The sequence below is a fragment of the Peromyscus maniculatus genome, chromosome 1, assembly GCF_049852395.1.
Source record: "Peromyscus maniculatus bairdii isolate BWxNUB_F1_BW_parent chromosome 1, HU_Pman_BW_mat_3.1, whole genome shotgun sequence".
NCBI lineage: Eukaryota > Metazoa > Chordata > Mammalia > Rodentia > Cricetidae > Peromyscus > Peromyscus maniculatus.
This window is the reverse complement of record NC_134852.1, coordinates 105,106,115-105,178,203: the sequence shown is the minus strand read 5'-3', so window position 1 is coordinate 105,178,203 and position 72,089 is coordinate 105,106,115. Positions and strand designations below refer to the sequence as shown.

At 37.1% G+C, this 72,089-nt stretch overlaps 1 pseudogene; it reads right to left on the bottom strand.

Annotated features, from left to right (window-relative positions):
- Positions 1–43,133: 43,133 nt before the first annotated feature.
- On the bottom strand, positions 43,134–44,827 carry LOC102924130 (60 kDa heat shock protein, mitochondrial pseudogene; annotated as a pseudogene).
- Between the last annotated feature and the right edge of the window lie 27,262 nt (positions 44,828–72,089).

Here is a 72,089-nt window from a genome sequence, read left to right as displayed (position 1 = left end):
TCAAGCTTTTGCCAAGACTCTATTGTTTGTGCTCCCAAAACTGATGGTAAGGCCCTATTGCTAAAGACAACAACTTCACAACAAATAGAACATGGAGAAGTCAAGCTGGTGCCTACTTAGTGCCTTCACTCCTGCTGACTAGTGTTCATGTTACTGGAAGATACTCTGCACACTACCAAAGGTGAAATGTAAACACTAACCCAGCTAAAAACCCTTTGATCTACAATGGTGACCTTCATGCAAGATGTGCTATTGCAATTGTGGCACAAAACTGCTGGGACTAACCGACCAATATATGAATGGGTTTAAGATCCACTCCATGAGATGAAAGCCATCTCTGACATGGTTCAGGTAGCCAAGAATCTGAGACTAAATTTGTCAGGAACTTAGGAGAAAACTAAATAGTAATGTTTTACTAAAGGGACACAGCAGTAAAAAGCCACCAATGACATTCTGCTATACTTATAGATCAGTGTCTTTCAAAGCCATCATCAGAGAAGCTTTATTCTGTAGTAATTGGAAATAAATACAGGGAAGTGCATGGGTCTGACTAGGTCCTCTGCATATATGTTATGATTGTATAGCTCAGTGTTCTTGTAGCACTCCTAACAGTGAGAGTGGGGGTTGTCTGTGACTCTTTTGCCTGGTCTTGGGACCCCTTTCCTCCTACTGGGTTGACTAGTAGAGCCTTGATATGAGTGTTTGTGCCTAGTCTTATTGTAAATTATTATGCTGTGTTCATTTAATATGCCTAGGGGGCATGTTCTTTTGAGAAGGGAAACAGGAGGAGTGGACCTGGAGGAGAGGGGAGATGATGGGGATGGATGGGGAGTAGAGGAGAGCAAGGAAATTGTAGTGAAGGAATGGACTTGCCAGTGAGAGTGAGGACAAGCAGGCAAAGAACAAGTTTTCCTTTTATATAAAAAGTTAATTTAAGATATTTCTGTTGAATTTGAAATGCCAAGGAAAATGATGGAAAATATCATATTAAAGGCCAAATAGAAAAGATATACAATGGCATGGACATCAGAATATATCTAAATTTTGCTATACCGAAAACTGTGTTTATAAAACAAATTTTGTCTTTCAAATACTTGACAATTACTTGTGTAATAACTTTTAAAACCAAAAGGATTGACAGTTTTCAGAAACTTTGAATTTGCCAGGCAGCAGTGGTGCACACCTTTAATCCCAGCACTCAGAAGGTAGACCCAGGCGGATCTCTGTGAGTTTGAGGCCAGTCTGGTCTACAGAGTAAGATCAAGGACAGGCACCAAAACTGCATGGATAAACCCTGTCTCTGAAAAAAAAGAAAAGAAAAGAAACTATGAATTTATTCCAATAAGGGCACTGAAAATTTAGTCAGAGACCATGGAGGAGCTTGCTTTCCCTGGCTGTTGTTCAGCCCATGTACTTACACAAATCAGGACCATACATACACAGAGGTTACTCCCTACAGAGGACTAGGCTTGCCTACATTAATTAGCAATCCAGAAAATGTCCCACAGATGTGTCTAAAGGCAATCTGATTAAGGCAATTCATTAGATAAGATTCTCCCTTTCTATACAGTTCTAGGTTTGTGTCAAGTGAACGGCTAAAGATAATTGTGACAGTGGCATCCTCATTTGGTCAACTCACTAATTCTAATGGGTGATAAACAGTGTACTACAAAAATGAAATTCCAGGTATTATCTAAAGGTTATACAAGGAAGTATTGCAAGTTTAATCATAAAAGAAACTTTCAAATTTATCAATATTTATAGACCGCTTCTTTCAATGTCCTTAAACTATGTTGCATTAACCTTTCAACACATATTCTACACTCATTAGTTTCTTGGCATTTCCAGGGCCACCCCTCTCCTACAGTCTAACATGTCCTACACATGTGTCCTACAGAGTTTCAAAGATAATCATCTTTGCGCAACTTAACACATCCTCTCTGTTGTTATACAATGTGTGTATGCATGCATATAGGAAGGTCAAGTAAGAACATTTGAAATTCCTAAAAACAAGACTTTCTCTCTCTCTTTTTTAAAACAACAATGTATATGGAACTTGCTGGTAAAACAAAACCTTTTCAACTTCCTCATGAATAGAATTGTAGTGTTTTATATGTCTGTTTCAGTTTGTTTTAATCTTCAAGTAAGACTCACAGGTATTCATGTGTACACAAGTATAAAGTGAAGCTTAAGAGGGCTGAACAACTGGTCCAGAGCACAGGTGACACAGTGGGATTTGAACCATTAGAGTTAATTTCAAAGTCTTAATTACCTGACACTTTTTTAAAACATTTCTTCTTAAGAATCCAATTCAGAGATTGCTTATATTACTTTCAACGAAGAGATTTCCTAACTCTGCCTGTAAGTGACTGCTATTTCTAAAAATTCAAAATCTAACTCCCATGTAGTGGACAAGCTTTGCATCCAAGGATTGGGTCTAAATTGGACTTTGCATAAAAGTAGCTGTGTAACTGGCCTAGTTATATAATGTCTCTAAGTTTCTGGAAAGTTACATCTCCTGGATGATGTGAGCTCCAGGAGATTTTGTGAGGCAAGAAATGTTAAACTGTTGCCTTGCAATTAGGTAGAAGGTAAGCATCCAATACTGTTGCTTTTTCTCCCTACTTCTGGGAAATTAAAGCATTAAAGACTCTACAGTAAAACCATCTAATCTTCTGCTCTCTTTGTGGCAATGTGATGTTAATAAATCTCAATGACTTAGAAGTTATTCCAAGGTCAAACATTTAACAACAAGTCATTAATTACATTCTTCTTTTAGTAAATCATTATCAGAACAAATCATTATGTGACCTCTTTTTGGCTACATTGATCCAATAAAACTTAAATTAGCCAGAGTTTCAGGAACATTAGTCTAATGTGCTTTCGGAGATCACCTTATCTGAGCATTGTAATAAGTTTGTGTGAAAAGCATAAAGCATGTAATATATAATAAAATTTGGACTTTAATGAGCCATCTTGGCATACAGACTAGTACTATAATTCAATGTTGAGCATCTCTTAATTAATGAATTAAAAAAGCTTAGCATACTTTCAAAAAGCGACATGTGAGTACAGTAGCTCTTATTTTCTATTTTCTTATGCTGACAAATTTGAAATGTATGTGAAGTGACCTTGATTATAAAAGTAGTACAAAAATTAAGTATAACATAAAAGATATTAGTAGCTTGTTTAGTTTCTAGAACATTCTTTTACTATTAATAATTGTCTTATGTTTTGCTATAGATATAGCCACTTTTCAAAGTTCCCCATAGCACATATACTATAACAAGAATATGAATCAGCCACTGATGATCTGTATTGAAAGATTTTACTAATATCAGACCATGAGAACATTTCAAGGAGTGGTCTCTTCTTACTTTTACCTATATCCTTCAAGACTGCATTGTCCTACCTTTCTTATTCCTATAGCTGTTTGACTCTCTCTCTCTCATTTGTATTTTATACCTGTCATAGCATTGAATCACCAAGAAGTGAAACTTCTCAGACATGTGCATATTTTTCCAGATGTTCTACTGAAGGTTTTCAATGTTTAGTTGCTGAAGAGATACTGAGAGAAAAGTAGGGAGAACAGAATTGCTTAATCTGTGGTAAAGTATTTCTCTAAAATTGGATATGATTTTCTGGAGTTTTATCAGAAGTAACAGAGTGTGAGGACTTATGATGTTATATTAAAAATAAAAACGTCCTCTTCATCTAATTTGCCTAGTATTCATTTTTAAGATCTGTGCTTGGTGAAAATGCTTCTTAAAGATAATACTGCTGTTCTCATTGTGAAACCATAATGTCATAAGAGTCAACCTCTGCCTAGAAAAGAAATTGTTTACTACCCCTTAACAAGGAGACATGATTTATAAGGAGGGAGGCCACTGAGAGGATTACTAGTAAATATTTATCTTTGGAGTGTTTGCCCCATTAAATCTCCAGAAGACTAAATACATAGAATCTAGATATTTTAGAACTCTTTTACAATAAATTCAACTATCAGACTCCCCAAAATCAGAGTCATTGATGATTAGACTATTCTCCTGTACATTTGGTGGAAGGGGCTCCAATTTGGCAACAACTCTAATAACTTCAAAGCATCTATACTTCAATTGTTAAGGAAAGGATTTTGATCTTGAAGGAAAAAGACTGTTTTAGATAGATCTACTCATGTTCACTTACATCTAATGTCACTAAGAATAGCTGTAGCGTGTGACTATTGTTTTCTAACCTACACATTTCATGACTTTTTATTGCAAAGAAAATCCACAAATATAAATACTTCATACCTACTACTTTAATTTATATCATACATTAAATAAATAACTAATTAAATAGTCCAATAACCCCTAAGGAAATAGAAACAGTCATTAAAGGTCTCCCAACCAAAAAAAGCCCAGGACCAGATGGTTTCAGCGCAGAATTCTACCAGATCTTCAAAGAAGAGTTAATACCAATACTCTCTAAATTGTTCCACATAATAGAAACAGAAGGAACATTACCAAACTCCTTCTATGAGGCTACAATTACCCTGATTCCTAAACCAAACAAGGATGCAACAAAGAAAGAGAACTACAGACCGATCTCCCTCATGAACATTGATGCAAAAATACTCAATAAAATACTGGCAAACAGACTCCAAGAACACATCAGAACAATTATCCACCATGATCAAGTAGGCTTCATCCCAGGGATGCAAGGGTGGTTCAACATACGAAAGTCCATTAATGTAATACACCATATAAACAAACTCAAAGAAAAAAACCACATGATCATCTCACTAGATGCAGAAAAGGCATTTGACAAAATCCAACACCCCTTCATGATAAAAGTCTTGGAGCGATCAGGAATACAGGGAACATACCTAAACATAATAAAGGCAATATATAGCAAACCAACAGCCAACATCAAATTAAATGGAGAGAAACTCAAAGCAATTCCACTAAAATCAGGAACGAGACAAGGCTGTCCACTCTCCCCATACTTATTCAATATAGTACTTGAAGTTCTAGCCAGAGCAATAAGACAACATAAGGAGATTAAGGGGATTCAAATTGGAAAGGAAGAAGTCAAGCTTTCCCTATTTGCAGACGACATGATAGTATACTTGAGTGACCCCAGAGATTCCACCCAGGAATTGATAAAGCTTATAAACACCTTCAGCAACATAGCAGGATACAAAATCAACTCAAAAAAATCAGTAGCCCTCCTATATACAATGGACAAAGAAGCTGAGAAGGCAATTAGAGATACATCACCCTTTACAATAGCCAAAAATGACATAAAATACCTTGGGGTAACACTAACCAAGCAAGTGAAGGACCTATATGACAAGAACTTTAAGTCCCTGAAAAAAGAAATTGAAGAAGATCTCAGAAAATGGAAAGATCTTCCATGCTCATGGATAGGCAGGGTTAACATAGTAAAAATGGCAATCTTACCAAAAGCAATTTACAGATTCAATGCAATCCCCATCAAAATACCAACACAATTCTTCACAGATCTGGAAAGAACAATACTCAACTTCATATGGAAAAACAAAAAACCCAGGATAGCTAAAAGAAACCTGTACAATAAAACAACTTCTGGAGGGATCACAATCCCCGACTTCAAGCTCTACTATAGAGCTACAGTAATAAAAACAGCCTGGTATTGGCATAAAAACCGACATGTGGACCAATGGAATCGAATTGAAGACCCTGACATTAACCCACACACCTATGGACATATAATTTTTGACAAAGAAGCCAAAAGTGTACAATGGAAAAAAGAAAGCATCTTCAACAAATGGTGCTGGCATAACTGGATATCAGCGTGTAGAAGGCTGCAAATAGATCCATATCTGTCACCGTGCACAAAACTTAAGTCCAAGTGGATCAAAGACCTCAACATAAATCCAGCTACTCTGAACCTGCTAGAAGAAAAAGTAGGAAATAGTCTTGAACGCCTTGGCATAGGAGATCACTTCCTAAATATAACACCAGTAGCGCAGACACTGAGACAAACAATCAATCAATGGGACCTCTTGAAACTGAGAAGCTTTTGTAGAGCAAAGGATACGGTCAACAAGGCAAAGCGACAGCCTACAGAATGGGAAAAGATCTTCACCAACCCCACATCTGACAGAGGACTGATATCCAGAATATATAAGGAACTCAAGAAATTAGACATCAAAAGGACCAACAGTCCAATTGAGAAATGGGCTTTAGAACTAAACAGAGAATTCTCAACAGAGGAATCCCAAATGGCTGAAAGACATTTAAGGAATTGCTCAACTTCCCTAATCATCAGGGAAATGCAAATCAAGACAACTCTGAGATACCACCTTACGCCTGTCAGAGTGGCTAAGATCAAAAACACTGAAGACACTTTATGCTGGAGAGGATGTGGAACTAGGGGAACTCTCCTCCACTGCTGGTGGGAATGCAAGCTTGTACAACCACTTTGGAAATCAATATGGCGCTTTCTTAGAAAATTGGGAATCAATCTCCCCCAAGATCCAGCTATACCACTCCTGGGCATATACCCAAGAAATGCTCAATCATACCACAAGAGCACTTGCTCAGCTATGTTCATATCAGCATTGTTTGTAATAGCCAAAACCTGGAAACAACCTAGATGCCCTTCAACTGAAGAATGGATAAATAAATTGTGGCACATATACACAATGGAATACTACTCAGCAGAGAAAAACAACGACATCACACGGTTTGCAGGCAAATGGATGGATCTAGAAAAAATCATCCTGAGTGAGGTAACCCAGACTCAGAAAGACAAATATGGTATGTACTCACTCATAGGAAGATGCTAGATGTGGAACAAGGATGACTAGACTGCTACTCACATCACCAGTGAGGCTACCTGGAAAACGGGACCCCAAAAAAAGACACGGAGAAATGGACAAGATCTACATGAATAGCCTGGTCATGAGTGGGAACAATGAAGGGCGACAGTCGAGGGAAAGAGTGGGAGATCCTAGCTGGATCAAGAAAAGAGAGGGAGAACAAGGAATAGGAGACCATGGTAAATGAAGACCACATGAGAAGGTGAGAAGGGGAGGAAGCAGAGAGCTAGGGAGGCCCACGGAGATCCACAAAGATACCCCCTCAAAAGACTGCTGGCAATGGTGGCGAGACGGCAGGAACTGACCTACTCTGGTGATGGGATGGCCAGACACCCAAATAGTGGTGCCATAAACCCCATCCAAGGACTGAGGAATCTGAAGGCAGACATCCACGGCTGGGCCCCTGGTGGAGCACTGGGAGTCTAATTAGTGAGTAAGAAGAGGATTTATATGAGCGAGAATTGTTGAAGCCAAGGTTGGATAAAGCACCGGGACAAATAGCCAAATGAATGGAAGCACAGGATCTATGAACCAAAGGCTGAGGGGCCCCCAACTGGATCAGGCCACCTGAACGGGTGAGACAGTCAGTTGGCTTGATCTGTTTGGGAGGCAGCTGTGCATTGGTGCCAGGTCCTGGGCTCGTTGCATGAGTTGGCTGTTTGAATCCTGGGACTTATGCAGGGACACTTGGCTCGGTCTGGGAGGGGGGAATGGACCTGCCTGGACTGAGTCTACCAGGTCAACCCCGGTCCTCGGGGGAGACCTTGATCTGGAGGAGGTGGGAATGGGGGGTGGGCTGGGGGGAGGGGTGGGCGAGAGGGGGAGAACAGGGGATTCTGTGGCTATTATGTTGAACTGAATGGTGTTGTAAAATAATAATAATAATAATAATAAAAAAAAACCAAAAAAAAAAAAAGAAACCAGTTCTAATGAAAATAAATAAATAAATAAATAAATATCTATGTATATTTGCAAGGACAATTGCCTTTATAAATCTCCACTGTCAGTAAAGGCATTTATAATAAACTCTGAGAAAAAGAATATGCTTCAGAAAATTCAACTTTCCTTGTGACTTTAGACTTTACAATATCTAATGCCCAATAAAAATAGATATATACATTTGACTCCCAAGATAAATGAAATAGTATTTAACTGAATTACATGTAGACAAATATCTAAGTCACTGACTCAATTTTTCTACACAGTTTTTTAAAGAGATTTGTCATGAAGAAAGGAGTTTATTATACTTCAATATTCTTTTATAGCATCTTTTATAATCAGGCCCTGAGCTAATATGATCCAGCCTTTTCTTCCTCTGGTATATAAAAATACCTATCTACCCCCAGGTACAATGCTTAAATGAAATGAAGTAGTGAGGCTTTCCCAAAGCACACTGCTTCCTCTGTCTATATTCCTGCTAGATTATCTTACTGGCTAATATTATGTAACTGAACTATGTCATACATTTCCCTCCAAGAGGTACACACTAATTTTTTTAGTGTGTAAACCATAGCTTTCCATGAAAATGCAATATATAGTCTTTAAATTTGAACCCTCATAGTCACTTGGAATAGTTTCTTTCTGCCTCTCAACATGCTAGTTCACATTTGTGTAATCACCATGAAGAAAAAAAGGCTTCTGTCCTTATTGTTCAGATATTGGATTGTTGATGGGTGAACTTTTATTAATGGAGCTATTTGTGTTACTAACAAGGACTTGTAAGTGCTATTCTCCACTCACTGTGTACTAAGAGACAACAGGCATACTTAGTTATTTCACTTTTGATAAACACAGCTAAGATATAGAACTTGTCTTTATTCTGACATAATGTTTCTATAAAGATAGTATATGTGAATAAGTCCTAGTTGATTGTGATTGTATTAACTGTTTGACAACATCATTATAACTGTTGAGTAGACTCAATTACACTGCATCTTTGGTCTTTTAGTTTATAGAGAATGGAATGGGAAAGTAACAGGGAGCCTTCCAGAAAGAAGCTTCATGTATTCACTGACATGCATATATAAATATATAATTATATGCATATATAATAGCTTAATAACTGAAAATTAATATAATACATAATGAAGTTCAACCTTCTAGTCTGTGTTGTACTAAGGGTTTAGGCACCTGTCTCTTCCACATACATGAATCCAATTTGTATCCTGTAATTGCACAACTTGAACAGAAAAATGTTCTGAAAACTCATAGATGGCTTCAATCCCCCTTTATGTGTTATATCCACAGTGTCACCAAAATAAATTCTATTGGTGTATTATAAAAAATGTCATAATGACCATGCCAGAAGAATAAGGAAACTTTAGCCATGCGTATTTCAGAATAGTTAATTGCAGGTCAAAGCTGTTGGAAACTAAGGTAGAAATTTGAAGTTGTTAACTTTCTAGCAAGAATGTTAAATAAAAAAAGAATGTTAAATAAAAGGAACCACTTCAAACATATACAACAGCCAGGAGCCCTGAAACTTGAAGTCCCCACACAGCTGTGGTAAAAGCCTACTGTTGGGAATGTGTTGGGGCTGCAGGGATGAGAGTAAAAGGAATGGGTAAAGGAAAGATTGCAGATGTTGTCCTAAAACTGATAAATCCTTTTCTATGGACAACATTTCCAATTAACGTTGGAAATGGAGATAATTTTAACAATGATGGGTTAAAAGAATTCCACCTTTAGTCTGTTTTTTTATGATTATCTCATTTGGTCTTCATAAAATATAGTGTTATGATTTCCAATTTTAATTAATCAAACCAACTTCTGGAAGTTTTAATGATTTCCATCATGGTGAATAAAAATTGGGATCTAAATATATATGTCTGATGCTGAAGTCCACATTCTCTCTACCTCTCCACTCTCTCATGGGAAAGTAGTCTGAAGAATTAAAAGAAGGGTATACACACACACACAAACACACACATCTACACACACACACACATACACACACATCCCACACACATATACAAGACATAGTCCAAATTATGCAATTTGACCATAAAAGTTACAATTTTATGTAGTTCAACTTTGTACAAGTCTAATTATTCAGCTTGTATGCTCCAAACTGAAAAAGATCCTTCATACTTTTACCAATGAGCATTTTTGTCTCTCAACTTACCATTTGCCAAATGCTCCCAATACTACAGAATTTATCCAAGGCTCATTTCTTCCTTTCAGCTATTCTTCAGTCTCTTTTATTAGAAAACCATCTCCATGACCATAATGTTACAGTCTGTCTGCCTCCCTTAAGTGTCCTCATCTAACCGTTTCTTAGATAATTTTTCTCTCCTGATTTTTGAACTACAACAAGCACTTGAATTAGTAGTTAATTACAACATTATTATTTTCCTTGAAGAGATAGACAAAATATTTATTATATTTCAATTTCTTAATACTGGTGGCTCAGTTTTTAAATAAGTATACAGATCATCAATGAAAACAAATTTGGATTCTGCATACCTGGGTCCTTTCACATTTCACACAGAAGCTATCTAGAAATTCCAGATAATGCCAAAACCCTAAGAGTAGGTGACTTTTCCTGGTGCATCTTTGAAGCATTTCACTCTACTTGTCTTAGTGTTTCTAAGATGAAACACCGTGGCCCAAAGCACCTTGTGAGAAAAAGGTTTATTTCAATTCCCAACTCTGTCCTACTCCATCAGTGAGGGAAACCAAGGAAAGAACTCAAGGCAGGAACCTGGAAGCAGGAACTAAAGAAGAGTTGGATGAAAGATGTTTATTGGCTAGTTTCCCATGGCTTGTTCAGCATATATATATGTGCATGTATGTGTGTGTGCATTCACGCATGTGTTTTATGACCATCTTCCTGGAGGTGACATGACTCCCAATGACCTGAGCCTGCTGGCATTAACAACTAATCAAGAAAATGACCTACTGACTTGCATATATGAATCTGATGGAGACATTTTATCAATGGAGGATCCCAGTTCCCGATTAACTCTAGAATATATCAAGTCAGCAAAAAATTAACAACCCCACTTCCCTAGGGTAGGCATGCCATTGATGTTTAAAAAGCATATTTAATATACAGTGTGTCACCCTGCCCCAATTACAACTGTACTTATAACAACTTGTTTAGTTTTTTTGTTTCTCTTTGCCAGTTTTGCATAATCTTTCACTCCACATTAAGCCTTTATATTTTACTCACTATCAGTTATTTAGACTACCAGATCATTCTTTATTAAGGAATCTTGTGCAAATATGGAAATGACTTTATTTAATAGGATTCTTTTGGAGGCATTAGTTCAAGTACTTGTTTGTCTCTAGATATTTCTAGATGTTTCCCTAGATATTTCTCTTTGAATAATGACTCAATACCTTGACTTATTTATTTCAAAAGGATCAATAAAACTGACATTATGCTAACATTTCAGGTGAGATTTCTTTTGGTAGGAGGTGATGGTGCTGTTCCTGTTCTATACAATTAATGTTACTTTATGTTCAAATTCACATATTTTAAATAACCCCATCTGAGACACCATATTATACCATGTTAACTATGACAGAAATCTTGAGAGAGTAGGTGATGCTGTCAACTTCAGTTAGCAGTTTACACAGATGGAATTTTTACCCATTTTCTCTGACCCCAAAGTTCATGTTTGATTTACTCCACATTATTTTCTGAGATACAGAGATTAAGAGAAAAATGTTGATGAAAAATACTGTTTTTTTTTTTCCGTTTTTTGAGACAGGGTTTCTCTGTGTAGCTTTTGGAGACTGTCCTGGAACTCACTCTATAGCCTAGGCTGGCCTCGAACTCACAGAGATACACCTGGCTGTTTTTTAACCATATCGTAAACACTTTCAATCGTGCTCAAAAAAGAAAATTAGCTGGTGATCAGGTTTAATTAAGAAATTACTTTGACATCAGACTCAGAACTAACAGTTTTTCTTTCCGTGTGGTATATTAATCAAAGTAAGCAGAGAGGAGCACAGAAATCACTCTCTTGAGGAAACAGACACAAGTAAGGCGGGGTGGAAGCAGATCCAGGTTTAGGTGACATCATGCTCTTGCCAAGGAGGCCAGACTTCTCATATCATGAGATTCTTCTTACTACCAAATGCTATTATAAATTTTTTGCTACATAGTAATACATTGAAACATTTGTTGCCAAATCTGGAGTTTGACACACCAGGGAATTCTTTAATTTCGTTTATTTATCTTTTATTTTCTTTAATTGAGCCAATTATTTTTATATGTCACAGTCAAATTGCATAGAAAATTGTATTGATATTGAAGGAAAGGTAAAAAATCTCAGTGTTAAAAATGAAGAACATTTTAATTCACATATTTTTTATATTTGTTTTTTATAATGCCTATGTATTGAGGGGAAATGCTATAAACTAAGCACAGGAATAGATTGCTTTATTATAGTATGAATTCTCAAGGTTGTTAATCTTTGTGGCACTGAATTCCAAAATTGTCTTTGGTGTAAGAATTAATAGGATTATTTTTTAAAATACAGCTTTTCAGATTTTATCATTGATTTATAATGTCTGTAATACAATGAAAACACAATAGTGGCTTTAAAATGGATTTCAACATTCAATATGACAACAAGGATTTGTATTGCATAATCTCAGCTACACATGAATTGAATTGCTCAGAATTCTCTATTTGTGTGGCCCTGCTTAGCTAGGCTGCACTTTGGTGGTAGCTCCTCTTGACCACATATTTTTCATAAAAGTTAGAAGGAAGGAATCAAGTTGCAAGAGTTTTATTTTTGCCTTCAAAGAACCACTGTTTGGCTCTAGGTTGTCTGTATCTCCTGGGCCTGTGACTAATCTCCTAGCAGACTTTACCCTTGTGTGGTAAATTATCAGTTAGTTCTACAGAATTTCAATTGTCTATTGAAATTCTTCCTTCAATTTCTGCTTTGTATGTCAGCCATATAACTCATTTTATGTTGAAGGGTACCAACATCTTTTTTTTTTTTGTAGAATAACCTCAACATTTTAAGTTGAAATTTAAATTAATAGATATAAAGAAAAAAATGATCTTAAAGCTTTCAGATTTTCTAGATTCTGCCACATCCTATATATATTTTCCTGTCAGTTGTCTGCTCGATTGACATTATGGCTCCAAATTGAAGTCCAAGAAATCAATAATTTTTTCAATAAAAATGTTTGCAAATATAGTTGGGATGAAAATAAATAGCCAACCTAGTGGAAACACATGAACTATGAACCAATAGCTGAGGAGTTCCCAACTGGATCAGGGCCTCTGGAAAAGCAAGACAGATGATTAGCTTGAACTGTTTGGGAGGCACCAAGGCAGTGGGATCGGGACCTGTCCTTAGTGCATGAGCTGGCTATTTGGAACCTGAGGCCTATGCAGGGACACTTTGCTCAGCCTGGATGAAGGGAGCGGGAGACTGGACCTGCCTGGACTGAATCTACCAGGTTGAGATGAATTCCCAGGGGAGTCCTTGCCCTGGAGGAGATGGGAATGGGGGGTGGGCTGGGAGGAGGGTGGAGTGGGGTGGGGTGGGCAGGAGGAGGGAGGACAGGGGAATCTGTGGCTGACATGTAAATTTAAATAAAATTATATGTGGTGGTATTCTAATTGTACTGAAATGTGATTTTAATTGTATGTTAATAAAGTTGCCCGGGGGTCAGAGCTATTAGAGCCATAGACAGAGTGTGGCGGTGGTGGCGCACGCCTTTAACCCCATAGATCTCTGTGTGTTCAGGGATAAAGCCAGAATTGGAGCCATATGCCTTTAAGACCTGGGGGGCTGTACATACAGACAGTGACGAGGCAGTCACATGTTTGGATTTACAACGAATGAGAAGACAGAACAAAAGACTATGAAAAGACAGACAGGAAATAGGTCACTTTCGGGAAGCTAGGAGCACCGCAGAAGGAAGGGAGAGATTTTAGTTCTGAGCTCTGACCTCTTGGCTTTCTCTTTTACATTGGTTCTGTGTTTCTTATTTAATAAGACGGTTGGTTACATCTACATCATAATTTTTTTAAAAAAAAAGTAAAAGACGGAAGCATTTTAATATACTTTAAAAACAAAGAAAAGAAATTAAAGGTAATTCCCAAAGATTCACATGAATTTGAAAAATGAAATAAGCAGATAGATGATGAGCATGCTAGTCTCTCAAAGAAGTCCAAATACCTACTGATTGTGTCCACTACATTCTGTAGATCAATACTTAAAATGAGAAGATCTGACAGATGAGCTATCTGTAAGTGGAGAGGAACCCAGATTAACAATGACTTCCATTCCTCTGATGATTCTTCATCCCGAGTCACAAAAAATGCAGCTAAGACCTTATCTATAACTTGGATTCAGCAACTTGAAACATGGCATCTTGTGTCTCTATCAGTTTTTTTTGATCCATTTTATGACAAAAATAGTATGCCAATGTATCTCTCACATTATATTTGAGAACACTGTGCAAAAATACTACGAATTCCCTACTCTAAAATACTGGTTGGTGTACACTGAGAATTCAATAAACAAAAAAGTAGCTATAATTATTTTATAAGACAACCAAATTTACATATTAGGTACTTCCATGATCCAGTGTATTTTGAACAGGAGGCAAAAATTATAAATCAGCATTCTTATTGAAAAGAAAACAGAAGTGAAAAGAAGCCAACTACAGATAAGGTTCACAAATTCTTCAGTGGAGTGATGGCTATTCTCTTCATTTCTGGCTTGAAAAGTCAGATGCTGTGTTTTACCACCTCCTCCATATCCGGTCTTTAACAACGCCTTATTTACTTGCTTTCTAATGAATTCCTGCTGCTTTATTCATGAAATTGTTGCCTCTGGAGCAGAACACATGTAGTGGGTAGCCATTCCAGCTTTGACCTGGAAGGCCACCCCCATTGAGGCTTTGGTAACTATCACGCCTACAAGGCGGAGCCAAGAGAAGACTCCTGAAGACCCAAGATCCAGATGGGCAGGCTCTCTTGGTTCCTGGATCCTGAATGCTGGAGATAGACCGAGCAACACCACTGGACCGTGCTTCACCTTTCTCAGACCCTGTTACCTATCCCTTCACTTGTAAGTTACCCCACAAAATAAAACTCCCTTTTAACTACGTGGAGTTGCATTAATATTAAACCAATAAACACGTGTACTGTAAACCCTAATTAAAGCTTCCTCCTCTGGTTCAGTTTAATCCAATGTGGCAGCATTTAAGGATATGACCCTGCAGTGGCAGGATGGCCTCAGTTTCAGCTGCCTGTCAGAAGTGGGACAAGGGACCATGTAGAATAGGAGACAAGAATGATATCAGATGAAAACTAAAAATTATGGAATCTCACACATGAAATGATCCCTCTTCCAACTACATCTTAATGGAAAAGGGACACTTTGAGTAAGCCACAGAAAATGCACTCGATGAGAGGAATTGGAAAAACAAAGTTCTTTGAAAGCAAGAACCATGAAACTTCCTGTTACATAATTTCCCCGTCTCAGCCCTCTGTACATGTCTGAAATTAAATCAAACTCGAAGAGAGATTATTTAATTCTCATTGATTTATGCCCTATTTCAGTACAAAATGAATTAAAATGGTCAATTAATGCATCATTTCTGCCTCCTTGGTTAAGCTCTAAGTCTTACTTTGAGCCATTGAATAGACTCACTGGAGTGTTTTCTTCCTTGATTAATGAGAAGAAACTGCATAACTGAACACCCTCAAAACTAATATTATTACTAAGATGGGGGAACTGACTTGGTCTCTGCCCTTTAGCTCTCCTCAGCAATTGATCATCATGAGCCCATCTTTCTCTGTAATAGGCCCTCCTCAGGCCTGCTTGCTGCCAGTGGGCAGGGCATCTGTTGAGATTCCACCTCTCCAGGGGCATGTATCTTCATACCTTTCCACTGGTTTCTTTTTCCTTAGCATGTATCCACTCTCACCTGTGAAATGAGTAGTATTCCTGGGGTTAAAACAATAAGGATATTGGGCCAGAAGTTTACATAATTTGTTTTGCAGTGAAGGGATGAGGGATATTGAACAGAGACAGCCCTTGCTTCCCTTACTTGTGTCCATGTAGTCATGGGAAAATGGCAATTTATAAGTTTCTGTGCTCTATGTGCATTTTTGCTTTAAGACAATATTGTATAAAATCTTGAGATGACTGGATGTCGCATAATAAAATGTAGGATCTACAAAACCTGGTGTCTAAGACTGACATTTAACAAAATATTTTCTGGATTTGTTTAAAATTATATTTAATTTTGAGATGTAGATGACTCATTCATATTTTTACCAATTTACTAGCAATTACAGCCACATAAATTGCAAAGAACATGTTACTAATTTCTGTCCAGCTATCTGCAACTCCAAGAAATTTCAGTACTACTGATCCACCACAGGCTGAGTAACTACTGCTGTTATAAGCACACCCTTCCTGGTATCAGATCAAATATCCCCTGGCCTACCTACACTTTTTTTCAGCTTATTTCTATGGTCATATATTGTGTACCCTAATAAACTTTGCTTAAAGATCAGAGGACAGAAGAAGCCACTAGATTAAACATAGATGTCAGGCAGTGGTTGCACACACCTTTAATCCAGCACTTGAGATCTCATGCCTTTGCTTGGGAAGTCACAGGTCTTTAATTCCAGCACTAAGAAGGAAGTGATATGGCTGGGCAGGGAAAGGTATATGAGGTGTGAGGAGACAGGAACTAAAGCTTTTCAGCTGAGGAACCCCATTCTGCTAGAGGCTTTTTGGCTGAGGATTCAGAGGTGTCTGTCAGAAGATTCGTGGAGTTGGCAAAGTGAGACATGGCAGTGGCTTGTTCCTTTGTCTCTCTGATCTTTCAGCATTTACTCCAATATCTGGCTCTGGGACTTTTATTAAAAGACCATTTATCATTTCGTGTTACACATTTTCACCACTCAGCATTTGCCTGTGTGCTTGTGTATGTTTCTCTTATGTAGGGCATCCTTTCAGGTCTTCCTTGCAGCTCTCTTACTTCTCTTGTCTCTCATGAAAAATTACCACCCTGGAAGCACATCCTTAGGCCTTTCAGGCTCTGTGTTTTAAAAATCAGGACTTCTAGCCTACAATGACAGAGAGTTGTCACTCAACTGTTTTGTTTTTAATCCCTTCCTTTAAGGAGAAATGAATTAAAATTAAATCAAATATTATCACGGAAACCCTGTCTTTTCATCATTAGAAACAAATAGAACAATGGAGCAGTTCTGAAGGAGCACTAAACATCATAAACTCGGCAGAACTTATATATTCAACACACTATGAAGATCTCTGCATTCCTTCTACATACAGCTGTACTCATACACAGGAAAATGCTCAGACCATATAAGACGATTCTCAATAAACTGGGTCATCTTTATATGAAAATGAATACATTAATTTTACTAACAACAATATTAAGTAACAGGAAAATATTCTGAGATGAATATGTAATATTTATTCAGTTATTATTAAAACTCTCTATGTTTTTCCCTGACTGCCCAGCTTCTGGTACTGACAGAAGGGCCTCCCAGACCTCCACCTCTCAGCCTAATCTTTTCCCTTGAAACTCCCTGACATGCTTAACTCAAAGTGCCAACAGATGAGGAGCTTCCTAGGCCCCAAACACTGGGCAGATTTCACCACCTGCCCAGTTCCAAAGCACTGACTGGCATGGACTCCACAGGCCCTAATCACTTGGCCTAAACATCCCATACTTGCCAGCTCCTACATCCAGAAAAGAGAAACAAAGCAAAAATCTAAGATGTGTCTCTGTAAAAATTGCTAACCCCATCAAATTGGATCCCAATGAGAATTACAACTGAATTTCAACATGCAAAAACAAATTAAAATAGACCCTCAATACTCACTGTGCACAGCATTCAACTGCCATTAGATCAAGGTTCTCAACATCATTCGCAATACCCTAAATTTTCTACAGGAAGAGTAACAAGCATGTTTTTAAGCACAGGCTCAGGTAAGGACTTACTGAATAAGATTCCAGTAGAACTGGAAATAAGACCAACAATCATCAAATAGTAGCTCACAAAACTAAAAGACTTCCTCATAGCAAAGAAAAGTGGAGTAACCAGACAATTTCACAGAACAGGAAAAAATTTTGCCAACTATTTATCTGACAGGAACTGGTGTTTATAATATACAAAGAATTAAAAATATATACAGTAAGGAGATTAACAACCTAATTAAAATGGAATGTGAAATTTTACAGGAAATAATTCCAAAAAGAAGAAATTCAAATAGCTAGCAAACACTTTAAAATGTGTTAAACATCCTTACTCATTAGATAAATGTATATTAAAACTGCTTTAATATTCCATTTCATGCCAATCAGAATGGCTACCATCAGAATTGACAACAAATGTTGACATGAATGTGTGAAATGAGAACTCTTATACACAGTTTCTGCGAGTATTAACTAGTGAATCCACTTTGATAATCATCCCAAAGAGTTCTCCAGATAGATAGATAGATAGATAGATAGATAGATAGATAGATAGATAGATATTTAGAAATAGAAATGCCAAAATGCTATAAGATACATCTTAACCCCTCTTGGGCATATACTCAATTGATTTTTACATTCCACTGAAGAGAAACTCTCACATCAATGTTCATCCATTCATCCATTCACAATAGGTAGGAAATGACATCAACCTAGAAATCCATTGACAGATGAATGAAGATAAAAAAAATAATGTAGTAAAAATACAGAAAGGAGTTACACTCAGCATTTTCAGTTCTTTGAATATTGTATTATACTTAATATTGTTGTTAGTAAAATTAAGTTAATGATTTTAATATAAAGATACCCCTGTAAATTTATATGTCACTTTGTGCTATGTGGGCATTTTCTGTTTGTATACATATGTATGTATGTATGTATATATGTGTGTACGTATGTATGTGTGTATGTGTATATATGTATATGTATATATGTGTATATATAATATTCTTCATATATATTATATACGAAGAATTGAAGATCTATACATACACCTTTAAAATCTGTTCATTAAATAAACCCTGTCTTCTGCACAGTTTGTGACACATTTAGAGCTGCATTAGAAGATTGTCTTATGCTTGACTCATTTCCAGTGGATGAAAAGAAATAGCTGCCAGAATAATACTTGGAGGTAACTGTCATCTTTTAAGGAAATTACACACACACACACACACACACACACACACACACACACACACACACACATCTGTTGAGTGACATCTCTCCGACAGGTACCATTGTCAGCTAGAGTAAGGCTTGACTTTGAGACTACAGCAACAGAAAAGATAAAAGGATTGTTAAAGCTGGAAGACTCAGGGAGCTATGAAATGCTGTCTTCTGAAATGACATAGGTAATGCAGCCATGAACTCACAGAAGCTCTCATAACCAGCTCAAGACCAACCCAGACAAAATTCAGACATAGATAAGATAGATGAGTGTCAGGCAGCAAGCACCCTTAAGTAATTGATATCATCATATCATCATTACTGGGAAAGGGGGAGTCATTCTCTCTCTCTCTCTCTCTCTCTCTCTCTCTCTCTCTCTCTCTCTCTCTCTCTCTCTCTCTCTCTCTCTCTCTCTCTACTGGTAGTCATCCCACACTCCAGTAGATGGCTCACACTTGTGAATGTATTGGAGCACTCACTAGATTTAGTAGACTATCTAGAAAAAAACGAAGACATGAAATTGGGAATGGGGCTGTTTGCCATAAACATAGGGGAGATATTGTAACATAAATTTTATAAGGTCTTATTAAATAAAAAGCATGGGAGCCAGATACTGGGGTGAATGCTGAAAGGGCAGAGAAGCAGAACAAGCCACAGCTAACCTTACCTTGCCAACTTCTCAGCTGATCCTGTTTCCACAAATTCTCAAACTGGAAGCCTCTGAGTCCTCTCCTCATCTGAATGGATCTCAGCTGAAATGCTGCTAAAAGCTAAAAGCTTAACTAGGCTCTAGTTCCTGGTTCTCATGCCTTATATACCTTTCTGCTTCCTGCTATCAGTTCCTGGGATTAAAGGCATGTCACCACGCCTGGATGATTCCAGTGTGGCTTTGAACTCACAGAGATCCAGATGGATCTCTGCCTCCTGAGTGATAGGATTAAAAATATGTGTGCCACCATTTTCTGGCCTCTATTTCTATCTAGTAGCTGTTATGTTCTCTGATTCCAGATAAGTTTACTAGGGTGCACAATATATTTGGGGACACAATATAACCACAAAATAGAGGTGAGATGTGATTATATTTTTTGTAAATGTGTAAGAAATTCTCAAAAATTAAACAATGTAAAATTCTTATGTCATTATCATTAAAACTCTATAAGTTAACTATAATTATACTCAACAGTAAGGAAAATGATTTTTAGAGATTGTGTTAGTTTGTTTAATATTAAAAGTTTACTAAGTAATGGAGTTGAGGGAAAACTCAGATCTGTATGAAACTGAAGTTCAACTTGTCTGAGATCTGCTGCCACTATGACCATAGTTCTTGTGGGTAATGATCTTACAGACTGTCACTAATGCACTGGAAATATCAGTACCCTCAAAGGGGATTTTAGTGCCTTAGAAAAATGTAGATAGTACATCATTAAAATGGATTCTCAGGGAAAACTTCAAACATTTGGGAGTTTGAGCAGCATGCTAAACATCTGGTGCAATGTATACAGACACAGTATGACCAGGAGTGCATCATGCTTGCGCACATATTGTGCACAATGAGAATGCTGTGTGCAATGCTGGGTGCTTTGAGCATGGGAGGACAAGACATGTGTACCATATTTGATCACCCCTGCAACTGTGATGAGAGCCATTATATTTCAATGATTAATAAATTTGCTTTTTCACAGCAAGTTTTTTTTTCTTGAAAATTGAATGGTCATATCCTTATAGGAGTAAAGTTATTTCTTCTAAATTTGTGTTTTTGTTCTAACTAGTTATCTTATCAGAAGAATAATGGAATGTATACTGGTATCTTTCTGCTTGGTAGACATATTTGAGACAATATTCTATAATCCCACATGTTCTAGTATTAGCTAGGATTTGTATGGAAGATGACAATTTGATGGCAAGGATAGCCATCACGTGGGTTGGGGAATCCTTGCTATACCATGATCTTGGAGCACAAGATATTCATTCTTTTTTTTTTTTTTTTTTTTTGGTTTTTCGAGACAGGGTTTCTCTGTGTAGCTTTGCACCTTTCCTGGAACTCGCTTTGGAGACCAGGCTGGTCTTGAACTCACAGAGATCTGCCTGCCTCTGCCTCCCGAGTGCTGGGATTAAAGGCATGCGCCACCACTGCCCGGCAGATATTCATTCTTACACAGATTCTTTACCATCATTTGTCCATAGCACCACAGGGAGTTAAAACTATGAGGCCAGCTGAATCTGTTTCAGATTTTTCTATACTCAGACACAGGAGAGAGCAACATACCTAGCTTGTGAGAGTGAAACAACAAAGTTTCACAAGTCCAATGAATGCAAGAGCCCAGTTTGTGACAGTCACAAATTTATAAATATTCAATGCTTTTTTCATATATAAATGAAACTGTAAGACTATAGAACTTTTATATGAAGTTTGGGGTGGAATTTTGATTTTCCACTATTGTTTAAAGAGAATTTGAAGGTTATCCTAGAATATAGAAATACATACCCAAATGAATCAAGAATCTAAGAAAGATTAATTTACTAATTTCTGCAACTTGAGTGGTTTGATAAATATCCACATTTATTACACATTGATTTAACAGTCTTACACTGACAGCCAAAATGTTCTGGAAATCTTTCAAGGCATGAAGTATGAAATCATGATTCGTGTGCAAATTCAGATTTCAAATGGCCCATTATACCAACAAGACCAAAAGTGTAAAGGACATAGATAACATAATATAGGACAATAAAGAATACAGTATTGAAGGTGATAAATATAAAGTGTGATGAAATAAGTATAATTGATTTGAGTTTTCATGATCTGGAAAGGCTCCCTGATTGGTGAAAGATAAAAGTGCAGGAGAGGTCTCAAGTACAGTAAGAAGCTGGGTGTGTTAGAGAATTTTGTGAAGTTTGGGCTGACAATGATTAAGAAATGTATACTTTTAGAAGTTGGCAAAGGTACAATCCAAAGTTCAAGCTATTTCTGCTAGTGCATACATTCACAAGAAAGTCTTGGCCAAATTGCATTGTGGATGGTTCATCCAGATACCACCTAAAGGAAAGCAAATCTCAGCTACCAAGACTTGATTCAGATCTCTGTGTGGAGGCCCCATATGAAGTCTAATCTCCAAAAACAGATGAACAGGCCAGATGTGCACAGTTAGGCAGCTACCTCACTGGCTCACTAATTCTCATTATAGTGATTGCAATGTAATGTTGGTAAAAAATGAGGTTCAGAAGACCCCTCTTTCCCCCCTTTAATTTCACCACATGGGACAGAGCTGCCATCAAATCCGCAGAACAGAAGAGATGGTGTCTCCTCTCTAGATAAACTCCTGCAGGAACCATTGACAGTTAAGGAAGTGTTTGGGAGTCCCTAGGCTAACTGTATGTATTATACCAAGCACACAGGCATTCCTTAAACAAGAGGCTGAGACATGCTGTGCAGCAGCAGCAACAGCAAGAGCAGCAGCCATAGACAGCTGTGGCACAGGCAGCGTGAATTTGCATGAGATGTAATTTTATTAGATAGATGGCCCTATTTGATTAATCACAGCAACTAGTGGGAGACGCTATTTGCATAGTGCATCTATTTTCTGCCCTTGTGTTCATTTGTATGTGAGACACATTCAGCGAAAAACAGTTAGGAAATGGGCATCAGGCACATAAAAGGTTTATGTTGTTTTTACGAACGAAATTGCTGTTTACAAATACCACACAGCAGGTTCTCTGTTTTATGGACAGGAATAATTCACTCGCAAGCTATAAAGGTCCTGCAGAAATGGGTTTGCTTATCTCCATCCCATTTTAAATTATGAGAAGCCCCTGCCACCAAGCTCAAAGTTTGTGCTTTTCCTGGTCATGCCTTGCATATTCACGCACACCAGCCAAATGATGAATACTACTTGGGGACGCTTGTGGGCCACAGTCCATTTATAGCACATAAGCTAAATATCATTTTTGTGAGTACATGCAAACACAGAGGTTTTTCTATAGCATAAAAGAGGAAGAAAAAAATAGCCACAATCTTTTTTCTTTCCCCCAAAGTACGAATTACATGCCATTTCAAGGAGACAAGAGAACAACTATAGTCAAGTCAAAAGCAATTCCTGTTGTTAAAACTGTAGAAACAATCTTCCTACACACAACTGTTTTTTCCTTCTAAAATACATTTAACAGGTAATGTCATTTTGAGCCTCATGCCCTTTACTTTCTATTACCTCAAATAACCAAGAACCTAGTTTGGAAGAATTGGATATAAAACTTACAATTAATGTAGTCTATGAGAGTGAGAGGAGAAAAAAGAGAAAGAGAGATAGACTCCTGTGACATTTGTTAAAGTGATTGATGGGACTTCTGGATTCATGTGACAATTAAAATATACTTTGTCTATCTGCAGTGGCATCATGCCTAATACACAAACACACACACATACACACACACACACACACTCACACACAGAAACTTAGACTGCAAAACCAAAGAACAATAAAGTTCTAGTAAGTTTGAAAATGAAAGATATAAATAATGAAAATATTGTAGATATTTCACAATTAACTAATATGTAGGCAAAGAAAACAAAATAAACAAAAATTGAAGATAAATATTATCATGACATTTTAACTGTGTTGGAAGTTAAAAAAGTGGAAAGATTCAATATTAACTTTAAATCAAATCATCAAAACTTTATTATATAGATTATTAAGTCAAACCTGAATACAGTGCAGGAAATTGATAGAATATTTTACATTATATGTACTTACATTGATTTAAAGATTTTTTTCCAATGTATAACTTCCACTATAAGTTAAAAAAAAAATAAGCCACATAGCTAGATAACTTTTGTCAAACACATAAAATTACACAATTTACCAGCGTTTCAACACTTTTCATTTGTTTATTTATAGAGGCCTGTCCACAATATATTGAGCCATGAAACCAAGGCTTGAAACAGTATGTAATTTTCTAACTATATTAAAACAAATCTAGTTAGTATGCTTAGTGTAGTCGTGAACTGAGGCAGTATCTAAGATGAAAGAAGGAACTGATGGGATAAGGAGAGTGGTGGGGCATAGGTTAATTTATATTTCTTCTTTTTAGTAAGTGTTTCCAACAGGTATCATTGCAGAAGGGGCAGAGAGAATGTAAGGGCCAGATGTGGAAGATGATTACAAGAAAACAGTTCCTTCCTGACACAGCAGGACAGCTGCATAAGTGAACTTGGACAGGACAGGACAGCAGACACAAGCATTGCAAGCTCAAAGCAGATCAAATCCCAATATGGGCAGAATAAGGGAATACAAGTTCCCATGTCTAGCAGAAAATCTTTTGGCAAATGATAGCTTCTCAGAGAGGGAGAGTTGGTTTTCTTTAAGAGTGTTGTCCCTGGTAAGATAAACACACCTGAAGTGCGTGGCCATACAACCAAGAATATACTGGACCTTATAGGTTACACACACACACACACACACACACACACACACACACACACACACACACACATACACACACACACACACACACACACACACACAGAGAAGAGAGAGAGAGAGAGAGAGAGAGAGAGAGAGAGAGAGAGAGAGAGAGAGAGAGAGAGAGAGAGAGGTCCCACAACTGGATGGGTAGGGAAGTGGATGGATCTGAGAAGAGCTGACACTGAGGGTGGGGAATAAGACTGTGTGTCATTAGATTGAGGAGATCCAGACCCAGAAGGCCAAAGTCTTCACTGTTCTCTCTCATTTGCGGATCATAGCTACAAATCCTTAGGTGTGAGTATATGACCTGGAGTAACAACAGATACCCGGGGAGGAACGGTGACAATGGTGCCAAGGAGGGAAGGAGTCACTCTAAAGAGAGGAGGAGTCACTCTAAAGAGGGGAGGAGTCACTCTAAAGAGGGGAGGAGTCACTCTAAAGAGGGGAGGAGTCACTCTAAAGAGGGGAGGAGTCACTCGAAAGAGAGAAGGAGCCACTCTAAAGAGGGGAGGAGCCACTCTAAAGAGGGGAGGAGACACTCTAAAGAGGGGAGGAGTCACTCTAAAGAGGGGAGGAGACACTCTGAAGAGGGGAGGAGACACTCTAAAGAGGGGAGGAGTCACTCTAAAGAGAGGAGGAGTCACTGTAAAGACGGGAGGAGTCACTCTAAAGAGGAGAGGAGTCACTGTAAAGACGGGAGGAGTCACTCTGAAGAGGGGAGGAGTCACTCTAAAGAGGGGAGGAGACACTCTAAAGAGGGGAGGAGACACTCTGAAGAGGGGAGGAGTCACTCTAAAGAGGGGAGGAGTCACTCTAAAGAGGGGAGGAGACACTCTAAAGAGGGGAGGAGACACTCTGAAGAGGGGAGGAGTCACTCTAAAGAGGGGAGGAGACACTCTAAAGAGGGGAGGAGACACTCTGAAGAGGGGAGGAGTCACTGTAAAGACGGGAGGAGACACTCTGAAGAGGGGAGGAGACACTCTAAAGAGGGGAGGAGACACTCTGAAGAGGGGAGGAGTCACTCTAAAGAGGGGAGGAGACACTCTGAAGAGGGGAGGAGACACTCTAAAGAGGGGAGGAGACACTCTGAAGAGGGGAGGAGACACTCTAAAGAGGGGAGGAGACACTCTGAAGAGGGGAGGAGTCACTCTAAAGAGGGGAGGAGTCACTCGAAAGAGAGGAGGAGACACTCTAAAGAGGGGAGGAGTCACTCTAAAGAGGGGAGGAGTCACTCGAAAGAGAGGAGGAGTCACTCTAAAGAGGGGAGGAGACACTCTGAAGAGGGGAGGAGACACTCTGAAGAGGGGAGGAGACACTCTGAAGAGGGGAGGAGACACTCTGAAGAGGGGAGGAGACACTCTGAAGAGGGGAGGAGCCACTCTAAAGAGGGGAGGAGTCACTCTAAAGAGGGGAGGAGACACTCTAAAGAGGGGAGGAGTCACTCTAAAGAGGGGAGGAGACACTCTAAAGAGGGGAGGAGTCACTCTAAAGAGGGGAGGAGACACTCTGAAGAGGGGAGGAGTCACTCTAAAGAGGGGAGGAGACACTCTAAAGAGGGGAGGAGTCACTCTAAAGAGGGGAGGAGACACTCTGAAGAGGGGAGGAGACACTCTGAAGAGGGGAGGAGCCACTCTAAAGAGGGGAGGAGTCACTCGAAAGAGAGGAGGAGTCACTCTAAAGAGAGGAGGAGTCACTCTGAAGAGGGGAGGAGCCACTCTAAAGAGGGGAGGAGCCATTCTGAAGAGGGGAGGAGACATTCTAAAGAGGGGAGGAGTCACTGTAAAGAGGGGAGGAGACACTCTGAAGAGGTGCAGAGTAGAACACAGCTGCTATGGCGCGGGAAATGGGACAAAAACAGGTGGAAGGAGATGCTTGCCTGTGGAATGGGGAGGGAAGGTAGTGCAGAGGGAAGAGGGATAAAGAATACTAAGGATGTTTGAAAGAACCATAGGAAATCATGTTATTTCTTAATTACTTAAAATTACTTATGTGTAAATATAGGTGTGTGCATATAGTTTAAAGGAGTTAAGAACCATCCTCCTAAAAGCCATAGGCTACCTAAGAAAAGCCTCAGTGCAGTGCATGTGAAACTCTCATTTGAGTTCCTGATTAGTAGAGTCCAAGAGACTTCCAAACAATATTGACCCTAGCGATTGCCCCTGCTTACTTGCCATAGTTGGCTGAAGATATCATAGAGTTTAGTTTGAGGACTTAGGGAAATAAAGCAGGAACTGACCCATAATCCTGTCTGCGGAGGGCTAGCTCTCATCTCACCAGAACAAGCTATGAAAGCTGTCAAAAGAGAAAAGCAATCACCGGCCCCACCCAGCTGTAAGCCTATGAACCACAGCAATGACCAGAATGGCAAGATAAACCTAAAGGTCCAGTAGTGAAACTTATATCCAAGAGGTAACTGTCAGGTAGCTGATTGGATTTAAATCAGGCTTAATAAAAGGGACTTCATGTCTAGTACTGTAAACCAGCACTATTCATGGTGGGTGATGCCATGAACCCTAGAAGAGGACCTATACTGGCACTTCCCTAAGTCAATACAATCACTTACTATACTCTAAATACTTATATTTATACCCACAGATAGGTGTAGCTCTCACCTCTCAAAGAATATTATTTTTGAAACATGGGAGATCGTTACAAAAATCTGTAAGTGGTTAAAATGTGAACAATTGACCATGGGGTACCCAGGCCCAATAGATATGCACAGTATTATACCTAACAAAGGCTCAGGAGCCATTCCTGAAGACCATAAAATCCAGAGGACTAGGACTTTTGCTGAAAGATAGTGTCTTACATAGAGGACAGGAAGGATGTACCCATGAAATCTAAATATGGTTGCATAAATAGGAATTGGAAAATGACAATACCAACTGACATGTCAATGTGGGTAGGGGAAATATCACAAGGTCCCATGGCCCAGATGAAGAGCCATAAGGAATTAATGGGTGCTGAGAGATGAAGAATCAATCTTTTCTAGGGATGAATTCTTCAATAGATTATTCAACCCCAAGCAGTCAGATGAGAAAAAACTAAAAAAACTCAGGAGGTGGTATTTACAAATAAATAAATAATATGTACACACACACATGCAAATGCATATACACACTTAAAGAATAAGAAGCCATGAATTTGAGGATTAGAAAGACATTGAAAGAGTTGATTGGAAAAGAGAGAGGGGGGAAATGAGGTAAATATGGTACTTACATATGGAATTCTCAAAACAATTAAAAATACTTATTTTTTAATTTCAATAAATAATATATATTGTATGAAATTCTCAAATAGCTAATAAATAATAATAATAATAAAATAATAATAACAATAATAACAATAGCTCCTAATTCTTCAGAGGATGTGGATACCCAGGAAAGCAATTTTTCTTGACAAATTTCCCCCAATGGGGTTCTTTTGCAGATTTGACAGTCAGTCATCTAGCTAATAGCTGACATATCTAGATGAGAACACTGTGCACTTTTGTGAAAACTGAGCAAAGGCCACCAACCGTTCCTCATAATAATATACCAATGTGTCTGAAACAGGTGCATAACCCATTTGGCAACAGATGGTTGTCAATAGCTCTTTGGTTTTTACTCCTCACAGACATCTTTACACTGTTCCTATTATACACTATTCTTTTCTCTTAAGGTTCATAGTTGTTTCTTTTACATTAAATACTCCATTAAAATATCATTTTAGCTGTTGCACCTTATTCCACACAAGGATCTTGTTTTGAATAAAAACCCTATTTTTCTTCAGAGGAGTATTCAACATTTTTTTTGTAACGTTTCTTTGAACACTCATGGTCTTACATTTGCATATGCCTCCAATTATCTGTTAATGATAACATTTAAAATTTTATTATTGCATTTTACTTATTTAGGTATGTATGTGATATTTCTGTATTTATGTTGGAAAGTTAGCCTGTTGTATATAGTGGAAAACAACATTTTCAACCAATGATCCTGTCTCACATAAGGTAAAGGTCAATGACAGAGAAGTAAAGTTGTCTTATGATCCTCAGATGTGAATCATGGCTTTCACAAACTCTAAAGCATACAATGAACAAGCATAGTTATGAATGTGCATAGACATACATACACATTCACATATACAGGACGCAACTATATAAACAAGTTTATAAAAAGTAACAAAAATAAATTAAGATGATTTTCTTTGTCTAATGTCAACGTATCTGGTATAGTCAAAAGTGGTGGCCAATGATGGGCAAATAAAAGAGGACTTGTAAAATGAAAGAAAATGACACATTTTTTATATATTTTGAAATGTGTGTGTGTGTATGTGTGTGTGTGTGTAAGAACAATGAAAGACAAAATGATCATAAATTTGAGAGAGAGGGAGAGCAGTTGAGGGTCCATGGAGGGGCTGGAAGGAGAAAAAAGTAAGTCAAGAAATGAGCTAATTCTATTATTTTAAATTGAAAGAATTATTACTAAAACTACATTTGCCACCTAAAATTTATTTAGTAGTAATTTAATATTTATATTTAATGTTTAATATTTGATTTAGTATCATTGTCTAGCACATTAAGTACATGCATATGCAAAACTATTAAAAATTGATAAGTCCATGGAAATGATCATGATTGAATTTCATAAGAGCCTGAGATTAAATTATCACTGCTTTCAGGAATTCCTTAAAAGTGTTGATGCTGAGTTTACAGTTGGCATGTAGCTTTGAGAGGTAAGACAGCTAAGTTGAGGCCAAATTCTTGGACTATTTTAATGTTACCCATTTTTTTTGTTGTTGTTTTTTCTGAGACAGGTTTTCACTGTGTAGCTTTGCGCCTTTCTTGGACCTCGCTCAGTAGACCAGGCAGGCCTCGAACTCACAGAGATCCTCCTGGCTCTGCCTCCCAAGTGCGGGGATTAAAGGCGTGTGCTGCCGCCGCCGCCGCCGCCACCCGGCCTGTTACCACATTTTATTTTGTAGTATCTAAAAGAAAACTTGTACCTGAACTTGATGTAAAAAAACTGGCTATATATTTTACAGTTTCATTAGACTTTACAACTTTTTTAAAGATTTATTTATCATGTACAGTGCTTTGTTTGCATGTCTATACATGTCCATACACCAGAAGAGGGCACCAGATCTCATTACAGATGGTAGTGGGCCACCATGTGGTTGCTAGGAATTGAACTCAGGACCTCTGGAAGAGCAGCCAGTGCTCTTAACCTCTGAGCCATGTCTCCAGCGTGACTTTACCATTTCTTTACAGGAGTTAAAACAGGTATCTTCAAGGTGAAATCCAATTTATCAAGACAATGCTTCATCTGCCTAAATGAAACTAAAATTATGGCAACCTCAATTAAAAGAAAAAAAAAACCTAATTTTTATGCATTTCAATGCATTGGCTTATGACAGAACCATGAACAGTGGAAAATTGTGTAGTTTTGATTTTTTATATGATATAATAATCTGAAAACAGTGCTCATCCCCTCCACTTCTCCCACCCTGATCACTCATGTTCCCATTCCCAACCACCTGCATTCCACTCAAAAAATCTTTTCTATTTCTCCTTCTCAGGGAGATTTGGGCATCCCCTCTTGAGCCCTCCTAGTTACCTAGCCTCTCTGGGGCTGTGCATTGTTGATAGGAATTCCAACCACGCCCCATGGTCGTGCATACCCAGCGGGACACTTAGTCATCTCCGCCTAGTCATTTCCGGGTCCTATGTCCTGCATGATCCATGCCCCATGGTTAGGAGGTCAAGGTATGATCTCTGCTCATGAGCCCGTGTGTGCAGGTGTGTCCTGGCTTTTATAAGCCCCCCAACCTCTCTCTCTCTCTCTCTCTCTCTCTCTCTCTCTCTCTCTCTCTCTCTCTCTCTCTCTCTCTCTCTCTCTCTCTCTCTCTCCTTTACCTCTTAATAAAGCTCTAAAAGTTACCACTGGGGTCTGTCATAATCATAACCTTTCTGCTAGGTAACCAGCACCAGCCACCAGCGCCGTTATCCTTTCAATTGTTCCATAGTTATCCTTTATTTTACAGCTAATAACCACTTATGCATACCATGTTTATCTTTCTTGGGCTGGGTTATCTCACTCAGGATTTTTGTTGTTGTTCCATCCATTTGTCTTCAGATTTCATGATGTCATTGTTTTTAACATCTGAGTAACATTCCATTGTGTATTTATCCATTCCTCAGTTGAGAGACAACTATGTTGTTTCCAGGTTCTGGCTATTACAATTAAAGCTGCTATGAATATAGTTGAGCAAGTATCCTTGTGGTGTGATGAGCATCCTTTGGGTATATGCCCAAGAGGAGAGGTGGGGGGAGCTTGCAGGAGTAGAGGGAGAGGAAACTGTATTATAAGAGATAGGAATCTATTTCCAATAAACAAAAATTACAAACAACAAATATTTATGGGAAAATAAATAATATTTTAGTATATTTTTGATTCTATATTTAGTTGCCATAAATATCTTACCTGACCATTTTTAAGGTGGGTGTGCACAGTGCTGAAAATTTCCATTTTGCTGAAAATTTCCATTTAACTTGAACGGAAAATGTGGTCATGTTTATTTACTACATTCTTTCTCCCAAGATATAAATATCTCCTTTGTCATAGTCACAGCTTACTCATGCCATCACCTTTTGGCAAAACCTACATGTGCTATCAGCCATCTTTAAGAATGAAGCACAATAGGCAGAGGGTGGGGGGGAGGACAAGGGAATCTGTGGCTGATATGTAAAATTAAATTAAATTATAAAATAAAATAAATAAAATTGAAAAAAAAATGAAGCATGCTAAGAACAAAACCAGAACCAAAGTTTTTCATAAGCAATTTGAGAGGAACTAGGGGAACCGCATTTGCTGTGTTAATTTCTCACCCAATGTTAAATATTACACTAGCTCCATGTTGCTTTTTTTACATTCATAATAAAAAGGTCAAAGGCATCCATAGTTTCCTGTTACATAGTTATGTTAATTTGATTATTCCTTAAACTTGGGACTTAATTGATCTTAATTGATGTTCCTTCAAAGGGACAAATACCTTTGTAGACCAGACTCCATTTCTGAATATTCTAGAATTTTAGACAAACACTTCTGGCCATTTTCTTCATGTGTACTATAGACACATTAAGCTGGAATTGTCTCCACGTGAGGCCCTGCATAATAAAGATTATTTTATGAGGACTGCTTTGCTTCGTTGTGATGACCATAATCACCAAGATTATGCAGATTTTAACTTGTCAGCTTTCCTTACAGTTGATAAGTGGAAAGTCTGGCCTAAGTTATCTGGTAAAAAGCTGGACACTCCTCACTTAGGAGGTAGGATCCAGCTGGGGGAAGTAAGGATCCACTGGAGGCAGGTCTTTCTTGAGGGCTATAGTCTGGCCTTCATTTCAGCCAATCTCCCTCTCTGCTTTCCATCCATGGAAATGTGAGTAAATAGCTTCATGTAATTATTACAACTCCCTGAAGGCCTTCTACCACCACAAATTCCCTGCCATGTCTTCAAATCATAGGCCCAAGTAAACAATCTCTCACAAACTTGCTGGCCAGACATTTTGTCACAGCAATGTGAAAAATAATTATTATAACTATGATTTATCCCCGAGGAACCTAATAATTGGAGTTCACCATGTGCTTTTTACTCTTGCTTATAGCATCATTCCAATCCTATGCTCTGCATCCATCCCCTCCACACATGCCCATGTCCGATATGTAAAACCATATACTAAGCAGGTAATCACCCTGGAGTCAGTCCCATGATTGAGTTTTCTTGGATCCTCTTTTTTGGATTTAGGGAAGATATAGCCTCTTGTGAATATCTCCACATTTTATAAAACACCACAGTGCTCTTTTATTCCAATTCATTTCAAACTTCACTTTTTATCAGCTAAGAAAGAGAAAATAGCAATGTCTTGGAGTAGAATTGTTATGTTTCTGCATTTTTCACAATGTCAGAACTTGTGAATTCATTCAATTACACGTGGTCTTTGATTATGAAATTTAGAATGACTCCTGACTTTAGCTATGGGTCTACAAGAATAATGGAAAGCTCTCCTTATACCCGATAGCCACAAGAGATGAGCTCAGAAGCTCCTGCAGTATTCTAATGAAGAGATGCCAAGACTGATGGAGAGTGCTGGGTATTCTTACTATGGTTGTAGAATGAATTTAAGTGATGTGTGTGAGACAAAACATCCAATAATGTGTGAACTAGAAAAACTAATAAATATAACAGAAAAGGTTAAGAGAACACCAATATTTCTGACTTGAGTACTGAGTAATTCCAAGGATTGCTTACTAAGGAGGCAGACACAAAAGTCTAGGTATAGGCCAGCAAAGACTATGACAAAGCATTAAGAAGGCCTTTCATTTTAACATATCTATAGGGCAACTTGAAGAAAATGGCCAGGAGATATGATCAGAGATGGATTACAAAGTGAGTTTACAAAAGTGAGTTTACAATCAGAGTTTACAAAAGTGTTTGTCCCTCTGATGCATACAAATACAGGAAAAGATAAGGAGAATAATACTTTTTATCAAAGTTAGTATTGTTTTGTTACTTGGTGACAAAGTCCCTTTAAAATTACAAGAGCCACTAAGAGACTATTTTATTTTGAAGATTTGAAGTCAATCTAAAAGTGCCAGCTCTTTGACTGCCTGGCATTTCTACCAGGCATTGTAACCTAGTTGGAAAATAAAGCCCAATAAAGGCAACTAAGGAAGGACTGCCAAGAACCACTCCTGGCATTTTGTTCTAACCATGTAGTATACAGGGTGATATGGAAAGCATGACTCCTTCAAGCTCTGTACTATTGACTCAAAGCTGTAACCCCAACACTTCAGAGGCTGGGGATTTCTATGAGTCTGAAGCCAGCCTGAGCTACAGAGAAAGATGGTAGATAGATAGATAGATAGATAGATAGATAGATAGATAGATAGATAGATAGATAGATAGATAGAGGATAGATATAGATAGACAGATGGATAGATAGATAATAAATACTGATGACATGAGATACGTTAAGTCTTCTGAATGTATATTCTTTACATGTTATTAAGGTAAAAATTAAACTTGGAGTCTGGATCACTGAAATACATTCTTTCCACACCAAGAGATACAGTGACAGCCCTAAGTCTGGGGCTTGTTCTACTGAATGATTACAGGCAGGCAATCTCATTAGAAACTGAACATTTCATTGCCACCCACGAAGCAACCCCTAATGCTGAAAGAGCTGAGTAATTTTTTAACATCTCTGACATATTTTAGATGCTAAAGAAGCTGGTATCATCACACAAACATTTGAACACCTTTAATCCACAAATCAATAAATTATTAGCCTGACAATTTGCATCATACGGGTTCAGAGAAGATATATTGGTTTTATGATTGCTTAATTTAGTCCTTATAAAATAACAAACAAAGTTGGAATTGTATTTTCTTTGCTAATTTGTGCAGCCCTGTTGCTGGAGAGCTTCTCTTCAGGTCCCAACAAGCCCCGCAGTCCCACAACCCATGTATAAAATAATCAATCAGATGCTTATATTAGTTATAAACTGTATGGCCATGGCAGGCTTCTTGCTAACTGTTTCTATATCTTAAATTAACCCATTTCTATAAATCTATACCTTGCCACATGGCTCGTGGCTTACCGGCATCTTTACATGTTGCTTGTCTTGGCGGTGGCTGGCAGTGTCTCCACCTCCTTCTTCCTGTTTCCCCAATTCTCCTCTCCTTGTCCCACCTCTACTTCCTGCCTGGTCACTGGCCAATCAGTGTTTTATTTATATAGAGCGATATCCACAGCATAGCCCCATCTCTTTTTCTCTCTGTCTCCCTCCCTCCCTCCATTCCTTCATCCTGTGTATGTGTGTACATCTGCATATCCATGTTGGTGAATAAACAGGTTAATCAACGGATAATTGCCCCCCCCCTGCTTCATCTCTACCTATGAACTCTCCTGTGCATAAAACAAGGGGATACTTGAGTCATAGTATTGCATAAAACATTATAAAATATTTTTAATCCCTAAGACAAAATCAGGTAAGAAAGAGAAGCTCTAGGTACAAAACTATATAATCCAGTTCCAGAATGTTCAGGGCAACCTCATCAGAGATGCTGTCATATATAATGACTTTAGGAAGTAGTATTGATTTTACAACTTGAGAAGACTCTTTTTGAATAGATATGGCTTTGGCAAGCAGAAAAACTTGAAAAGATAATGTGAAACCCAGAGCATATCAGATGAATATTGATGGATCTAAATGTCTTATCTTGTGTGGAGCTCTTCATTCTAAAAAATGATGTTAGCAGAATAGAAACTATCTAATTGATTGCTTTTTGAGATAATCTTCCTTTGCTTAGAAACCCTAATTATTTTTTCTTAGAATTTATACCAAGGCTTCTTTTATCTCACCATCCATATTTATTACAGATTTTTTATCAATGGCAACAACTTCAATCAATTGCTACCATCATGAATGAACTCATACTACATAGATAAGACTGTTTCCGATGCTGTATACTACCAACTGAATATTCTACTTCTATGCCATTTTTCAAGATTTTCCTCACTACCTCCTCTTACATGAATCTTAAAGAGTCTTATTAATTAAAAAAAAAAAAAACTGAGGCCAGTTATTGGGGTGAGCATTGGAAGATCAGAGAAGCAGAACAAGCCACAGCTACCTCACCTTGCCAGTTCCTCAGCTGATCCTGTTTCCTCAGACTGGAAACCTCTGAGTCCTCATCCAGAATGAATCTCAGCTGAACTGCTGCTCCAAAGCCTGAAAGCTTAACCAGCTAAAAGCTTCTAGTTCCTGGTTTTCACACCTTATATATCTTTCTGCTTTCTGCCATCACTCCCTGGGATTAAAGGCATGAATCAACATGCCTATTTTCTGCTGTGGGATGTTCTGTATGTCCTGTGGGAGCCCTTCTTGGGTTCTTTGTGGCGTTACCCAGCAGGTCCGCATAGAGGATGATTAGGACCATGGGCCTGAGTGCAGGTGTCTGAGATGGTCTGCACTTGGCTGTGCTGGGGGATGGTCTGTATGTCAAGTTGTTCTGATTGATCAATAAATAAAACCTGATCGGCTGTGGCTAGGCAGGAAGGATAGGCGGGACTAACAGAGAGGAGAAATAAAAGGACAGGAAGGCAGAAGGACTGACTGCCAGATGCCGCCATGACCAGCAGCATGTGAAGATGCCGGTAAGCCACCAGCCAGCGTGGCAAGGTATAGATTTATGGAAATGGACTAATTTAAGCTATAAGCACAGTTAGCAAGAAGCCTGCCACGGCCATACAGTTTGTAAGCAATATAAGTCTCTGTGTTTACTTGGTTTGGTCTGAGCGGCTGTGGGACTGGCGGGCGACAAAGATTTGTCCTGACTGTGGGCAAGGCAGAAAAACTCAAGCAACAATTTTCAGTGTGGCCTTGAACTCACAGAGATCCATGCCTTCAAAAGGCTAGGATTAAAGGTGTGAGTGCCACCATTTTCTAGCCTCTGTATCTAGTGGCTGTTCTGTTCTCTGACCCCAGATAAGTTTATTAGTGTCAAATAATATTTTGGAGAACACAATATCACCATAACCTCCCATTAACATTTTTTTCCCACAATTCAATAGATGGTGCCTCCATCCAAATGCCTGGCACAAAATCAGAAAATGATTTTGTTTTCCTTTTAATTTTTGAAATTATAATGTAATTACAACACCTCTACCTTCTCCTTTCTCCCTACAAACCCTTCCATATACCTTCCGTTACTCTCTTTCAAATTCATGGCCTCTTTCTTCACTGATTGTTATTTTATGCATAAATGTAAATATAAACTACACAACCTGTATACTGCTACTTGTTTGTATGTTTTCAGAGTTGACTATTTGATTGACAAATCCTGTGTTTTCATACTCCACATACAATTAATTATTATGTACTAATAATTATTTGTTATAACTATCTCACACTTACGTCCATCTCTGTTCTCACAGATCACACTAATGGGTTTACAAATTAAAGTCAATATATGTCTATGAAAAGTGTATCCTGTTTTGAAAACACTAGTGTGCCATAGGAAAAATTTATGCAAAAAAAACAACCCTCCACATCTCCTTGTATTTATTTCTCATCTGCAGTAAGTAGTAACCTGAAACATATATATCTTGTGTGACTTTTGAACACGATATAAGTAGCAGATGGGATTAATATCACAAGCCCTTTGGGGAAAAATGTCAAACCATTACTTACAGCTAGAAGACTGTAAAGTGAACAGTACAGGTACACATTTGAGGGCATTTGAGTCATGCTATTTAAAAGGAAGAGAGCAGGCTGGGTGGTGGTGGCTCCTTTAATCCCAGCACTTGAGAGACAGAACCACGCAGATATCTGTGAGTTCAAGGCCAGCCTGATCTACAGAGCAAGATCCAGGAAAGGCACCGAAACTACGCACAGAAACCCTGTGTTGTAAAACCAAAGAAGAAGAAGAGGAGGAGAGCAAAATTCCCCCATGTGTGAACTAATATTATATATATATACATATATGGAAAGATTATAAGAATAGAGGAGATAAACAAATTTATAACATAGAAGAAATTTCCCTGTACAAAGCTGTCTGGAAATGAAAAAGCAGTATTTAGCAATAGTTGTCTAGCCCTGGAGAAAATGAGCCAAGGACAAAACAAGAGTATGCTTGGGACGTTCAAGTACAGAGGAGGAATCTTGCAACTCTTCCAACCTGTGTCCTTCTATTGCTGGCAAATATGTCCAGAATGTTCTCACTTGCTGATTCACCTTTTTGAGACTTTAAAGAATGTTTTTGTGGATTGTGAATAAACAGAACCCTAGGACTTTATGAAGCATGAAGAAGCAGCGTTCAAGTGCAAATAAAACCCTGCTGAGAAACAAGGAGATCGATTCCCTGCTGGAGGCATCAAAGAGACACACATTTTCCTAATGGTGGTAATTGATGACCCTTTGATATTGCTCCCAGGACATAATTTAACAAGGTTCAACTTACTGTTTATATTATAGGAGACAATCTGTGTGTTTACAAAAGAAACACTAAACAAAATGACAAACAAATAAATACTTCCTCACATCCAGGAAGAACTAAAGGTCCCCATTTTCCTAAGAGTGAGCCAGCAAACAGCTGAACTGCCCTGTGAGTCACTATGTAGCAACTTATCTGAAAGTATCAATTATTCTGCACCACAGTGGCATTTCAAAGCCCCATCAGTTACTGAAATGAGCACAAAGGTTACTAACACACAGTCCATTCAGCCAGTTATTTTTCAAAAGTCATATACTTAGTATCTACTGTGAGTCAGCATTGTAGAGACCTAGAATTGAATAGATGAGTAAGTCATGGCTACTTCAAAGTGATTTTAGTGCCACTGAGATTAATAGATGAAGCAGTCTATGGTAACCAGAGTTTAGCAGGTAGTCTTGATCCTGAAGTAACTCAAAAAAAAAAAAAAAAGCAACACTAAAAAGAAATCCAAACAACAAAGTAGTTCTTTATGGATACAGAGGAAAGAGATAGGGTAGCATGAGGGAAGGAAAGATGGCATCTACTCATTGAAGATGACACTTGGGAAGTATTACTAGGCCTGGATGGAGTGTTGGAGGAATCGAGGAATCAACATTTTTGAGATACATAAATCATATCAATAAATATGACAGAATAAGGTAGAGCATCCAGAGGGTGATTTTTGCTCCACAGCAAGATGGAACTTAGAGAAAGCTTTTTGTTAAACAGATGTGAGTCAACCAGACTGAAGTATCTATTTGGTACATAGGTTACAATGTTCACATCTGCTTTATGAAAACTAATAGCTATAGTGGCTTGGGATCAAAAGGATCAAACTTTAAATTTCAGTCAAAAAGAACATAATATAAACAAGATTTGATAGTAAACGTGCAGTGTACCATTGGGGGCATTTTTAAAAGTGTTAGTTTAGTATAGGATTGGTCTTGGTATAGGACTGGTATAAAAGCATGCATTAAACTGTATTCACTTTTGTCTTCTACTTGGTGATACAAGTGCTTACTCCCCACATGCACCACTACAATCAACCTGTTGTATCTGGCACCTGTTGTCAGGGAGCACAGTAATGTCCTTGTCTAGTTTACAGTAGATATGCACTTTCAATCTCCAAATTTGTAAAATAAGTAAAACTCGAGTCTTTAAAAAGTTAGTTGTCTCAAATATTTTGTTGTGGTGTTCCAGATATAATATACACACACATATACATATATATACACATAACACACACACACACATACACACACACACACACACACACACACACACGATATGAACACCAAATCATATAGATACATATATCAGTATGGGTATGTATTATATTTAATGATCAAAGTTGTTTGGAACTCATGGGATGTTGTTACCTTAACATAAGTTTGGTATTGCCAGATGCTCGAGTTCACAGACAGAAGAAATTAAGATTACATGGAAAAACTTTTGAGAGAAAACCATCATAAATATGGTATCCATCAGTTAAGTATTTCCAGTAAACAGCAAGCCTTGAAATCATTGTGATTGCTTGAAACAAGAGCAACTATCTTCAGACGTCTTTATAAATTCCAAGGCCACAATAATCAGTCATAATGAGTTATAATAGAAAACAATAAAAAAAAGAAAAACTAATAATATGTGTGTAAATGCCCTAGTAATTTTGTAGATACTATACGATGCCAAACAATGTGGATTTTTGTAGGAACACGCATTCAAATATAATTGATAGTGTTGCTTATCTTAATGTAGAGTTGGAACAAAATAGAAATTTTCCGTATTGCTTTGCAATTGAGATAACTTAGGTCCAGAGAATTAGCTCAAGTTCAAGATCACACCCTCAATTTAATTCTATACTAACAGGTAAAGCATATACTGCTCTTTTTGTATATTGAAAACAGCCCCAGGGCCTTGTAACTATGTGAGTCTATAACAATTCAATTAGGTATTCACTTAGTTTTAGTTTAAAGATAAAGACATAGACATTTCACTCCACACATTGAAATCATATCAAATGTTCGTTTGCTTTTTTTCTGCCTGGAAAATTATAGAATAGCATGAACTAAACAATTTGCCGAGGTAATACAATTGGTAAATGACTGAGAATTTGAAAATGGGCTCTCCCTTCATTCATGCATTCTGTAATGCCCAAGTGCACTTTAGAACAATTTTCATACACCACCTGGAATTACCATGTCATCTTCAGGGATTATGAGAGAAGACAGCCTTACTAATATTTCAAGAGCACTGTGATATTTCTGATTCACTTATTGCAGATCTGAGCACTGCTGACTGGGCTCTGCCTTTGGTTTCAAATGTTCTGTGTTACTTCTCTGAGTACTAAGAAGCTGGTACATCCCATGTCTAGAAGATTCACCTGATCTCTCCAGGAAGCCCTCTTCTCTCAAGTATTTCTTTTACTTGAGTTCAAATGGCATTTTGTTCACAGAACTCTGCAGAATGCCTTATAAGTAAAACCATAGGCGTTCATTACTTCACTAACTGAGGTTTTTATGTATAGAAGTATGTGTACATCACATGGACCAATGTAAGTGGAGAATAATTGTGAAAGTCGAGTCAGGTTCTGTGGACCAGTGAAACGCAGACTAGGATAAGAAAAGACTTAGTTAAAACACCATGAAATTAACTTTAGCTATTCACCTTTACATCTAAAATTCACATCTTCATCTGTTAAAGGACTATTTCATAAGCCCACCCCACATGTAGTAAGAAGTACCAGCAATAATGAATGTGAAATGCCTTATAAAGCAACTGTCAGAGGCCTCAGGGCTTTTAGAAGTCTCCAGGTAGGATTCAGACTATTAAAAAACACGCACGCAAAAATGTCACTTTGCAGTTTCACTGGTATCACTGAAAACTTAATAATCTTTCAATTATGCATATAGATAATGCAAGTAACACCCTCCTTCACATGACCTGGGGCTTTGTCAGTAGCATGGGCAATACTGGCATTCTCTTATAATATTACAACTATTGAAGATGTATGGAAATCTGTCAGCATTCTGATAAATTCTGCTAATGATTTTCCAGAAGCATTTGGACAAGTATATTAGAAAAGAAAACTGTTTCATGCACTTTATTTTATGTACTTAGCGCCATTTATGAATATTCTTCTCAGAAAATTTCCCTAACCATCTCAAGATTTACCAAGAGATCCATATTGGGAAAAGGTTAAAAACTCCAGTTATTGCTCCTTTACCCAGCCTGTTAGTACCAAAATCTTAGCTTCAGACAGCTGACTGTGCTAGGCCATGGGACCCTGACTGGGGGTGTATAGTGAGAGCATCTGAGGGCTTCACAACTGTATGGAAGCTGGTGTTAGGAATTTAAGATGAAGTTAGATACTGTTTGCTTTGCACCTGCTCATAATGATCCAGAGCAAGTATCAAGAAAGCCTGCCAAATGTCAGACAGGGTTTCCTCATATCAAGTTACTGTCCCCATTGCCTACAGCTCGGCCAGATGCTAAATCCATGAATTCAGGGTTCAACACCACAATCTTTCCTTATACCTTGATACCTACCAGATAACTTAAGAGTAGACTAACAGGTTACTACATCAATTTACATTTATCTTACTTCTAATTCAGAATCATCACATGCCAACTTAACTCAAGAAAGCTGTGAGCCTTCTGAGAGGCACAGAATTTTTACTTTTTTAAAATAAAAATTTGAGATAATGATATAGTAACATCATATCCCTATTTACTTTCCTCTCTCCAAAGCGCCACATGTATACTTTCTTGCTTCATTGAAAAATTATAGCCTCATTTTGATTAATTTTTGTTACAGAGATGTATATGTGTATATTTATACATAAACACATAAATTCCTAATTACATAAATACAACCTACACAGTCTGTGTGAAGTTACTTGTATGTATGTTTTCTGAGCTGATGATCAGGTGTCGGATAACCGATTGGTGTGCTCTCCCTGGGGAATACCATATCTTCTGCTCTCACCATTCCTCAGTTGCCTGTAGCTTTTAGTGTAGGGCTGAGGCCTCTTTGGGTTTTCCCCTGTCCAAATAGCATATCTATTTCTACATTCCTGGTTTAGCTAGTGTTTATGTAGTCATATTGGTGGGACTTTCTGAGTATAGCTTCTGGCACATCTAGGAGACACAATCTCTTAGCAAACTCCTTGCTTCCTTGGCTCTTACAATGTTCCTTGGCCCCCTTTCCACAATGACCTCTGAGCCTTAGGTACAGCAGTTATATTTAGATGCATTCATTGGAACTGGGCTTCACAACTTCACATTTTGGATTGTTGTGGTTTTCTGTAAAGGTAATCCTCTGCTAGAAATAGAAAATTTACTTAATAAAGGGTGAGGATTACACTTATCTGTGGGTATAAAGACCAATATTTAGAATGTAGTCAGGAATTTTGTTGTTCTGGTAAAATGGTGGTTATAAGTTCTCCAAGACCTGTGAATTCACTAGTCCTAAATAGTTGGCTAGGGTTCTAAGTTTCTAGTACAAGGCATGATTTTGCTCTTATTGAGTGGCTCTTACAACTAATTGAAGAGCTGTTGGTTACTGCCGAGGTATATGTGCCTCTATTGAACCTTTAGGGTTATCACGCCATATTGATTATTGTTGTGGCTCATAAGATTCATAGCTGTGTAGTACTTTTGGTTCTTCTCTTTCAGGAGCTTGCATGACATCTTCTTGTAACAGGAAAATTATATATAATATAATTACATCATAGTCTCATTATCTTTCCTCTCTCCAAAGACTCCCATATACACATTCATGCTCTCTTTCAAATTTATAACTTATTTTTTTAATTAATTTTTGTTACCCAGGGAGGAGGCTCTTAAGTCATTTCCATCACAGGGACTTTGTGCTCCAAGTCTTAAGGGTATGGTGTCTTCAGTAATAATGAATTAACTACTACCACTGTGGGGAAACTAAGGGAAAAAGCATTAGTTTTTAATATTTTGTGAGTCTCTTGGACAAGCCTGACCAACACCATAAGAGAGAGCTTTTTGTGCCCCATGTTGGGAGTTTGTTACAACCTCTTTGACTATTGGAAGGAACATTGTCAGCCCAGATGAGAAAATTTCATTTAAACTATATATGTGTATTTATACCCAGACTTGCATGGATTGTAGGGTTTTCAAGTATACAGCTAATAGTATACTTTATTGAACTTTAAATAAAATTTTATTATACAAACCCTGTCATACAATTTAATACCTCTCTACTTGTAAATAATTATTCTCACTCTCCACAGAAACACTGCTTCTGAACTTCTCATCTGGCAACACAAGCACTACAACCCTGCCTATAATAGAACAGTAGAAATGCCTCATTGATTTGAGTTGAAAGCAGGACACTAGGATATGGCTCTTGCACCCAGTATCAGGAATGTACAAATGTCTTTTTGTAATTCAAAAATACAAAATTGATTATCTCTAGGCATGGACAATGATGACAGTAAACCATTATATATGTCAAAAGAAACCAGTAACTGGAAGTTATAGTGATCAGTCTGCAGTCCTTCTCCTTGGTAATTTTTTTTTGAATTGCCTGTTCTGAAGTTGTCAGTGAGGAACCTGCCTTGAGCTTCCTGTCACAGTTCGCTGATAAAGGCAAAGCACTATCCTAGGCGTTAGAACATGCTAGCTCCAATAACTCCTTCTATTCCACACATTGCATCCATTCCAGGGTCCTTCTCTTCTTTAGAAAATTCTGTCACTAAAGTTTCTTCTGTAGTTAGCAAGGAGGCCACCCCAGCAGCACCCAGTAAGCAGTTTCCACCATGTTCCCAAAATGTCTGAGCATAGCATCATAACCAACTTCTGAAGAACCGTGCAGAATTTTCTTCACTATCAAAGATGATTCAACACCTCTTTCTTAGCAATAGTCATTGCAGGAATTGTGAGTGTTCTTTTAATAATTGCTATACCTATTTTCTGATCTTCATGAGTGGTTTTTAATGAGTACAAGGCTAGGCTTCATCTGTACCAAAGCAGATCACAGCCCCCTCCTATAACAATGTGCTCTTCAGTAGTTGTTTCTTGTAGGATTGAGAGCATCCTTAACACTGTCATTCTTCTCATTCACTTCAACATCACTCTTCCCTCCAACCTTCAACACATTTAGTTCATCTGCAAGATTAGCTAGTCATCTGCTCATCTTTTCCTTTTCATATTCACTAGTGTGATATTTAACAGCTGAGTGATTTCTTGAATACACTTTTCATTTGAGCTTTGCCACCTTTTTCTTTCAAGCATGGTGTCATCTTGGGTGACAATAATCTCTCTAGCTTTTCTTAACTCACGATCTTGAACATCTTCAAGATTGAGAATCAACCCTTCTTCTTTAAATGCGGCACCACTGGTAGCAATAGCCGTGTCTCCAAGCTGGTTTATTCTATTGTTCCCAACACTGGAGCTTTGACAGCTACTGCCTGAAGACCACCTTTTAGTCTCTTCAAAACCAGTGTGCCTAGAGCCTCTTTGTCAACACCGTCAGTAATTATGGCCAAGGGATTCTGATGAGGATTGGCATTTCAAGCGCAGGTACAGTAGACTGGACACTAGAAATTTGCTTTTCACTAAACAGAACATAGGCATCTTGGAATTCATATTTTTGACCTTTTGATGTGCTAGTAAAATATGGGGAAATATATCCTCTATCGAACTTCATGCCTTCAATAATTTCTCATCCAACATGCAGGGTTTCTCCATGCTTGACTGTGATGATACCCTTTCTTCCAACCTTTTTCATTGCATGAGAAATAGTGTTTCAATGTCTTTGTCCCCATTTGCAGTAACTGTAGCAACCTGGGCAATTACTTGAGGGGTTGTTACAGGCTTAGATTATTATTTTTTAATTCAGCAACTACAGCACCAACAGCCATCTCACCTTTCTGGATTTCTACTGGATTAGCCCCTTTGCTGATCTACTCAAAACCATGCTTGGCAATAGAACAGGCCAGAGCAGTAGCAGTGGTAGTGCCATTCCCAGCCCCCTCATTTGTGTTATTGGCAACATCTTGAACAAGTTTAGCTCCTGTGTTTTTGTATTTATCCTTTAAATCAACTGCCTTTGCAACAATGTCCCCTCCCCTCCATCATTAGTTACTTTGGGACTTCCCCAGCTCTCTTCAGCAATCACTATTCTTCCCTTTGGCTCCACTGTAACAGTTTCAGCATTGGCTAAAAAGTTTATACCTTGAAGCATTAAGGCTTTAGCAGCCCCACCTCATTTTACATTTTTGGCATAGTTCAGGTTGAGATAAAGAGCCAGTGCCCTGGATACTGGTCTCATCTGGTGAAGGATTATGGGTAGTCCAAGCATTTCTCTGAGGTACCAGGGGAGCACACACAGCAAGGCAAGCTGTCAGTAGTGAGTGAGGGCATATCACTTCTTATAACTTTTCAGACCTGTTTACTATTATTTTACTATCTTGTTGCCTCCTGTATTGATCTCTCTGACCATAGTCAGAGCTACCATCCCATTTTCTATTTTGGCCCATCAAATCAAATGTACCCCATGAATCCTTTCTATACCTCCCCCATGTCCTATCCTTACAATGATCCTTTTTTTACTTTCTTTGTTTCAACAGTTACTTGAGAATATGTAATTACAACTGAAAAATTAGAGATAGCCTAAGATATCTCTCTCTCTCTCTCTCTCTCTCTCTCTCTCTCTCTCTCTCTCTCACACACACACACACACACACACACACAGCATTTGTCTCTCTAGGTCTGCATTCCCTTACTCAATATGATCTTTTTTCAGTTCAATTTATTTAACTGCAAAGTTTATGATTTCAATATTTTTCAGATGAATAGTATTTCATAATGTACATGTATCACATTCTCATTATACATTTGTCAGTTGAAGGACACTTAGGTTGTTTCTATTTCCTATATATTGCGGTCATTAGAACTGCAATTAAAATGACTGAGCATGTTTGTGTGGAGTAGGATGTTGAGTCCTTTGGGCATATACCAAGGAGTAGTATACCTGGGTAGTATGATAGATTAATTTTTAGATTTTTAGACAAATTTCACACTGATTCCAGATTGGCTGGATCACTTTGCAATTTTACCACTGGTGAATGAAGGTTCCCTTTTCCTCATATACCCTCCAACTTTTAGTGTTGGTTGTTGAATTGACCCTACCCATTATATCTGCATTACGATGAAAATTCAGTACCATTTGATTTCCATTTCCCAAATTGCTAAGAAAAATGAAATGTTTTGTAGATATTATTAACCATCTTTTTTCCTTCACTTGAAAACTTTTTGTTTAAGTGATGGGCCCGTTTTAATGAATGGGTCATTTAGTTTTTGATTATTTGTTTTTAAGTTCTTTATATATTCAGGATATGATATTAATCTTCTGACAGATATACAGCTAGCAAATATTCTCTCTGACTCTGTGGGCTTTCTCTTCACCTAGTTCGTTGTTTCTTTAGCTGTGTAGAATATTTTATTTGTATAAAGCTTCACTTGTTAATCATTGGCCTCAATTCTCAGGCAAATAAGGTCTTGTTCAGAAAGTACATTCCTATACCTATATCACACCTACATATTGCCTATGTCCTCTTCTAGCAGTTTCAGTATTTCATGTTTCATATTTACACCTGGTTCATTTGCAGTTAGGTTTTGTTTTTGTTTGTTTGGTTTTTTTGCACTTTGATAATGATAGGACTAATTTAATTGTTCTGTGGTTAGATATCCCCTTTTTGTAGATGTAACCAACCGTCTTATTAAATAAGAAACACAGAAACAATGTAAAAGAGAAAGCCGAGAAGTCAGAGCTCAGAGCTACAATCTCACCCTTCCTCCTGCTGTCCCAGCTTCGCGAAAAGAGACCTACTTCCTGTCGGTTTGTTTTTTTTAAAGTATGTTGTTCTGCCTTCTCATTGGTTGTAAACCCAAACACATGACTGCCTCGTCACTGTCTGAATGTACAGCCCCCTAGGTCTTAAAGGCATATGTCTCCAATGCTGGCTGTATCCCTGAACACACAGAGATCTTATGGGATTAAAGGCGTGTGCCACCACCGCCACACTCTTGCTATGGCTCTAATAGCTCTGACCCTGAACACACAGATATCTATGGGATTAAAGGCGTGTGCCACCACCGCCACACTCTTGCTATGGCTCTAATAGCTCTGACTCCCAGACAACTTTATTTATTAACATACAATCAAAATAATAATTCAGTACAATTAGATTATCACCACACCTTTTCCTACCTCTGTTTGTCAAAGATTCTTTTTCAACATATGCTTTTGGCATCTTTGTTAAATATGAAATGGCTCACATCACACGTGCTCATGTTTGGTGTTTCCGTTTTGTTCCATTGATCTACATGTCTGTTTCTGTGAAGTAGCATTTTTACTACTGTATGTCCCTGTAGAATATCTTAAGATCCAGAATGATAATCCCTCCAAAATTGTTCTTTTTGCTTAGAACTGTTTTGTCAATCTGAGATATTTGGTGGTTTCATATGAAATTTAGGATAGTTATTTTCTATTTCAGTGAATAATGAGATGGGGATCCTCATTGGGATTGCACAGAATCTCTAAGTAACTTTTGGTAAAATGGCCATTTTCACAATATTTATTCTGCCAATCCATGAACATGTGTTGTTTTTCCTCTTTGTGGTGTCTTTCTCAATCTCTGCCTTGAAAAAAATTAAAGTTTTCATTGTAGAAATCCTTTAATTCCTTGGATAGGCGTATTTCTAGATATTTTATTTCATATAAGGCTATTGTCCTGAATAGTAGTGTGTCCATGACCTCTCCCTCTCTTGTTTTGTTGTTGGTATACAGCAAAGAACAAACCTATTGATTTATGCATGTTGATTCTATATCCTGCCTCGTGGCTGTATTTGTTTGTTGTTTCTAGAGGTTTTCTGGCAGATTTTCTGCATTTCTACTGTATAGTATATTATCATCTGCAAATGAAGATAGTATGATGATCTCTTTCTTGTTTGTATGCCTGTAATTTCCTTTTCTTGCCTTATTGCTCTAGCTAGCACTTCTAGCACAAGGTAGAAATGGACTATAAGAATGGCTTAAATCAATAAAAACAAGTGACAGCTCATACTGGTAAGGATGTAGAGTAAAGAAGCCACTCATTTATTGCTGGTCAAAGTGAAAACGTGTACAATCAATATGGAAATCAGTATGGAAGTTATTCAGGAATATGGAAATCAATTAACCTCAACATCTAGCTATACCACTCTTGGGCATATACCCAAAGGATACTTCAGGTCCATCCTACCACAATGACACTTATGTAAACATGTTCAAACATGCTCTATTGACAGTAGCTAGAAAAAAAAAACTAGATGTCCCTCAGTAGATGAATAGATAAAGAATATGTGGTATATTTACACAATGGAAAATTGGCCATTAAAAATGAAATTTGCAGGTAAGTGGATGGAAACAGAAAAAAATCATACTGATTGCTGTATCACACACACATAAATACAAATATGGCATGTTTTCCTTATATGTGGATATTACTTGTTAAGTCAATGATAAACAAGCTAGAATCCACAGAACCATAGAGGTTGTGTATAGAGTATAGGAATAAAGGGGATAGATATTTCTTACCAAGAAAGGGAAAAGGAATAGTTGTGAATAGAAGTGAGGGCTGAACTAGTAAAATCAAGAAAGGAAGGAGAGGTAAAGGGTACAAGGGATTTTTTTTTGTTCCTTCAATTGGGTATGTTAGTTTAAATTGGTTGTTACAGTCTTTTAGTACTTGGAATGCATTTTTCCAGGCTCCTGTGATTTCAAAGTTACCATGGTGAAATCAACTCCTATTCTGACGTGTTTTCTTTTATATGTAACTTGTGTTTCTCTTTTGTAGCTCAATACATTTTGTTTTATACCTTAGTGTTTTAACTATGTTATTCAATGAGGATATTCATTTATGACATTGTCTATTTGGTGTTTATTGTATATGTTTGCTGTGTCTTTCCTTAGTTTGGGGAAATTTTCTCTGTGATCTTGTTGAAGACCTGGTCTATGCCATTAACTTGAGATTCTTTTTCTTCATCTATGCCTATAATTCAAACTTTTGTTGTGGTTTTGGTGTTTCATATTTCCTGCATGTTTCTTTCCTGCGTTTTTGGTTTTAGTTTTTCAGATCTCTTGCTTATTTGGTCTAGAACCTTTGTCCTTGAGTCCTGAAAACCTATCTTCTGCTTGACTCATTATACTTGTAAAGCTTTTCTTTGAGTTCTTTAGTTGGATTTTCCAATCCCATCTTCATTTCTCCTGGTTCCTCTTCAATGTTTCTATCACTTTATTGAATTCCATTTTCATGTCCTCGGTCTTCATAATTTCCCTCAGCTTGTGTTTGTGCTTTATTGCACATAACTCAAGAGCTTATTCCCAAGTTTTTTTTTTTCTCTTTAGTTTCACTGAGTTGTTTCTTTACACTCCTTGACTTTCTTCATGAAGTTTAAATCCTGTGTCCTGATGTTAATCTAAGTAATTTCCATTGGCAAATATTTCTACAAGACTGGTAGGTTTCTGGGTTGTTTTTTTTTTTTTTTTTTTTTTTTTAAGATTTTGGCTTGCTCTTTATTGCTGCTGGTATTTTTGTGATAAGATCTAGATATGTGATTTTCTTTTCTTAGTTTTGTGTCTAATATGGACAGACCAAGTTAGAACATAAGAAAAGATAGGTGGATGGGGTTGACTCTATGGGTTGGAAATGGCTTAGGTAGAATGAAGTCAAGTGGACAGAGGGGACAGGTCTGTTGTGGAAGATGTGCATCCTAGAACTGGCTGGATGGAGATACTGAATGTGGTATGGGAAGGATCTGTGGGTTGGACAGCTGCAGGGCAGCTCCTGGCTGAATCCTAGAGGTTGGCAGGAGTGGCCAGAGAAAGCTGGTACACTGGAGATGGGACCCAGGCTAGATCTGATGGATTCAGGAGGCTTTTGAGGCAAGGTCCATTTTGATTCACCAGGAGAGACCCTAGAGAAGGATGTGCAGGATCAGACAGGATAGAGAGGTTGGTTATGGTGTGGGAGCAACCTTAAATACAGCTTGTCATAGGTATTTGTACATGACTTCTAATGTCTGATGGTGCTGAATAAAACTCTCTGCTCCACCATTTATTGTAGAGAACATAAGGATCCTTTCTATGTATCTTTTTTACCTACCTATATATTTAGTTAATGAATATTCATTTCACAACTAGTTAGGTAATGAAAAACATTCAAAGACTGCTACCTTCTTCTCAATTATAGCCAATGGCTTTCTTCAAAATCCAGTTATTTATTTTCTGTAAAATTCAGTAATTAGTCTGATAATATAATAGTGTAATTGTCAATTCATTTTTTTCTTCTTAGGTTTGTTTTGTTTTATAGATCTTCCCTTTATTACCAAACCCATGTTATCTATGCTCACCATTGGGTAGACAAACTTTATTGAGAATCAAGCCTTGAGGCAAGGAAGACTACTTTATTTGAAAAGCCAACTTATCAAGAGGTAGAGGACTCCTGTTCAAAGTTCTTCTTACTAGGATGCTTGCTTAGGGGTTGTTTATATAGGGCATGGTGATCACATATTTATGGGTGCCTTCTCATAAGCAGAGATGTGTGGCCTATAAAACACACCTGATCCTAATCACCACTTCATGAAGTGCTATTCACTTGTCTGTGTTGCGAGAAGCACAATCATTGTATTCTCAGGCTATCTGCATATGCAGTTTTTAGTATGCCTCACAAACAGAATCCAGGTGGAAGCTCAGCTGCTTCATAGCCCTCTTGCTGATCACAACATCATAGCATTGATAGAAAACAGTTGCAGGGTACCATGGAAGAGAAAGGCTAAGTGAGGATAAATGGAAAGTGGAGTAGGCTTCAGATAAGCTCTCTATGCTCAGCTTTATCTCTTTCCATAATGACTAAGCTATACAGTTGTTAGGAAGTTGTTAGAAACTCTGTGATGAAAGTATCATGACTTGTGTGAGTTTGAAGACTATTCTGGTTTTAGAGCATTATTTTTCAGAGTCCAATTGTAAATATGGCCTATGGACAAATAGGGAACAGATATTGACTTTTTCTTTCTTCTCTACTCTCCAACCTCCCTTCTCCTCTTCTCCCTCTCCATTCTCCTCTTCTCCCACGCCTTCTTTTTCTCCACCTCCCTGTCTTGGTGGTATCTTCAATTGCTCAATTCAGTCGATGAAGTATTTACTTTCAAGCTTAATGACCCAAGCTTGACCCTTGAGCCATACATGGTGGAGGGCTAGCATCAACTCTCATAAATTGTCCTCTGACTTCCATATGTGCACCATTGCAAGCCCACTTGTGTGCACATCATATGTACCCATACAATAAGTAAATGATAGATTATAATAGTTTAATGTAATTAAGATATTTTATTTCATGTCTTTTTCATGGTCATCACTTTTGAGAAGAAAGATTCTCTTAACTAAATTTTAATCTTATATGTAGTCAATATATGGTTTGGCTTGGTAACACAATTCTGAGACATAGAGTTCCATGAAAGAGTAAATCCAAAAGGTCCTCGTCCTAGTTTGCATCTGATTAAGTACTCCAGAATGGTGCACATGGTACAATTAAGCTTAAGTACCTCCTTAGGTGCTTTGCAAAAAGTCATTCTAATGTAGTTAAACCCATCCACACAGGGAGGGGTAAATTGAACCATGTGAAAATAGCTTCCTTTTTATATAAAGTTCATGTGCCTCTGCTGTTTATTACCCACCTGAAGTCATATGCTTGTTCTTGCGACACCCCAAGTGCTCACTGTATAAATTATAATTAATATGGAAAATAAGGCAAAAAGTGCTTTTTGCACACAGGTGTTACTATCAAACAGGAAAGGTGATTAAAAAAAAGTGAGAGAAGTAAGAGATGAACACTTTGGTTGCCATGATGGCATATCTGTGCAGAAGAGGCCCTCTGTATTTAGCTTAGGTTAAATGAGAATCTTAAGTTCCCATTACTACCTGCCCCCTGCTGTAGATAACTCATAGTCCCTTGTGCCTCCAAAGAGCCTCATAAAGAGGCAATCTGGTAATGAGCAGCATCGTCTGACAATTTGCCAGAAGGAAGCCTCATTTATTTAGTTTTATTTTTTTAGCACTTTCCCTGCATGACGATAATTTTAATAGACAGTGCAATTCAAAGAATTTGTCTCAAGTTGCTAATTACTCCAATCTAGAATACTCTCTCAGAGGCCCAATTATAGCAATGCCCAAGAGAGTCAATACCCATTTAAGCTTTTGGATCAGTTAGTGTCTCAGCTCCCTGATTCATCTTTAGTTGATGGAGCTATGATTATTCTTCCAGATATAATCCTTCCTTGACAGGAAAATGTTTCCAATATTCATTCATTCATTCATTTATTCATTTATTCATTCGAACAATCATGCATTCACTCACTCATATTAGTTTTAATTTTTTTAATGTGATAATTTTATTGTGTATAGCAATATAGTTGGAGAAAATATCCCTCTCCATAAACATCTGAATCTCTATAACCAGTGATGTTTGGAATAATCCCATGTTTCAGGTGACTCAGGAAAACCTCATAGTGGAACATCAGGTGGTGTGAGGAGTGAAGAGTTTCAGTTCTAAAGACCTAGAGTGGGAGTTCAAGACAAACATCTTACAGAAGTAACCATGTTCCTAGAGCAGTGTTGTACAAAACGTAAGCATTCAAAGGGAATTAAAATGAGTAGGAGAGTTTTCTTCAGGAAGAAAGGTGTGAGGGTGAGAATTCACACGTGTGTCACAAAAATTAGGCATGGCCCGTGGCTTTAAATAACCACCTATAAGGGACCTACAGCACTGCAGCTAACTTCCTGTGCACTCAAATCATTAACCAAGTCAAGTTACATAACACTTCTTTTGTCCAAATAAGTAAAGTCAAGGTGGGGACTTACATAAAAGTCATGCAGCTAAGAAGAAACTGACGTAGAACTCAAGCCAATTAGTTTGATTGCAGAGCAATATAGTCACAGGCTATGTGCAGAAGAGCAGGATCTCATTTATAGGTTTAATCAGAAGGCTATCACTATCTAATTTTAATTTTAGGGAGAAAATGAAACAGAAAACCCCAAGATGATAATATAGAAAACAAAAGTACTAGTCAAGAAAAAGGTTATTTCGATGTTGACAGAAAATTGATAAGGTATGTAATTGTAATAGTGACATGACAATGGCCCTGGGGAGATTTGAGTGCCATTAAAGAGATGCATTGAGGCAGGTTGCAGTGAATAAGGACAATCAGAAAACGGAAGGTGACTTGTGGTGTTCTGGCACAGATCACTAAGCATAAATGAATTATTTATGTAATTTTCAATGCAACAATTGAAATCATTATGGTATTTGCAGACTTGATGGGACAACAGTCAACCACCTTATCTTACAGTGCAATTCAGAAAGAGCAGTTTTATGCCCAGGGTATAAGATTTAAGTCATTTGCACATCTGGAGAAATTCATTCTCTATGCATTAAGTTTCTCTAAACACTGTGTTGAGCAGATTTTTCCCCCAGTATAATATATACAGAAAATAATTCTCTCTCATCAATCTCACCAAACTTATTCCTTGTGCTTTCAGCTCTGCAATGACCTTTTCTTATTGCCTGAGTAATGCCTGCCTAGCCCATTCTGAAACAAATACAGATTGCTTTCCTTCTCCTTCTGTCTGGTGATGGGCTGATTAATAGCAGTGCAAGTGGCTGCTCCTTGAGATTAATTAATCACCTGTCATAATTGTTCAGCATTTAAATAACTATTAATCTGGGTGCAAGTCAGAGTGAAGGTTGACAAGTTAGAAATGGGAGGACAGTTCTCAGCACAAGATCAGGGGTAGGCTTTTGTTAAAATGCAGATCCTGAGACCCAGACTGGCTGTGTTGGGAGGTAAGGTGTCTCAGGGGCTGTGTGCATATGAAAGATTAAGAGATAACAAGTCATTGCATACTTTATCTAATTATTCCACTGTGCCTATTGGAAATGTAGTATAATTAACAGCATCTTAAGAGGAGGTAGCATTAATGTTAGAGTTATAGGCTAGTGGAAAGTGGCCCACAAGATATATGAAGTATGAGAGGAACTTTGTAAAATGCATCAATACAGTGTTAAGATAAACAGTTACACTTTGCCCCCATCCCACACATAAACAATAGGAAAGGGAAATGTGGAATAGGTGTATGTTTTTGCCTTATAGTTAGTTAAGTTGACTGGCTGGTTTTCCTGTTCACTGATGGGGCTATACTCAGGTTAGCAATAAGCATTGTGCAGCTCAAGCTAGTACCCAAAAGCCTTGCAGCTACTTCTCTACCAAGTGAGGCATATAAAAGAGTGAAAGTTATATTCTACCAACCTAAGATCAACTGCTTGGAAGAGGCAGAGGAGGGGGCAGAACAATCCCATAGTACAAGAGGTAAAGGTTTTTTTTTTGGTTTTTTCGAGACAGGGTTTCTCTGTGTAGCTTTGCACCTTTCCTGGGACTCACTTGGTAGTCCAGGTTGGCCTTGAACTCACAGAGATCCACCTGGCTCTGCCTCCCGAGTGCTGGGATTAAAGGCGTGCGCCACCACCGCCCGGCAGGTTTTCCATTTTTATTCTTCTTCTGCAGATTTTGGAATATTGGCAATAGGTGAAACTTTTCAATTATTTGTGGGAAAACCAGATAAATTTTTCAATGATAGAATCAGACATTTAGTTCATCTTATGGCATATATAAGCCTTCTCTTCATCCTAGAAAATGTTAGGAAGGATTAGAGAGTATCAGAAGATAGGTACTTGGCATATGGTCTGAAATCATGAAGTGCATACTATTTACTGTGGGGGTAACTATTGATTTTGCTGTGGTCTTTAGAATTAGCTGGACTGCTAGAACCCATTGTAAAGTCTAAGTGGGAGACAAATTTAGTCTTCTTGACCACTGTGTGTTACCTAATAGCTTAGTGAGCTGGTGAACTGTGCAATTATTTATTATAATCCATTCAGTGTTTTTCAAATCTGTGGGGTTATAATTTTACACTGTGAGATTAAAGGCTTAGAAGAGAATCTTGTTAATCATTTATTCCAAGCAGGTGAAAATTCTCTGAATAGGATTTGTACCAATTGTACTTCTAGTTTACATTTGTTGACTATGGTCACCTGACATCCTAGGTCACATTTGTTTTCCCTTTGCCCATTCAGTTTATATGAATCATTTGCCTCTTTTATCAAAGTCTTTCTGTTTGGTTTTCAAATACACTTCCTTCTAATTTCTTCTCTCCATTCTCATCTTTTTCCTTCTTTACTATAGTAATGCAAAAATATATCAAGTCCCTTTGTGTGGCTAAAATACATTTAAACAAAAAATAGACACAGTTTGGTACACATTACTTTTCAAATGGACTGGAATTTTAAAAAAAGGAAAGAGAAGATAGTACAAACTTAAAGCCAATGCAGAGTGGAAAAGGAAAAAAAATGAGTTCTAACCTCGATCAAGATTAAGGCTAACCTTAACCCTGACTCTGTTTCTCATTAGTGTAATAGCTTTGATACTTGGAAAACCGACCCCCACTTGTTTCTACTGTTCACTGGTAGTTGAAAATCAGACTGCTTAATAGGGCTATTGTGGGGATTTACCTTATGAAATATTTAACAATGTCTCGAGTTCACAAGAAGCACTTAGTAAATGTTAGGATCCTGAATTAAGACTAGAACTTTGTCATACATCACTAGCAACTACAGTATAATTACTTTGTGTTGTCTGGCTCCCCACTTCACTGCTGCAAATGTCCTCTGTCTACATTAAGTGAGCATATGAGAGTCTCTAAAGATACAGATTGCACTTCAATATTGACTTCATTGGAGACAAGGACTTTTTACAGTGATTAAATTAAAATGACTTCATTAGGGACTCTCCAATCCAGTATATTAGTGTAGAGTTGAATAGAGATGTGAACATAGAACACCTTGTAAAGGTGAGGCATAGATGAAAGTCGAAGAATACTAAACATTCTTAGAAAATGCAGCTGATGAACCAAGAGCTCCAGCTCTTAGTAATGTTCAGGTGTAAGAGGGCAACCATTCTGAGGGGACAGGCATATGAAAGAGAATGACATATGAGCTAAACTCAAATATCAGATTCAACTTTTCAGCCCCTCAAAGGAATCAAATCCATGGATACTTGATCTTAGCCTTTTATCTTGCAGAACTGTGAGACAATAAATTACCCCAAACTTACTACTTTGTGATATCTTTTTAACCTCACTAGTAGATGCCTTTACATGTCTTGCTAGTACAATGTTGGGTCATTTTCTTTTTACCTATTTCAATTCTTTTCCAAATACTGTTCTCAGTTTTCTGTTTGAAGAAAAAATATGTGATTTTTCCCCTCCAAATATATCTCTCAGATTAGGACTACTTAAACTACTTCTTCTTTATATAAACTTTGCATATTGTAGAGCTAAGACTGGAGTGAAAGGGCCCAAGAAACTGAAGACACATGGGTAGCCTCCACCCTTTCTTCTTACACAGTATTCATACCATTTGGGGTTTCTGAACTATTTTAAAGCCATAACTCCCCGGGAGACCCTGATGTTTATACACTGATCTTGTTCTCTTTCCTTAATTCAAATTGTTTTATTCTATACCAGCTGCAACCACTTATGGAGTCCCAAAATTCAGGCACTAAATGCATAAGAAGAGAAAACCTAAGCCTAACATTGTGTGGCCAATTTGTTTATGTGAGAGCCACCAGGATTGAAATCCATTTGGATTAAGACAACTGTCTAGTCATCATATTTAAACTTATTAATGAGCTTACAGATATAAGCAATACATCTTTCAGCAGTACTTCAGTTATTCTGAACCAAGTATGTGTGAGATTTGACCTATAAATTACATGTTTAAGAATACCAGAATTTAACAAGAGAATGTATCATAATAAATGGCTTGCTGCCAGTGCATTAATGATTTTCTATGAGGAAATGCTACACTTGTGAGTCTTGGTCATTAATTTATGAAAAGTCCCATTAAGCCATTTGCCTGTAGTAGATTGCTGTTATGTAATAACTATGGATACTCTCACATCAACATATTAGATTAGCCAGAATACAGGAAATCTTTCCAACTACTCCTATCCCACATTTCTTGGCAGGATCAGACCAGGAAGAGCAGCAGCATTATATATACCCCAAGTTGCCTGAAAAGATAAATAAAAATTTCTTCAAGTGCTCCATGTCATGGTCCGTGGCTATGTTTTCAAACACATATTTTTTCCACTGATAGTAAGGCAACATTGAAACATATTCAGCTTAGCGCATATGTCATTCTGTGGTGATATTTTATTTGTGCACCCCAATAGAACTTAGCTAGGCATCAGAAGAAAAAGCCAGCCACTATATCAAACATAGAAGTCAGGCAGTGGTAGCACACACCTTTAATCCTAGCATTCAGGAGGCAGAGATTCATCCAGATCTCTGTGAGTTCAAGGCCACCCTGAAAACAAAGCCAGGCATGGTGGCATATGCCTTTAATCCCAGAACTAGTTAACTATAGAGATCTGGAGGTCTATTCAGATAGACAGGAAGTGATAGAGCTGGGCAAAAAGAGGAAGTGATGTAGCTGGGAAGAGAGAGGAAGTAAGATGGCAGGGCACAGAAAGATATATAGGCGTGAGTATACAGGAAGTAGCTCTTTCTTGGGCTGAGGATTTCCTAGCAGTAAAAATGTGGCTGGCTTCTTTCTGCTTCTCTGATCTTTGTGCTTTTACCCCAATATTTGGCTCCAGGATTTTTATTAATAAGATCATTTAGCAATTCATATTGCATCATTCTCTTTCACATCTCCATCCATTCAGAATGGCTGGCCTCTTACAGTTCCACTATCTATGCTGGAGGGCTCTTATTTTATTAGCTGTCACTTCTAGAAAACCTGGGCTGACTCTCTGGCCCTCAGTGTGTTCTTTGTCTTTCATTTTCATTCACACTTTATACCAACCTATTCCTGCACTGTAGCTAGACTGTGAACTTGTTTGGTTCTTAAGAGCAAAGTTTGTTGTTGTTCCTTTTGTCTCTATGTTCCTCATAATTAACTTACATGAAACTTATACAAAGTGAGAGTTAAGTATACTGGAGGATGAGTGAATGGATGAATGAACGAATGAATGAGAAACTGCTAGAAAAATGAAAAGATAATTATGAATATGTAATTTTACTAAGGTAAATCATATCTGTGTTGTTACCTATTATATCAAAGTATGATTTTATCAGTGAGCTGTCAGAATAAAGCTGATATAATGTGTACAAGAAGTTGTATTTAAGCTATGTATGTGCCTAGAGTCAAATCTTTTTTTTTTTAAATCAGATTGTGGTTTCTGAAAGAGTAGAAAAAGATAACTCCAGAAGAAGAAAAATATTCCTTCCTCCCTCTCTATCCCTGTTGTCTCTGCATATCTTTCTGCCTCGCTGCCTCTCTGTTTCTCTGTCTGTCTGTCTCTGTCTCTCTCTGTCTGTCTCTGTCTCTCTGTCTCTCTCTCAAAAGGAAAAAGACAAGAACTCTTAGCGGAGTATGTACTTTAATATCTACTACTAATTGAGCCTCCTCCTACACCTTTTCTGGTCTCCTCCAACTGCCTACTCAGCTGTCTTGTGTTATATTTTTGTTCATATGAAAGAAAAATGCAATGTTAGAAACAACATTTTAAAATATACAGACTATCTCAACTGTGTGGTGTATTCTGTAGTGAATTTCAGTCTATTCAACTCCAGAATAGGAAGATTTAGCTCCTGTGATAAATGAGATGACCTCAAGAATTTTATGAGCTTCCTGAGATCAGCATTGTTTATCCTTGGTTAAACTGACCTTTTCCAATGGAGTTGTACATTCTTCCAGAGCCATATATCTGGGTATTTATCTTCAGAGAAGTTACATAAACTACTTAACATCTTCAGCATTGCTCCTGACACAGTCCCTGGCACAATGTAGATATTCAGTATTGATGAGTGATAATTGTGGCTGTGGAAATAGGATGAATTTGCATAAAGACTCAGAAAGTTGTTTTTGCCACACAGTTTAAAGAGTGGAAACTACCATTCTCTATAGACTACCTAGAAAAATAACATAAATCTATAAAACATTAGTAAGAGTTCTCACCCCAGTATTTTCTATACTACCACATAGAATATACCATAGTTAATAAATTAATATGTCTAAGCTTTTATGTGATTAAAAAAGAAGGTATTCCCTTTTCACTCCTATATCAAAGCTTATTGTAAAAATTAAATGAAATGAAATAGCACATGAAGCTTATAATAAATGTAATTGTTAAGCTAATATTTAGAACAGAGATGGATAACTGAGCTCAAAGATTCATGGCCCTTCTGGTAGTACAGATAAGCCCCAGACTTGAAGTTCCCAAGCAAAGGGCCTCTAAGTCTTAGTCTTCTTACAACATGAGGTCAAGTCCACTCTACAATTTCTTGCTGGAAAGATAAAGAGAAAATAACATATGTCAAAGAAAGGTGTTCAGAAATCTGACATGATGCTTTCCTCTCCATCCTCTCTCTAAATGTCTACAATCCTGATATTGGTGTCCATGTCAACCTTCAAACTTTAGACCTCAGACCTTCACAGAAAACTACATCTGCAGTTACTCTGTCTACTGACTGATTACATGGGACAGAGTCCTAGGCCTGGCTCAGATGAATAAGGAAACATTGTATTATGTGAAATATTTAACAAATAGACATTGCTATTTCAGTTTTTTATTATTCCTCTTAGAAAGAAAGGTGGCAGGGGCTAAAATATAAATTAAAGAATTCAGACAGAGATAAAGGGAAATAAAGAAAGCCTAGAGAAAGGGAAATTAAGGGAGAAGTAGGTTTCTGTGCCTTCAAGTAGCAAAACAATGTAGGTTATTTTTTAAATTTTCATTTTAATTATATTTCTTTTAAACTTTTACTTTATGTGTATGAATTTTTGCCTGTTTGCATGTCTATGCCCCACATCCATGCCTAGTGGCATAAGAAGCCAGAAGAAAGTGTTGGATTCTCTGGAACTGGAGTTAGAGATGGTTGTTAGCCTCTATGTGAGGCATAATGATATAAAAGGCTTTAATTAACAAAGATCTACTAAATCTCCACAAAATTATAATACATAGTGAATTATTTTACAGTACATTATTGAAGATAATCCAAGATATCCACTGTTAAATGACAAAGTAGACTTCTACAAACGAGAAAGTGAAGAAATAAAAGAATTAAAAACATATCTGGGGAAAAATATTGTCATAACTTCTCATCCATGGAACTGACAATAAGCACAAAGTTAAGCATTTTCAGCTTTTGAGGGAACTGTTGATAAGACAAACCAACAAACAAACAATCAGAGAGATATTGAGACCATGATTGGAAAAAGCACAGGGACAAATAGTCAAACTAGTGGAAACACATGAACTATGAACCAATAGTTGAGGAGCCCCCATGGAACTGGATCAGGCCCTCTGGGTGAGTGGGACAGTTGATTAGCTTGAACTGTTTAGGAGGCCCCCAGGCAGTAGGACCAGGACCTGTCTTTAGTACATGAGCTGGCTTTTTAGAACCTAGGGCCTATGCTGGGACAATTTGCTCAGTCTGGGTGAAGGGAGGAGAGGACTGGACCAACCTCAACTGAATCTACCAGGCTGAGCTGAATCCCCAGGGGAGTCCTCGTCTTGGAAGAGGTGGGAATGGGGGCGGATTGGAGGGGGGGAGAAGGGACGACAGGGGAATCCGTGGCTGATATGTAAAATTAAATTAATTATAAAATTTAAAAAATATATAAGGAAGGCCTCTCATGGTAAAAAGAGAAAGAAAGAAAGAAAGAAAGAAAGAAAGAAAGAAAGAAAGAAAGAAAGAAAGAAAGAAAGAAAGAAGGAAGGAAGGAAGGAAGGAAGGAAAGAAAGAAAGAAAGAAAGAAAGAAAGAAAGAAAGAAAGAAAGAAAGAAAAGAAAAGAAAAGAAAAGAAAAGAAAAGAAAAGAAAAGAAAAGAAACCCATACATTGGATCGCTCATCAATTAAAGGCACTTGCTCCCAACTCTGACAACCTGAGTTCACTCCCTGAAGGGAACCTACTCCAAAAAGCTGTACTCTGGCTTCTACATGAGCACAGTGGCACATTTTATTTCATGTTATGTTATAACACATTTGTGTGTTATAAAATAGGCACAAACACATAAATAAGCATTAAAATAAAGAAATAAATGTATTTTTTAAAAGTGAAACCACAGCTCAAATGTCTTCTGATACTTGATTAACCTTTAGACCTATAAAATTGAAAGGGGATAGAATAGTGAAAAATTCAAGAACTCTTGTGAAAGAGTACTTTCAGATCTTCTTTAGAGCTATGGATGAAGAAATCAATACTGGAGGAAAGTACCACTATGTCATAAGACTGTTTTCCCAATCAATGACAGTCTCATTATCTCTTTATACTTGTTTCTTCTCTTCATGTGTTTTTCTTTCATTTTCCAAAGGGGAATTTTCTCTCTTTCTTCCTTCCTTCCTTCCTTCCTTCCTTCCTTCCTTCCTTCCTTCCTTCCTTCCTTCCTTCCTTCCTTCCTTTCTTCCTTTCTTTCTTTCTTTCTTTCTCTCTTTCTTTCTTTGAGATTCCAGTTAAACGTTTTCATTTAATTGATTAATTATTTTACACATTTGTACACTGGAGAAAGCCCACTGAGCCTCATATAAATTACAAGAGTTTCAAAAGGTTCTTTTTTTCTGAAATAATACATAAGGATATAGAACTCCTGTAAAGTGTCTGTGTTTACATTTTTTTCATCTGACTTTCAGGTTGAGAGGGATGATATAATGCTGTTTACTCTGCTGTGGTGTCTGATTCTATTGTTTTATACTTCGAAGTTCATTTCATTAGTGAGCAAAGTCCTTCACAGAACTGAAAATGATATAAACTAGTATATTTGATGGTGACTTTCTCAACTAGAGAACAGGGGTGTTCCAGGGTCTTATTGTATTATATTAGAAATGAAGAATCCAAAGCTGGGATTTTTGTGATATAGTCAGACATTTTTTTTGAGTAGAGGAAAGGTGATGGGTCAATATTCCTGCCTATTAGATTTCCCTACTCAAATCTTACTCAAACTCTTTGAATCCTATGTAGTCTGTGGTACAGTTCTGGAAGACAAGTTTGAAGATTTTGAGACATCCTATCTTAAGATCTCATCTTCACAATTTGCCAGCATTGTCAGTAGCTTTGTTATAAGTAAAACTATCTGTAGTTGATATTTATATCTCAATGGAAATATATATTTATATGTTATATATAAAATATATTATATATAGTATATACTTATAGGTGTAATTATACATTTATATAACATGTAATAATATAATATATAATTATATGTAATAAGCTTATATGTGTAATGTATATAATATATGTAATACATAATTGTGTAATGTATGTTTAAAAGTATATATATTTAAAATCTCAAGGTAGAATACAAATGAGTATATATGTGTACATAGGGCATGTGTGTGTTGTTTTGTGCATTTATATATGTGTGTGGTGTTAAAATCTATTTTAGTACTTTATACATGATTGGCAAGTGTTGTACCACACTGAACAATATTACTAGCATCATTTTTTTTGTTCTTTAGTCCATGAATGACAAAGAAATAGCCACCAGTTCATACTTTTGACAATGACAATATTTCTGGCTGGTCAGAGGGGCGGTCCTTGGCAGACATATCAAATATTAACTTATTTCTATGGAGTAAATATTTATTTTTCTAAGAAGCATTCATGCAATCCAGAGCAATGCTTTCCAAAATATCTTTTAATCAAATGAGGACCATAAATTGGCTCTCTTAGCAGAATGAAATACAAAGTGACATATGTCTCTCCTGTCCCCCAAGGTATTTAAGAAATGCATTTTTGCCTCCTCTAATTTGTACTTATCTCTCACTTGAATTCCATATGGTAAAGAAGGTAAAGATGTAGAGGTGAATTACATATTTTTATTACATTCTATGTCTTATTCAAATAAAATGCATTCATCCTTTTTCAGTGCTTTCAGATATTTTATGTAATTTAAATCCTCGATATGTACTAAATAAATACCTGCTTATTTTATTAGTAATATGAAAATATGTGCTTTAATTGACATTTTTGATGTAGATATTTAATAATTAAGACCTTCATTTCACTGTGGGAAGGACTCTGACATAAAACATACACTTTACTTGAAATTTCACACATGTATGTTTCATCAGAGAAACAAATACATGCATAAAAAAATTAGGGATTCCTGTTGGATTTCTAACCCACTCTGATGTTGGTTTGCTTTGTTGGTTCACAAACTATGCCTCTGTCTCACAGTCTATTGATATATTGAAAATACATACCACTTTACAAAGGTGTGATTGCCAACTTTAAAAAAAATTAATTACTATCATTATTTGTATGTGTATGCATGCATGTATCTGAGTATGTTCATGTGTGTGTGTGTACTATGACATACTTTGTGCTTGTCAGAGGACAACTTCCAGGTTATTTCCTTTTACCATGAGTGAGGATTAAACTCTGGTGATCATCTTGGGTGACAAGTACTGTACCCAATCAGCCATCTTCCTGCCCCGATAAAATACAAAATAAGATGTCAAGGTCTTTATCTCCTTCAAATGGAGAATCTTCTTAAGGAGAATCCTTAAGCCATTTCACAAAATATGAAATTTCCTATTGCTGTGAAAGGTAGCTTGTTTCTCCAGATGCAGTGGCCTTCCTGTTTCCTCTCTTTACTTTCCATTGAAGAACTGGGAGAGTTGCTAACTGATAGAGAGAGGTCAAATGTTTCATCCTTTCTGCCTGACATTGAAAGATGATAGCTCTAGAAGTTTCCAGGATTCCATCTTCACTGAATCCATTTTGTTCCACAGTATCAGTTCAAAATTACATAGTGGCTCTTAGCTCTGTATCTTGAAGAACTCAAGTGTCTGAAGTTCACATTCCTCCACTCATCACTAGGAGCATCTAGTGCTTTGTCTGATTCTGGAGACATAAGTCAGCTCTAATGAGGACAATCCCTTTATCTGTGTCAAAACATTCTTACGAATTCTGTATGTGCCATTTTCTCTATAGAACATAATTTTACCAATCCCTATTTGGATTTATGTTAGCCACACTGGGAAATTTTTGAGATAAATAATAGTCTTTGGAACAAAAAAAAGGAAAATGTAAAATAAAAATGAGCCAAATGTCTTTCTTCTCAAAAGAAAGATCATTTGAGGGGGCAATGAGATGGCCCATCACTGACCCCCACAGTTTGTTCTCTGACCGCCACTGTGTGGCACATCTTGCTCTGCAATCCCATGCACATGCCCAGTAAAAAAGTATGTAAATGTCAAATTAAGTTTGAGAGCTCACTCTTTGACGTCTCTATTTTGAGGGATTGATAAATAGCAAGATAGTTTTTTTTTTTTTTTTTTTTTTTTTTTTTAATGTGTGGCCTTTATTGGCCTAAATTAGCATCTCTGCAAATGCTCTTTTTTTTTCCTGCCTATAATAGTATAAATTTTCCTACATGGGGATCATTCCCTGAGGAATAAGTTAATTGTTCTTTCAGAGTGATAATTTTGACCAAACACAAAATAAAAAATCAATTTTGAATTTGAATAATGACTTTCACCACAGACAACAGATAAATACAAAAATTAAATACAGAAGAGTTTTAGATTTTAGTTCCATATTATTTTAAATGGTTTAAGAATTTAATAAACATACCTGTCCCTTTGTTTCCCAAGGAAAATATTGTAGCTTATTGAAATGATAAATTCACCATAACACAGGTACTATATCTTTTGTCATACTGCCAAAGTTAATTATATTATAAAATGTAAAGTTTCACACTGAGCGTGGTGGTGCATGCCTTAATCCCAGCACTCCAGAGGCAGAGGCAAGTGGATCTCTGTGAGTTCAAGGTCACCCTGATCTACAGAGTGAGTTCCAGGATTGGCTCCAAAGCTACACAGAGAAACCCTGTATCGAAAAACTATAAAAAATTATAAAGTTTCAAATATTCAATCTATTTAGAGGAGCATACATTCACATGTCTGCATGGGTGTATGTTTATACATAGATATATAAATGCATATAGAGATTGTAATGGTCAGGGTACAATAACAAAATACAAGTATGACTTAAGGAATAATTTATTTTCTTTCAGATGTAGGATGGATTGTCCAAGAATAAGTTTCCTGCACTTTTCATTGGAAGATCAAAGTACTGAGAATAAGAGAATGAGTGCTTAGCCCTAAAGGAGCCACCTATAATAAACCCTCTTACCTCATACACCAAGGTTCAGGAAATACATGAAAAAGAAGAAGAGGAGGTGGAAAGTACATAATAGCTAGAAAGTGGAAAGTAATGCTATGAAAAGTTGTCTTATGAACATAACACAGCTAATGAAATCACAAACCCATAGCATAGCTAATGAAATCACAAACCTGTACAAGACCCAAACAAAATCAAGCCAGCCAAATATCCATCAGAAATGGGGACTGTAGCTCCAACCTGTTACTGAGAAGATACTGATAATTGATAGGTTCTGGATAATCATTCCTTTTTGCGTATGTAGCCACTGGGTGATAGGATTCCTACACTGCAATGTTTGGCCCTACACCATGGATGTATGAAGAAAATAAACAAGATTTAATGAGTTATAAGGAACAAACAGAAAGTCATGGCATTGGAAGGAAGTGAGTTTGAGGCTATATGTGGAAAGTTTGAGAGGGTAAATAGATATTTATTGATCATATTTCACAATATACATGCATGAAGTTCTCAATTTAAGAAATGATACAAAGAGATAAAAAGGTTAAGATATTGAGAGATAAATGGAACATAGAAAGATATATAGAAAGCTAGCTAGAGAGATGGATGGATGGGTGATGATTGATAGATAGATAGATAGATAGATAGATAGATAGATAGATAGATAGATAGATAGATAGATAGTAGAATGAGTATGATCAAAAGGTATTTGGTAGTTCTTCTCATAAGAAACTCATCATAATAATGTCACCTGAATCTAACCGTATTGTTAAGGGTTATCCTTGTTAATACAAAGACAAAATAAAATGAATGTCAATGGAAATGGAAGTGTTTTTTAGAACCCTCTGAATTTTATTTAAGAACTTCTGAGTGGCCCTTTATCATTTGTCAGTCAGGAACAAAGAAAATAACATTCTCGTCTTCTCCAGATGTTTTGGCAATCAAGAGAAATCCACATCATTTATCTTTTTCATACATAAACTATAGCAACATAGACATGACAATACAGAAATTAAATGAACAACAACTATGTTCAAGTATGCAGTCCAGTATATTATTCATTCCAAATGACTCCTTACTTTCTTGGTGTTCTATATCCCTGGCCAATCAGAACAGAGCAGAATTTAGTTTGTGCTCTTTATAAATGACATCTTTTGTAATGTTCGCTATGCTTGTGTGATTCTTTGTACCAGCAATTAACTATACTTTTATCAATTGAGTGTTACTTTTAAAAAGAGGATAAATTGTATTTGATTGTTACAATATCAATTAGCACACAAATCATCAGAGCAGTTCATTTTATTACCACTAAAGCACAGATAAATTGGGGTCCTGTGTTTTGAAGGAAAACTAATATAATAGTCACAAAGTTGTCTTTGCTTGAAAGACAAGTACTCAGTTCCAAATATTTATGATTCTTTTTTCCCTAAAGATGGACTTTATAAAATTACCCTTCAAAATAGGATATGGATTATTTAAATTATTATGAATCTGTTCTTAAGGTACATTAAAACATCATGATGGAAAACAAGTTCTCACAGGAAATGGATCATGTGAAAATACTTCTTACTTGGGTTCAAACTATCCACTTAATACTGGGATTGCTTTTTATTGAAGCCATTAAGGAACTTCTTTTTTATTGAAACTGCACTGTCAATATTACATACAATATTCAGGTAAGATAAAAAGGAGAAAATTAGATCTCAAAGCTAAAGTCAATGGTATATTCTCAGAATAATTGCACACAGTTATCCTTACTTATACATAACTGTACAAAGTAACAGTATTTGTATTTCTAGCATCCAAAAGGTGAAAGCAATCAAGATGCCCATTAGTGGACATACAGAGAAGTTATGGATGTATAGATAAATGAAAAGGAACGAAATCCTCACAATGAAAAACTATAAGCCTTATAAAGGAACATGGTACCAAAATTGTGATCATTAATATAGATTGTCAACTATGGCCAGAGACATCTAGATCAGTAATGCATACCTCTAGGAATAAGTTTGGGGATGTTTCCAAAGAGACTTACCTAATGTGGGTGAGAAACTGTTAAGTGTAAGTGGCATCATTTAATCACCTGTTTGCCTGGTGGGATAAAAGGGGAAGATAGAAGGTGGGCTAACACTGGCAACCTCTGGCTCTCCCCATGCCCTAGAAACCAACACGCTTCAGCCATGATCTTGTTATTCAAGCCCAGAAAGAAAGCAGCCAGTTGATCTTAGATTGGAAACTCTAATACAGTAAGGTGAGATAAATCTTAGTTCTTTTAAAGTGTTTATTTCTAGTATTTGAAACAGCAACAAAGTACTACAATCTAGATAAATCCAGAATATTAATAAGTACAAGAGACAAAAATCTTGTATCTTGTGCGATTCCATTTATAGGAAGTATTATAGGTAAATTCACAGAAAATACATGTATGATTTCCAGAGACTAGTGAAGAGAAGGTGAATGTACATTTAATAGGAGATGATGAAATTATTTGAAACAAGAGAGCAAGAGAGTAGATAATTGCTTCATAAAAGAGTGAGTGCATTTACAGCTATTAAATTATAAAAATTTAAATAACTTTTCAATGTAAATTTGTGAATTTTGCCTACAAACTCTACCCCTCACTAGAGCATACACAGATACATACACACTCCCCCCCACACATACATACACATGTATACACAGATTCACACACACACACACACACACACACACACACACACACACACACACACACACACACACACCAAGAACCTAATTAAAATTTCTTGGTCTAACATGTCACTGCCTATACTAGCTAATATCTCTGATATGTAGTCCTGTGTATACATTTCATGTGTCCAGAACAAAATCAATTTTGCTCCATATTTTCCCCCACATCCCCACTTTTCCATCTGGGTAGAACGTTACAGTTTTATTCCAGTTTCCAAATCATGGAATCATCCTCAGATTCCATAATCGTGGAATCATGCTCAGAATTTACCTTCTGTTTTTCTTCCATATCCCACTACTGTTATCCCTGTTAGATCTCCATGGGACTTAGAGTATTATCAATCACCCTAACATCTATCTTACTTGCATTTTTGTAAATGCTCATATTACACTTCCCTGACCTCAAATATCACAGGAAAGCTATCCATTCAGTTTCAAAATTACCTTTTATTACCCACCCCATCCTTTAACTTTCAGACCATATTATTTCTAATTGCTTCCTCCTTGCTATTTATGCATAACAGACACACTCTCATTTGTATAATTTTTGTTTTTGTTCTCTCTAATTAAAATATGTCCTTTCCTATATCAGATATTGCTCACCTCCTTCAGATATCTCTTTATATAAGACATCAAAGAACGTCCTTTTCCCAATTTTTTTAAGGAAAAAGAAATTCACTACTACTTCTCTTCATTCTATATATTTTGACTTTACTCATTCTCAAATTTATATTATTCTCAAAATATCATTACTGACCATGCCACTTCATCACCACATCTTTCTATGACAAATGGCAGTGACATAAACATAACCACATCTGCAACAGGGTCTAACAGCACCTTTTATACTATCTAGGCAACTATGTTATACAGTTCCCTGTAAGAGAAGCAATTTCCTTTCCTCATTGACCCACCCTCAATGGACCCCTTTAAATTTAAACCCATTTCTCCTTCAACTAGGAAGAGTCTGGAGGTCTGATCTAATGATTGCTACACAATGCTCTAAACTATTTGAAAGGTTTTATATAATGCATTAATGCCCTGACTTTTCCTTTGTTAATCTAAGACCTAACTTGTCATTATGAAAGCATGCACTATGGTGTTCCCTACTATACTGGCTAATACTTCAATTTGACACAAGCTAGAGTCATCAGAGAGGAGGGAGATTCAATTGAGAAAATGCCTCCATAAGATCTGACTGTAGGCAAGCCTGTGGGCATTTCCTTAATTAGTGATTCATGAGGGAGGGCCCAGCCTATTATGGGTGGTGCTATCCTTGGGCTGCTGATCATGGAGTCTATAAGAAAGCAGGCTGAACAAGCTGTGATGAGTAATCCATTATGCAGGACTCTTCCATGGCCTCTACATGAGCTCCTGCCTCCAGGTTCCTGCCCTACTAGAGTTCCTGTCCTGACTTCCTTTGATGATGAACTGTGATGTGGAAGCACAAGCTGTGTAAACCCTTTCCTCTCCAAGTTGATTTAGCCTCAGTGTTTCACCACTGCAATAGAAACCCTAAGACATCTAGCTTTGTATTTAATACACAGACTGCAAATAAATATTTATTTTTGTGGTTTTTTTGTGTGTTTGTTTATTGAGACAGTATGACGTTCTGTAACCTTGGATGGCCCAGAACTCGATAAAGACCAAACTGGTCTCAAACATGAAGCATCTTTCTGTCCCATTTCCTGAGTGTTGATAATGCAGCATCTGCTTATTACACAACACATAGATTTTTAACTGCTAAACAAAGTAATCAAAGTTGAGCCATGTGGTCTAACCAGTGATGATTTCCTTGTCTCTCATCAAGTAAAGACTTAGGAGTAAAGTTTACCAAAAAATGAACATCTTCATATTCTTCACATTGATTTCCACATCTTATCTAAATTTAAATACATTCTATTTGAACAGTCACACTCCTTGGGGTCTTTTTGCGTTGCCTCTAATCATCCTTCTCAAATGTTCTCTATCAATTCTAATTCTAATTTTTAGTTTAAAAAATCCCCCAATTATCATCAAGGTGTTTGTAATTACTCTCTATACCTGCAAATGTATGATCTGCCATGCTAGTTCTCAGGCTAGCATGCCTACTTCCCTCTCTTGGTGAGGGAAAGCATACTGTGGATACTTTATTGACATAAATTTAAATTAAGCTTATACTGCATCCAAACTAATACTGTAAACACAGGGAATGAAACATACAAGTTATTTCCACACAAGTCATTTTTATTGCATTTTATTTCTAAAATAATATCCTGCAAACTTTCAGAACGTTCACATGACATTATTCAAAATGGTAGTCTGATTATCAGTGTCATCAACAGAATCTTTCTTAGACTTATCAGATACATTACATAGATATTTTCACAATGCAATTATTTTTACTTTTCATTTGCTTGAAAAGGTATTAATCCCATAGAAGGAGAGAAAAAGTTTGTGCTATTAGTTTTGCAATAATTTATTATTAATCCCTCCTTATTCTATTCTCCTCAAGTGTGGTTATGTGAACATCAGAACACTGGAGGTTTGACTTTAAGGGCTTCCCAACACTACCCCATCTTCAGGAATCAAGGCACGCAATTTCTGGGTTGATGGGTAGCTCAGTGATAGAGCCAGCTGCATAACAAGTACAAAGCCCTGTGTTCCTTCACCAGCACACAAAATAAGGGCAGTAAGAGCGAGAAAGCATGACTCCCATCCCCATTAGCACAATATTTGTAGCCCATACTTCCCAGGAACACTGAGTGACTCCTAAAATAAACAGATGCAGCCAGTTTTTTGAAAAGGCTTCTTTAACTAGCACATCATGTCCCAATGACTGACAACAAAATATAAAATTATTACACAAATCAAAACAAGATCCATATCTAAAAATCTATGTGGTGTTCCATGATTTCCAACAGAATGTCTATATCAGTAGACGGATGTGCTTGTTAATGTTCCCTTCAAAGAGATTAAAAAAGGGGAGAGGAGTAACCACACATAGTGCTATTAAAGCAATTAGTTATGTACCAGGAATTAGAATACATATTTTAAAGCAAGAAGAACACTTTAAATACTTTGAAGTTGCAGAATCAATTGGAATTTTAATTAAAATTTAAGATAAAAATGAACAAATAAAAATAATAATGTGACAGAAACTATAATCTCAAAAAATACTCAAGTTTTTCTGTATGTACTTTCAAATTTTCCTTGTGTGTACTTGTGTAGAATAGTTTTCCATAATATATACATTAAGGTATATGTGTATGTAAGATGTGTCTATATATACTTTTGTATGTTTTAATGGTAAGAGTAGTGTAGTAGAAAGGAGTTTAAACATATTATTATATAATGCTATTATGACATAGTTTTGTAAATAATTGTATACTATTATTAGCTAATAAGATATCAAATATATAAGTAAATATTTAGAGTGTAGTAGATTAGTGAGTTTTTGAATTCGTTTACGCTATAATTTCCCTTGCTATTGATTCCTAATGTGTCATAATGTATATATTGTGAATTGCTAGGTAAAGGCTATGGATGAGGGACATGTTGGTCAATAAGCTCAACCATAATTAGGAGGAATGTGATATTGTTTTATTCGTACTAAAGTATCCATAATTAACAACACTACAAGGAAATTTTCAAAGAAACTAGAAGAAAAGATTTTTGAAGTCCCAACATAATGAAACTAGAATCCTATGAGAAGATGCTCAGTAATTTTTTATTGTATATTATATGCACATATCCAAACATTGCATGATACCCCAGAAATATACCTTATTATGATATGTCCACTAAAAATAAAACAAGAAGATATAGTACTATAAAGGATACAGGGCACAATTTGTGCTAAACATCCTGTGTTTGTATAATTTGTCCCTTCTATTAATCAGCTGAAGTTTCCTGTTCCCCACATTATAAATGCTAAAAGTCATCACTAAAACTTTTTCACACATCTTCAAAAAAAATCATTCTCAGACTTTCTGAGTTCAAATTCGATGTGAGCTCTTCAACAAAAAAGCACTCATCATCCTAGCCAGAATTGATGGTCCCTTTTTCTATACCTACATGGCAGTGATCCTATACCTCCACTTAACAGTTATTTTCTGTCATGATTTATGTTATGTTATTTACATGTGTATAACCTCCCACTTAAATCTAAGGCACACTGAGACTCTATTTTAATTCATCACCAGATCTTAAATGGTATATAAGATATTGCCAGCAATGTAAGGCATTTTTACTAAATATTTTCACCATAGACGCGTTAATGAGATTTCTAGACATGAAAGTGCTCAGACAAGTAAATAAGAAAATAAACAATCATCATTCATGGTTAAGGTGTATACATGATACTACTAACACAGTTTGGTTATTTTTATGTATTTCAAGGATATCCATTACTGCGTTGATATTTAGATATGAGACTGGAAACAAGAGAAAAACACCTTGCTTAAGATCACAGATAGATGTCGTTGTTTTTCTCTGCTGAGTAGTATTCCATTGTGTATATGTGCCACAATTTATTTATCCATTCTTCAGTTGAAGGGCATCTAGGTTGTTTCCAGGTTTTG